At 34.6% G+C, this 72,089-nt stretch overlaps 1 long non-coding RNA gene across 1 annotated transcript; it reads left to right on the forward strand.

Annotated features, from left to right (window-relative positions):
• Positions 1 to 19,613: 19,613 nt before the first annotated feature.
• Positions 19,614 to 50,332, forward strand: LOC131859674 (uncharacterized). The gene is made up of 2 exons (XR_009359284.1): positions 19,614 to 20,355; positions 49,982 to 50,332. It is a non-coding gene; the product is annotated as an uncharacterized LOC131859674 (long non-coding RNA).
• The last annotated feature ends 21,757 nt before the right edge of the window (positions 50,333 to 72,089 follow it).

Here is a 72,089-nt window from a genome sequence, read left to right on the forward strand (position 1 = left end):
TTGATTAGGTATGTGACCATATTTTTTGCAATTATAACAATATCCATTGGACTTAGGGATATTCGGTTGCTTACCTTTTCTGATCTAGCATATGTTGGTAGTATGACCTTGATTTCCACAGTAGTAGCAAATAGGCTTCTTCCTTTTGATGTTATTTCTTTTTCCAGCTTGTTTTGATGATTCTCCTCTCTCGATAATATTAATTCCTTTATCGGTAGAGTCTTTTCCTTTGTAACCGAGTCCTCCATCTTTGTAGAGTCTTCTTGTATTCAGTTGCTCATCCAACATCTTTGATGCTTCATAACTTTTCTCCAATGATTCTTTGGATTTCTTTTCTTTTTCAAGTTCACCAATCAACCTTGATACTTCAAGTTTCAATGATTGATTTTCATCATTCTTCAGAATTGCTTCATGATGAGCATAACCTAGTTGATCTATCATATTTTGTTGAATACCAGTTAACCTTATGATTTCATCATCCTTATTAGATACTAGAGCTTCAAGTTGTTGTTTCTCTCTTTGTAGATCTCTTTCTTTATCCTCAGCTCTCCTTAATGCATCTAGATTTTTAGTCATTTGTGTACTGAAATGTTCATGTTCTCTTTTCATTGCTTTTAGTTGATCAGCCAATGCTTTGTTCTTTTCTTTCAACATTCGAATCATTTCTTCAGTTTCTTTAGATATACTGTTGTCAGATGATGTCTCAATTTGTTCCACTATCTCTTGAGAATCCTGCAAGTCATCAGATAATCTTATCCTTACTTTCAGAGATTTTTGCATTTGCCTCTGCATGTCTGCAATCACTTGATTTGCATTACCCAACTCTTCTTGAAGATGCACAATCCTTCGAGATTGTTTGTAGCCTTCCATTGCTAAGATCTTTCTCTTTAGGTGGTTAAACCCTTTTCCAAGATTCAAGCTCTGATACCAATTGTTAGGCCCAATATAGAAAGCTAATGTATTGAGAGGGGAGGGGTGAGTCAGTACTCCAAATTTTTTCTTTTGTAATTACCTTATTGTTATGCATAAAAAGAATAGTGCAGTAACATAAAATAAAACTATAATCAACAGATAACAATCATACATGATTCACTCCATAACACATATATTTTGGTCACACAGAAACTCTTGGTTAGAGAGAAAAACTGCGGTGGGGATGGCACCCACAACTTCACTACTGCAATAATGTAGAATGCTCAGTTAGAGCTACATTTAGCTATTTCTGATAGCTTACCCTGTTAGGAGTATTAAGATCAGTTAGATCTACCTTACTAAAGGATTTTTACAACACTATATAAGTGTAGCACCTGGTTAAAGGATTTACAATTTATAGACTTGGTTAGAGTCTTTTACCCTATTAAAGGTTTCTCTTACAACTTCAAAACATTACAATATAATCATTACAAATATCTGCAACTTTACATCTGAAATGTTAAAGCAGATTCTATGTGCTCTGAATAAGATTACCTAGCTTGTAGCATACCTCGGTAACCCATAATGAAACTCGGTAAACCCTTCTGTTTACTCTATTCCTCGACTGTTCACTAATAACATTCTCGGTGACCTCTTTGTGTCTCTGTAATAGTCTTCCTTCATGCATACACACTGCTATCTCATTGCATCTCTTATCACATCATATCATGTCATATATCTAACCCTAGAATCATGTTGTATATATAGATCTCTTACAGTGGTGATTTGATTCATTTCTTCGATCTTACAAAAAGATTCTTCGAATGAATAACTAAACAAAATATCTCATAGGTTAGATTGGCCTTGTAATCATACATAATCTCATAGTGCAATTTCCAATGCAAAAATGGTTAGATGTGCCTCGATCTCGTAACACGTTTTCATGTGCATGTCCAGGTTCAATGTATCTAGTAAAACATTTCACTCGGTGAACATCAACTTGGTGAGTTAACTTTACCACTCGGTAGCCATGAACCTTTACTCGATAAACAACTTGATGAATACTGTGTTATGTGACTACTTTCTTTAGTAATCGACTAGACTGTTCATACCAACTTCTCTGTGTGTACCGACTGGATGATTCGGTAATACTAACTGACTAGAATATAGTATGACTTTGGATATGAAACTAATGGCAATTTGATAAGTAGTAACACCGGCCCCATCTGCTGAAGGGGAGATATAGTTATTTAACAGGGGTCCTCTATGTGATTCAAGAAGGATACGAGTAGAACCAAAGTCATGGATATTATCAATAGCCTTATATCCACCCCAAGAATCCAACCAGAAAAGAGCTTTATCCTCGAACCCCAGGTTCTAAGTAAGTCTATCAGAGATAATCCTCCTGGAATCTAACATAAAATTCCATAGGCAGGACCCTCTGGGAGGGTTGGTTTCTCTGAAGATTTGGATAGGATTCCCTCTATTAAGGTATTTGTGGTGCAGCAAGCGAGCCCATTTGAGGTGGGGGATTCTGAACATCCTCCAAACCAACTTGGCACCCAAGGCTTTGCTCTGATCATAAAGGTTTTTAATGCCAACTCATCCTTCTTCTTTAGGTTTGCATATCTTGTCCCAGGATATGAGTGATATTTTACGATTGTCATTAGCACCTTCCCAAAGGAAAGTCCTGAGATGCTTATTGAACTCTACAAGTTTAGAAAAAGATAAATGTTGACAGGAGAGCTGGTAAATGGGCATAGTTGACAAGACCGATCTAACCAAGGTTGTTCTACCTATAGATGAGAGCCATTTTCCTTTCCAAGTGTTAATCCTGGACTTGATTTTATCCACCAAGTTATCCCATAATTTGAGGGTCTTCTACCCTTGTCAAGGGGAATGCCTAGGTATTTGCAAGGAAGGGTTCCTTCACTAATCTCCATGACATTGCTAATAAATTTTCCTAAGGAGGGGTCTATGTTGAACATAAAAACTGCAGACTTGGCCAGATTCACCTCTTGACCCGAGGCTAGTATATAGGAATTAAGGATGCCTTTGAAGGCTCTTGCTTCCTTTACACTTCCCTGCCCAAAAAGCATCGTGTCGTCAACAAATTGTTGGTGTGTAAAGGGAGGGAGGCCACTGGTAATGGGGATTCCTTGGATCCCACCTTCCTCTTTGGCCTTAGAGATGGATCTACCTAGGGCTTCAGCCATGATGATGAAGAGGAAGGGTTACATAGGATCTCCTTGCCTGAGCCCTCATGAGCTGCTGAAGAAACCTTTCGGGGAACCATTAACCAAGACTGAGAATTTGGGGGTGGATATACATTCAAAGATTAGGTTGATCCAAGATTTGGAAAATCCAAAGGCCTCCAAGCATTTGGATAGGAAGCGCCAGTCAACTTTGTCGTAAGCTTTGCTAATGTCTAATTTGACCAGCATACTTAGAGCCCTATTGAGATGGATCGAATGAATGGCCTCTTGGGCTATAATAACCCCATCATAGATTGATCTATCTTCTACAAAGCCAGTTTTTTCTTCAATAATGAATGGGGAGAAGATTCTGGAGTCTAGCTGCTAGAGTTTTGGTTAAGAGTTTGTACAGAGTGTTGCAAAGGGCTATTGGTCTAAAGTCATTAAAGCTTTCAGGATTCTCTTTTTTGGGGATGACAGCTAAGAAGGTATTGTTGATTTCTTTGAGAATCTTACCAGAGTTTGTAATACCTTCTAAGGCATCCATGATCTTTGTCCCCATAAAACCCCAACATTTTTGGAAAAAGCTAGTGGGGAAGCCATCCGGACCCGGGGCTTTGTCGGGATTTATCTTCATAAGGACAGATTTAACCTCCTCCTTAGAGAATTTCTTTGACAAGATTTTGTTGTGGTCATCATTAATGAGTTTTGGAAGATTCTTGATAATATTGAGTTGGCCTCTAAGGTTGGAGCCTTCAATATTGTTTAAGATTTTATCAAAAAACCTTGCTGCCTCAGAGGCAACATCATCCAGTTCAGACAGGATGGAACTGTGGCAATTCTTAATTTTAGAAATTCGATTGACCCAATGCCTCTACTTATTACTATTGTGGAAAAACTTAGTATTTCAGTCCCCATCACTCAACCAAGTCTCCCTCAATTTTTGTTTCCAAAAGATCTCTTCATTTGAGAGTGTCTTTTCATACTAAGAGAGTAGAGCCTTTTCTTTGAGGAAGAGATGTTCATCCATCCCCTTCTCAAGAACCTCAATGTTAACATTCTTAAGATTATTTTCTATTAGGAGTTTTTTTATCGAAAATATTTCCAAAATTAGTCCCGTTCCATTCTAAAAGCTTCCTCTTGATAAGCTTTAACTTGCTTGTGATAATAAACATCTTCAAACTAGAGAAAATAGAGCTGCTCCACCAGTTCTCAATTAAGTTTAAAAAGTTATCATCTCTGAACCACATGTTCTCAAATTTGAAGGGAAATTTTTTAGGGGAGTGGTCAAATAATATGATTAGTTGGAGTGGGAAATGGTCAAATCTTGCTAAAGGGAGGGGTTCTACATTCAGGGTAAAGTTAAGCTCCGAGAGCCCTCCATGGATAAAGAACCTATCTAGTTTCTCAACAATGTTACAGAAACCAAGCCTTCTGTTGTTCCAGGTGAAGGCATTATCTACTGTCTGGATTTCCAACAGGGAGTTCCTATTGATCCAATGATTGAAATCTATAGCCACTGGAGGAAGTTTGTTGCTACCTCCTCTTTTGTGTGCTACCTTAGTGATAGCATTCAAATCTCCCCCAATGATGCATACATCATTTGAGAAACTTCTGAGGAAAGACTCCAGTTCCACCCACACCCTAGCCTTATCCCTATTTTGGATAGGACCATAAACGTTAATCAATTTGAATCTTAGGTTATTTTTATAACTTACTACTTCTCCTCCCATCCAATTTTGCTTAATCTCTAAATGTGTAAGAGAGATGAATCTAGAGTCCCAGATGATGGCTAAGCCCCCTGAGGCCTTTGTAGCAGGGGAGTGCTTTAGCTATCTAACGCCTAGTTTTTTCTCAAAAAGGGCTATATCAGAGGAGTTCATTTTCATTTCTTGGATTAACATTATATTTGGTTTAGAATCAAAGATGCAACGCTTTAAGATGCACTGTTTGTCAGGGGCATTCAGACCCCTAACATTCCAAGTAATGATTTTCATGGCTCTGTGGGGAGGAACTTCCCCTCCCCTGCATTAAAAAGAGTAGATATTTTAGACTGACCCTTGGCTTCTCCATCCTTTGATCTTAGTTCAGAAAGGGATCTCCTACCTCTTCTCTTACTATGTTTAGCATAGTCAAGAGAGTCTTTGCTTCTATCAGAGTTGAGAATGCCTAGAATATTTGGGTTATAATTTTCTAAGTTATCTAATGCTACAAAGAGTTCATCTATTTCTAAGTCGACTCTAGTTACATCCACAAGATTTTTGACCAAGAAATCCCTTTGTCTTTCCAACTCCTCAACATCATAGATTTCATCAATCAATAGGTCCATGAGGTCATTTACTACTTCTTCCCCTACAAAATTGGCAATGATTTTAACTTCCCTAGCCACTCAATCATTCTTAGATTCTACAATTGGATCAAAAACAACCTTTAGAGATGGAGGGCAAACCTCTGCCTCCTCAAAGCCCTCCATACTTGAGACTAGAGAGATTGGTTGACCCTGCAAGGATGCCAATCTTGGATCCAGGGAAATCGTATCCAGCCTTACTGATTGCTCAGAGGCAATTTGTTCCATTAAAGGGGGAGACCCCAAAGGAATCAACCTCTTTGGTGGAATGAGAGAGCTAGATGATGACAAATTTGTCAGGCTGAGCTCCTCTTTCTAGGGGATAACCTCATTGATTTCACCATCTTCTAGATCTCGATCCCCCATAAGAGAGTCAGCTATAGGTGAATTTATAGTTAGTAGTGAAGGAAGAGGGGAGTGAGAGGGCTTAACAAGGGAGATATGAGGATATAGGCTAGAGGTAAGATGATTAGGGTTAATATCAATCTTATAGCCCTCTAGGGTAAAACCCCCTCCTTCCACGAATTTGAATGGAGCACCATTAGACTTGAGCAATGATACAGGGAAAGGTTTCTCAGAGGGGATCTTCCTTGGCATAGAATCTTCGAAGGGACCATTATAAAAGGGTAATTCTAGGGTTAAATAAGGTTTATCACATTTCAGAGTTATAGGCTCTAAAGATTTAATGTTAATATTCATTTTAACGATTAAGAGTTGGTTAAAGAAGCTTAGGGCTGATTTTTTGACTTCTACAAATTTACCTATTTTGTTGCCCATTATTCTTAAAAAGTCATTATTGCACAATTCTACAGGGAATTTATCAAGTGAAATTTCCCTATTAACCATGCATGATTTGAATTGAGATGGAAGAAAGAGAGGTTGCCATCCCCAACAATCAAACCCTAGACCTTTAAATTTTAATATATCCTTATTAAGAAATGAATTTCTAAGATTTTGAATACCACATTCAATAGCTAAGAAATTATCAGGAAGGATGTCAATTCTTAGCTGGTTATTGAAGGAGGATGACACCCAGTTAGCAATTTGTTCCGACAGGATCCCCTAGCCTTTCCACTAAGCAAAGATCATTCTATCACTACAATGCATTTGATACCTAGCCTGAGTATAATTATCAATTTCAATGACCAACCTATTAGGAGTAGCTGGGAAATTTGAAGGTAGATCCGACATAGAGTGCCTAATTTCCTTATAATTGTGACGGCCAAAGGTTTCCATCTCCTCTGATTTTGGGTTATATCCTTCCTTGCACAGATGTTGGATCACTGACTTTGAGCTTATCGTGGTGGGGTTTCTTAACCTTAATTTTATTCTGTTTGCCCCTGATGCAACATCTTTTTGGGCTCAAGAGAATATCTCCACACGAATCTATGGTGAATATGAAACATTGCCTTTGTTAGGGTAACAATTATCCAGAGAAGCCTTCGGGATGGTAAGAAATTCCTCTCTCTTTTGTGATAAAGGATTTTCCTATCTCTTTAATGGTCCCCTAGGGTTCCGTTGTGTCCTTGTCCAAGCCAGGGTAGCTATCATAATTGAGGAAGATGCCAATTAACCTATATTTCTCTGGCCGGATGGGGGGCACCTTGGAACCCCGACAACCCTTTTGCATATATCATTAAGCTATAAATTAATCAAATTTGCTCCTGTAGCACATGATTGAAAGTCATTTGAGCTGCAAATCAGTTTGAGGTGCCCACAACATTTTTATGGACCGTATGTAAATTTGTTCTGCTATGCTAATCGCCATTATTCCTCCCTTGCTTTTGAGGATGTTTCGAGGGTATTGCAGAAATGAATTTTCTTTTTGCATAGACATCTGCTATTCGCATTTTCGTAGCTTAACCCTATCTCAATTATTAATTAAATATCAATTATTTAATTAATTACAACATTTTCCTTAGTTAAATAATCTTTGTTATTTAATTAATTCTATTTCCTAAGATTAAATAATTTCATTTAAATTATTTAAATTAATTAACTTATTCCTCCAATTCCCCAAATTATAATTTCAATTAATTCCATCTAATTTCATTTCATATTTCCCCAAATTCGAATTTCAATTAATTTCATCTAATTTCATATTTCCAAATTCATATTTTCCCCAAATCTGAATTAGTTAATTTCATGAGCATTTCAACATTCGAATGACCAAATTCAAATCCAAATTGAAAATGAAAATCAAATTTAATTTCAAATTCCTACAACACATGCTAAAATAAAAAATAATCGATCAACTCAATTAACTCAGTTAACTCATCAATCATCCTTTTTAACTCAAAATCAATTTAGTCTTCTAATCAATCAATTCAGTCATCTCCCCAATCTATTCAGTTCACTAATCAATCAAGTGAGTTGACTAATCCATCTAGTCAGTTCACTCTTCAATCAATCCAGTTGACTACTCAATCAAATGAGTTAATAAAACAATCAGTTGAGTTCATTGATCAATCAATTTCAATTGTCTCCCAATCAACACTTGAGTTCTATTTCCCACCCCCTTTGTGTTGAAAATCTATAAATTCAACCTCTTTTCATCAATTAAAGCTAGCTTTTCTAGAATCACAAAATCAGAGTCTTCAAAGTATTTGTATGCAGGAAATTGGTGCAATACCTGAGAGCCACCAACCACTCAAATTGGAGAAGCACAATGGAAGCAAAGATGCAAAATGAGGGAGTTCTTATTTGAATTCATTATCTATTTCGTATTGATTTTCATTGATTATGTTTGTTTGTTTGTTAATTAGTTGAGAATCAGTGATTTGTTCTTATTTGCTAATTAGCTTAATACATTCATGACATTTAGGCATATAAACAATTTTCACATCTTGATATGCCTCTTTGATGATGAAATTTATGTTGACATTATTATTAAATTCTTTTCATAGCCAACAAAAACATAACATGAAGAAATGATGAACTCGTGAAGCATTTCACACTCTTTCCCAAAGAGTCCAACTCTGAGACAAAAATGTCAATGTAGTCAGCAACAATCATTAGATATGTCTATGTACCTAGTGTCCTCTCTACCCTTCCACTGGATGAGCTTCTCATCTCTTTCAAACAACTTTGAACATACCTCAAAGCAATGTGTTGTGCCGAACCCCAATTTTGTTGATCTATCCTCTATGAAGAAGTTGAGAAATACTTCAGAGATCCCAAGAACACTTGCAAGCAAAATACCTGTCACAAGAGAAGAATGGAGGTAAAAAAGAAATAATGGCTCAGAAGAAAAACATTATCATTCAGAGAGGGAATCAATAAAAAAGTACAATACAATCCTTATAAAAGGAGATTAGCAACCCTAGAGGTTTGCAACGCTAAAGAAACCCTAAAGGGATAATGTGTATTTAATAATTAGAATACCTACAATATTATTAAATGCCTAAGTTTAGCTTAAGTGTAAAGGATAATAGACTAATAATCAAATAAATAATTATTAGCTAATGAATGATAACTCTAACACCCCCCCTTAAGATGAACTTATGGAGTAGCTAAAAACAACTAAGGACTAAAAAATGCATGTAAACAAAATGTATGAAAGTAAAAATGGGTCCTGGCAACTAGGGTTGATGAGGTACCCAAGTACAAAAGATCTCTCACAACTGGAGAAAAGGAGAAAACCTAATGGGAAAAACTCCTCTCCTAAAGAGACAAATACAAGTGAAGGACTGAAGAAGCCTCCAAACAAGAGAATGTCCTAGAAAAAATGAACAAAAGATGAACATGAAGAACACCACTGAAGCATGAAGCTGCAAGCACTGTCAAAGAATAACTATTGATCTAAAGAACCTCCACTGAAATAGAAGATGACCAGATAAAGAAGACTGTAATCTACATGAGTACCCTCAAATAACACTACTTGAATCAGATGGCAAACAAAGGCAAACAATTGAACTTGAAGATACAAATGGCAAAAACACCAAAGTCTGAAGAGTTGATCAATCGAAGATGGAATGTTGCCTCCAAAAATAGGAATGAAAGAGTGTCCATATGATAAATGACCCATCTCACAAAAATGCATAGGTAACTAGCCACTGCATCCACCTAGTGGTTGTCGCCCCCCCCTTTTGTGTTGTAAAAAAACTCTTTTTGTTTAAAAGAATTTCACAAAAAAAATTTTGTATTTCGGCCTGGGTATGTCGTAAAACTATATATATATATATATATATATTATTTTTTTTCTCAAAATCCATGCCCAGAAAAGGGCAAAAAACCCAAAACAAATTCTAGAGCCAAAGTTGTCCAAATTGGACAAATTTTATATGAAAATAGGGGTTTTTGGGTGTTTTGAGCTCAAAGGTGAGATCCGTTTGAGCCCAAAATGCCTAGAAATAAAGAATTACCCCAGATCCAAATAAAAAGCTCTGAAAAACTTGAAACCCTAGCCTCCAAAATTTATTTTGAAAATTAGGAACAAGTAGCAACAGATGTAGGCTCTAATACCATGAAGAAGTTGAGAAATACAACTTCAGAGATCCCAAGAACACCTGCAAGCAAAATACCTGTCACAAGAGAAGAATGGAGGCAAAAAAGCAATAATGGCTCTGAAGAAAAAGATTATCATTCAGAGAGGGAATCAATAGAAAAGTACAATCCAATCCTTATAAAAGGAGATTAGCAACCCTAAAGATGTGCAACCCTAAAGAAACCCTAAAGGGATAATGTGTATTTAATAATTAGAATAATTATTAAATACCTACAATATTATTAAATGCCTAAGTTTAGCTTAAGTGTAAAGGATGATAGACTAATAATTAAATAAATAATTATTAGCTAATACATGATAACTCTAACACTCTATATATCTTCACTTTTAAGCTTGTGATCATCCATTTTAAAAGTGTTATAAACCATCCTAACAAAATTAAAACTTATCATCTCTTCTCCTAAAATCAAATCTTGTCGACTGCTAAATAAAGGACTCACTAGCTTTTTGTCCTCGTGGATGTAGTCCTGGTCATGCACTCCTGTTACATTTCAACCATTGGACAACCCACTTAGTCTCCACCCTTCCCAAGGAATTTGATATTGAGTACCTTTTGTTGAACAATAGTCTATCAACATAAGTTGTCTTCTTCTACTATCCCCATATGAGGAATGACCAACAATAGATCCCAAATTATTTTCCACATGTCTCTTCCACAAAAATTCTATTATTTCCCATTGTTGATGAACACAATTTGCATTGAACATATTGCATGTTGGATGAGCAACCACAACCAAATGAGGAAGCTCTTCATGTAAAGGGTTTACAATAATAACACGTGTCGGGGCCACCTATGACGAGCTGGTAACAAAGGCGGAGGATCTGCTAAAGAAAATCGTTGTGTAGCGCATTCCTTGTTTCTTTGTTGTTTTTTTGTTAAGCTGTTATTTCTGTTCGCTAGTCTTTTGGCCAGTATTTTTGTCTGTGGACTCTTTTGTTCTGTTCTTCTCGATGGTTTTTTTCTATCTATGATGTAAAGGTTTCGGGTCCTGAAAACCTATTTTTTAATTAATTAGAACATTGTTCTTAAAAGAATTTGTTATGTTATCATAGCCCGCAACTCCCTCACCAACTATCACCAAGAAATGTGATTGGAATTGATGTTCTTCTTTATTACCACAAAAACCCACCAATGTATCACTTTTTTCTACCCACCTAACTTACTTTCTCACAACAGTTTCATCTTCAACAAGGTAGATAGGAATTGGGCCATCTATACCATATTTGATTTTATAATAAGAATACACTTTTCTCACCACCACAAAAATGTAGTCATGCTCCCTCGGGATGTATGCCAATGACTTTCTAACTTGCCTTAAAGCTGTAGAAATTGAAGGACCATCCAGATTCAAGCTAATAAAGCTATGTAATCTAGGACCTCCCCATAACTTGATCATCTCATAAAGGTATTTAGTGGATGTACTATACCTTTTCCCTACCTTTGGATGTATTAAGTTGTGAAAGATATCCTTGACAAAATCCCAAACTGCATCTTTACCTTGCATTTTTCCTTGTTTATGTGCCTCATACACATCCTTTCAAAACCTAAAGACATCCTTCTTGTTAGTTGATTCAAACAAATTCTCCTTTAAGGATGTCATTATAATGGAGAGTATAGAAACCTTTGTCTTTTCCCACCAAAGAGCTCGCATTGTTGATCTTTGACTAGCATTTGAAACCCTAACAACTATTATGAGTTAATTTTGAGTCAAATAGTCTATTCTTCTTCCTCTCCCTGTATCCCTCCCATGTCTTTTATTCCCACATTTTGATTTACAATATAAACGCATCCTAAAGTCATCACATTTTGGAATCATCTTACAAAAGCTGCATGTCAATGATTCAAATGGGATCCCTATCTCAGAATCCCTCTTGCAATGAATATGCTTATATGTGCCATCAATACAATATTCATTACCCTCATAACATAGCATATCTTGGTATACTTCTCTATGGCCCATAATTTTCCACCTCTTTGATCATCCATTTTTATTAATATGGGAATACCAATAACCCCAACATTGTAGCATCAATGGTGATGAATTACCTTTAATAAGATGATAAAATAAACAATGTACATATTGCAATAGATCATATTCAAAATAGATTTAAACTAGGGTAGTTAACACACCAGAAGTAGAAGGATTTGCACTTGTAGAACCCTTGTGTAATACATATGGTGATGATGGGACCAAGAATCTAGTCAAACTTTGTTGCGACTTATCCGGCTGTGCCACTCCTTAAAATGATTGTTTCATATGAATTCTCATATGTAGCAGTGGTGTGCTTCTTTGATTTCTTGTGTTCGTGTAGAGAACTGACAACATTACCACTTGTTGGCACCAAACAAAATTATTTATTGCATCGTGTACATTCCACTCTTACTTTTTTCTTATCCTCATAGCCTACAAGTGTTACTTCCACCACCTTGAACAAATTAGGCACTTGTGTCTTGTTGAAATCATCTAGAAGTTTAATTTCTTGATAATCTCAAATTGATCTCTAACCATTGTTGTCTGCTTTTCTATGCTACTTGAATGATTTTCACCATTTCCCTCCATTAAAATGTCATGTTGATGGGACATTGTTTTCATATGATTGTTTCTGAAGTTATGAACTATTCGTGCTACCATGGATACTTCCCCTATTCCATAATCAATGCCACAAATTTCAAAATGGATCATTATTTTAGGTTCTCCATTTTCTAAATATAATTTAAGAGTTTCTCATTGACAAAATTCTTCCATTAAAATATTCACTTTTAGAGTCCAAGATGCCAATACATCAGGATCAACAACTATGGTTTGTTCCACTGACTCAAACCCATCTCCAACTCTTGGCTATTTATGCATACCTACATCCACACTCTCTCTATTGTGTTGAGGGTTTGGTGTACTTTCCACTGTATTTGACTCAAGCGTACCAACATACAATGTGTCATGTTTCCTCTTAATGTTATAAGTGTTGTTGTAGCTTTCCCTTTTTGTTCTTGCTTTATATTTAAAGGATGCCCAAGCCCACTGATAAAATCGAAAAGGATTTTCAATGAGTTCATCATCCATAATTCCATGATGGATGTCAACAAGTGTAAAACCTTTTTGACAAATGACTGTGCCAACAACAAAATTTTCTTCACTAGTAACAACTACATATTCCATATCTACAATTGGATCCATCTGCATTATTTTCCACATGTACCTATCAGTTGGTTAAGTAATGGATAAAATTATAATAAAAAATTCAAAAGTCTGGTTATAATATTGCTATGAAATGATGTGTATTTTCATCTTGGTGCTTCATAAATAAATGAAAAAATAAAGTCAAATTTACACATGAAGGGGTTAATTTGGAAATGAGAAAATTAGAAGTCAATGAAGGTGTTTGTTTTCCTTGGCAGTTGCCCCAAGGAACTGTTTCTTTTCCTTGCTATTCCGATTGGGGTTACCCAGGCATGATTTAGGAGATCTTTTACTTTTAGATAAGTGTAAATCAACATTTTTTACTTGGACAAAATGACATGGCTTCACATGAAACTGCAATTGCATTCCATAAGAGTGCAAATCTCTATTTTGACGACAGAGTTGGCCATCTGTGAGGCCACATACATGATAAAACAAAGATTACATTGGAGCTTGATGTAAGCTCGATAAGTTGATTTTTTGCTAGAACATAACAGGTGGTAGATGGATGAAAGGGTCTTATCCTTTTCAACAAAATAATGACAATCTACAACAAACTGAAATTTTGGGCAATAATTTCATATTTAAATCCCAAAAAGATTTGTTTTGAGATTTGTTTATATCGTTAGGATATGGAGGCTAAAAGGCTATAAAGTGGTGATTCCTTCATCAAGACTGTGTATAGAAAATGGTGATTTCCTTTGGTGTTAAGTGTTTGTGTGAGAACACGAACAATCTCAAAGAATCCTCAAAGAAGCAAATTCCCACCTATTAAACAAAGGGAATGATGAGGAGAAGATGTATGTGATAAACATCTTAGGGACACATTTTTGGGTTGATGGGCATGTACATGATGGAATTGTTTATGAGAACATGTTCTTGCCCATCATCCAGATTTTGGGACATGTCCTTAACGCCTATGGTATTGTGCATCACACAGTGAAGGAGGAGAATGCTCAAGGTGTAAAGACTACAATGGAGACCCTTGAGATTGTACCACAGTTAAAAATCATGCTTGGTTTTTTTTATCTTAATGTAGAAGGAAAAAAGACCAAAATGGCTAAAGCATGGATATTATTCAAAGTTGGGGTAGGCCAAAAATATAACTTGGATGTGTTTGAGGCCTTCATGAGTGCTCATGGTGATTTGTTCCTTGAATAGATTGTTATCTGTATCAATGATCACCCCTATGTCACCCCTCTTATCAATGATCCCCCTGTGTCCCTGTGGTGTCCCCCCTCTTAATATCTATGTACTTGTTTTATGTTTTTGAACACATGGGAGCTAGCCCCTTATGAAAATACTTATGTATAAAAAACTTTATAGTTTTCTAATATATTATGTTGTTATGATAATTTCTTTTTCTCTATTTGAGGTCTCCATACTTGCTCATGGGCATTTTTTATAGTGTTTTTCTATTGGTATTGTTAGATATTGTAAACTATAATCAATATTCACTAGCTCTTGGTTACAAATCAAATAATGGTTCTTCATGTGTTCTTCACCCTAGTTTACTAATTATTTTCACAGATGAAATAGTGCTTTCCATGGTCGACATTACTAAGTTAAAATAGATGAATAAGAATAATGGTTTGATGAAGGTGGCAATTTTTTTTCTAAAAACCCAATTAAGTATTGTTCCTTGGTCCTCTTTGATTGTAAATCTTGATAATGGCTTGCAGTTCTAGGTTTTTGTGAGGTTTACTTCCCGCCTTCTAAATGACCATTGTTTGACTCAAAATGAATATTTTCTAAATTCAAATATGCATTTACTACATCCAACTTGTCCTTCGTGGTGCCAATTTGTGACTATGTTCAAATTGTTCTCGTTTTTTACCCATACTTCTGACTGAAATATACTAAGCAAAACAAATCTCACATTTGAATTTAGAAACCCGCTAGCCCCTACTTCTGGCATTTGACTAGTAAAAAATACCTTTGAATATTCATATTTGAGATAGCCATTTATAAAACTCATGCGTCCTTAATATATCTACAATATATTGCTTTGGATTTTTGGGATAATAAACCCCCCAATATGAACACATGTGATATCGTATTGCCTAGTGGGTGAAGCCCCTATGATCATATAATTCATTTGAACAATTTGAGCTTATTGGTAACATCAAATTACCCCTCTTAATATGCTGACACTAACCCATAAAGTTAGTGACAACTATACTACTAGAGAGCCTGGAAATGAGGACATTACATGTTATCACCACTTTTAGGACCTTCAAATAATTTTTGATGTAATTAGGTCTTTCCCTTCAATAGGCATGTACAAATAATAAGGGGGTACGTGAACAAGGAATTTGATTTTTTTTTGCAATGAGTATGATATTCAACATTAATACACATTTGCTTACACTCTACAATAAAATGGTGTAGCTAATAGAAAGAGTATAACCTCAATTGAAATAGTGAATTCTATGATCCATTATAGGTCCATAGCTCCTACCCTTTGTGCTAAACTAGTGAATTGTGCCAACAACATTTAGATTTGTATATCTTACAAGGTAGTGTGGAATAGGATTCAGGAGGAGGCTTGGTTCCATATCAAGCTTGATGGTTCCTTATTTTGTGTATTTGCTAGTAAGTCTTGGGAATTCATTTTACATAGCCAATGGAGAAGAGAAGCCAACCTTTAGTTTTTTTTTACTATATAGTAAGGATGCAAAGGCTTACAAATTATTTGATATTACCAAAAAAGTCTACTTTCTATTGTATTTCTTTATGTAAATGGATACTCTATATGTTTCTTCTTCATTGCTACATACTTCTTGTTCTCTATCATTTGGGGATATTTTCTTTTTGAGGTTGATTTAAATGAGGGTCATGATGGACATCTTTTTTTGGCACACAACCTTTGACTCATTAGATCCATAGTAAGAATAATAATTTTAGACCACTTTTTCATGATCCCCTAGATCCTCATCATTCATTCACAGTATTTGGGTGTCAATATTTTGAATCATGTACTTTTGGCCAATCCTCGAAAGTGTTTTGATGCATCTAGTATTCAAATGTGGTATAGTTTTATGGCTAAGGAGTGTTCTTCCTTGATGTGTAATAATGCATGGGTTTTTGTACATGTCTACCTAAGGAAAGAAATTCAAATTGATGCAATCATTCCAAACCAAATATGCAATACATGGTTCTATTGTAAAGTTTCAAGGCATGTCTTTTGGCTAACAAATTTTGCCAAATTGAGAGTATTTACTATTCTAAAACATTTTCTCTTATTGTCAAGTTGGAACCTATTCATCTTGAACTTTTTCTAAGTATTTGATGGATGGTCAGATTTTCAAATGGATGTGTAAACCCCTTCTTACATGGTGATCTTCACGAGGAAATATACATGGAAGATTCTTCAAATTTCTTATATGACTCTTTATTTATTTGTAGGCTTCAAGTTTCACTGGACATAGTCTCAAACAAACTCCTCATGCTTGGTATGAGAAAAAAGATAAAAAAATCTTGCTTCTAACTTCATAGATTATTAATCTAATCCTTTGATTTACAATCAAAGATATTGAGTGGATATTGTTATTCTAGTTTTATATCTAGATGGATTAATTATTGAGATTCATGATCTATTTTTTTAAGTAAGAATTAATGAACTGGTTTGATATGACCAATTTCTACATTTCTTCATTTGTCTAAATAGGCTTAATTAAATTCAATGCGATCTTAATTTTTACGAAGAAGTAATCTCTTTATTTTATTCACTTATTTGGAAGGAATTAGTGAATCTTTTCTCCCACAACATTTGGTGTTGTGCTATCTACCAATTACACCACTCCTATAGTTACTAGTATTTTGTATCAACCATTTAGTCTTTTGTACTTGACACATAGTTCTCTTGATATTTCCTTTGTGGTTAAACTTGTCTATTATTTCTCTTTAGAGTATGATAAGAGTCATTGTAAGGTAGCCAAATGTAGGTTAAGCTATATCTATGAAACATCCCATAACGGAAATTAGAGCACTTGAAGAGCTTTTCAAATTGTGGGCTTTATCAACTTAGAATAGGCTTGCATGAGAATGATGATTAGAAGTCAACTTATACTTTTTTCCTTTTGCCTTGGTTGCATTCTCATAAGATGCAAAAAAATATTGCATTATCATCAATACATATTTAGTATAAATTTGCGATTTTGTCTAGCTGGGAGATTCTTTGGATTTGCTAGTTAATGGTCAATTCAAGATTTCCTATCAATCATCCCACTACTATTTGGTGCAATATTCAAAGTGCCATTCACATTTCACACAAACCAATGGGAAATAAATGAGATAAGTACATCAAAATCCATCTACATTTCATTAATATGCTCATCCAAGATGGTGTTTTTAGGTTGGAGTAGTTTTCTACTAGAGATTAGGTTGTTGACATAATATTACTGAGCCTTTGTATTGCCTTGTTATATTCAATTACTATCAATAATTAGAGAAAATAAATTATTCTGTGGGGCTATTCTTGAATCTTCATTCCTTCAATTATAAATATTTTATTTACATATTTTCTCTATGTCATAGAGAACATTTTTCTATGGTTTATCTCCTTTTTTTTCCATCTACGAGAGATTATTTATACATGAGTACCTTAAAAGGTATATTATTGTTAGGATTCATCTTTATATGTTTTCATTTGTTTGTAAGTCCATAAGTTGCACTTAAAGTGGTGTTAATGTAAATGGTGTTATTTCCTAAACTATTCCACTCTTGAATCCTATTCACACCTAATTTGTTAAGTTTACTTAAAGAAGTTTTTAGATACACTCAGGGTAGTTATTTTTTTGTGTCTTGATTCATATGATTATTAATCTTATAATAATCTTGTGTTGTCTTATTTCTCACCTTGTATATACAAGAAAAGCCTCATTTGCATATTATACATTTTAGATCTCACATCCTCTAGTATACTTATATTATTATTTGGAAATATAGCATTTTTGTTGCTTTTATCTTGTTTGTGGAAGGTTTTTTTGGTGTTGTAGAATATTGTTGCTCCTATGTTTCTTTATGGTGAATTAACATGATATTCCTTAAAATATTAGTAATAATTTATTTTTATCTAGTGTTGTTGTTGCATGTAGCCACATAGACATGAATGCAAATTTTAGAAGCATAAATAAATCTTGCATGATATTTTTTACAAAGAATCTCTAAGAGACATGGTCTCATGGAGCAAAGTGATTATAGAATATATAAAAAAATGATTACGATGAAAAGACCTTGCAAACTTTTAAGAAAATGAAATTGGAAAGCATAAGGCCTAAGACTACAACTCTTTGAGAACATCATCTCAATTAATGCCAAAATAGGAGCTCTATAAGTGGGTATTAGTTACATCCATGAAAACCCAATCGAAAGCGTATTTTTATTAGATATTTCTCTTTGCATGTTTCCTAATAGAAATACATACAATAAGTAGAAAAATAAAAAAAGGCATGTGAACTAATTGCTAATCTATGCCAAACAAATGTGACCCCTATGAAAATATAATTCCACAACCTTTGACATCTTCCCCACATTTTCTAACTTGGAGTTTTAGAATAGGAGATGGAATTTAATAAAACCATAATAAAAATTAGTTTTTTATTCCCATGTTTTTTAAAGTGCCATGGTAGGCATGTATACAAAATGTGGAATTGAAATGATTGTAACTATAATTTAGAGTACATTTATTTGTTGTAAGGGAGACTTTCTTAGTTATAGATTACTTAAATTATTCTTTTCTGATGCAAACAAATCATGTTAATAGTTGTAACTTGGAATTTTAGAACAACACTCAATGAAGGTATATTGTGGATCTAATTTTATTAGTCTAAAATTGCTATCACTTTTGGTTTTATTGGATATAAAAAAAATGTTATATAATCACACTTATTTTAGTTTAATCTTGGAGCAAACCTCTATTATTTTAGAATTTTATTTGATGTAGAGGAGTTTACTATGTTGTAATGGTGCATTCTTGTTGTATTTTAAGGTAATTAGCTTGGAAGAAATTATTGACTAATTTTATAATTTGTATTTAGAGATAATTTTCTTAACTTGTAAATTAAAAATAACAACTTTTTTGAGATAATCTATTGATATGTCATCTCATATTTTTTTAGCTAATGAATTTAATTATTTACAATTTATTTTTTGAATGATTTTATAATAGTTAATTAATCTATTCACATTAGATCAAGTGTATATTTCAAATAGTACCACTTATTAATCCTACAATAGAAATATTGTTAAAAAATACAAATATTTAAGAAAAAAGAACTAAAAATATTTAATATATTTTTAAAAATTTAAGTAAATATTATGATTGAAAAATTCTTTAAAAAAATATGTTTTTTATTTTACTAGAATGAAAAATCGACAACAAAATAGCTTATGAACACATGTGGGCATTATAATTAGCACAGGTTACAAAAGCCTTTTAAATTTTTTTTTGAAGTGTCTCCTTTAGACGCTTCCACGTTTATGGACATCCATAATACCCTTAAAAGCAAATTGTAGTTAACGTTGGCCGAGAACAACTTTTATTCCAATGTCTCTCCATTGACAGTCACATACGAGGGCAATTGAACAATTTGGATGCAATGGCCGAGACCAGCTTTTATTTCAACGTCTCTCAATTGAACGATTTGCATGCAACTGCCGAGAACAACTTTTATTCCAACGTCTCTCAATTGAACAATCTGGATGCAAAGGCCGAGAACAACTTTCTAACATCTCTCAATTGAACGATTTGCATGCAACTACCAAGAACAACTTTTATTCCAACGTCTCTCAATTGAACGATCTGGATGCAATGGCCGAGAATAACTTTCCAACATCTCTCAATTGAACGATTTGGATGAAATGGCCATTTGATTTCTTCTTTTTACCGTTGATTTCATTAATATTTATACAGGTACCATCTGATCATTTTCATCTGTATTCTTTGGTTTTCCTTTTCCTGTGATTTTAGGTTTTCTCTTTCTTATTTCCTTTGGCATGGCCATGCCTCTTCATTTTTCCTTGTGCTTGTGAGGCTTCTTGTGTTGTGTGTTTCTTAGCTGCATTTTGTTTGTGTTTCATATCTGCATTTTGTGTGTGTTGTGTGTTTTATATCTGCATTTTATTTGAGGTTGAGGAGGATGTGGCGAGTAGGGGAAGGGCAAGAGCACTCAGCTATTTGCAACACGATGCAGGCCATCAAAATTATTTTGGGTAAGTCCTTTGAATTTATGCCCTATATGTTCATTGCAAAGGTTGTGTGTTGAGTTTTAGTGTTTTTTAAGTTGTGTGATTTTGTGGATACCATTTTGTTGGTGATTATATTTATGTTTTTTTTAAGAAATTCTAAAATAAAATGACACTAGTATGATATGGGTAGCATAAAAATTTCTATAAATTCATAGTCTATAATTTTTTATATGGCTTTTCCCAAAGACACCCTTAATGCACTTTTAATTTTGCTTTTTTTTTTGTTATCTTCTTTGAGTATAGTTATATTGTTATAAACTAGTCATATCTGTTTATTTTCTTTCATCACCCATTCAATATCATTTCTGTTGTAAGGCTAAAGATCCAATTACATGTGATATTGTAATTTACTATGTTAAGTTTTTGATAGACCAGGGGACTCCATAAACCCTAGGACCGTATTGTGTAGCAATGGCCTTCTACAAATCTGGCTGATTCTAGATTTACATAGAGATTTAGACTTATTTGTATGCACTTTCGCACTGTTTCTGTTTAACGATATTTCTCTGAAGTCACCTGCTTGCGTTTTACCTATTTTCTGATCATATTACCAATTTTCCTATTTTTGATTAAGTTAGGATTCATCAGTTTCCAGGGAATGATTATTTAAATAAGGAAGCCTTTTGTTTTAGTCTAATGATTACTTTCTGATGAACTACACGGAATGATTATTTAAATGAGGAAACCTTTTGTTTCAGTCTAATGATTACTTTCTGATGAACTTCAGGTCCAAGTCCCACTTATTATATGATAATGTTATTTTTTGTTTCTGATAGTCCAGGGGACACCATAGACCCTGGATCCTTTTTGTGTAGCAAGAACCTTTGCACTGTTCCTGTTTATCACGATTTGTCGATTTGTCGTAAGTCATTTTCTTCCGTTTAGTGATTGCCTTTTGTGAATGTTCCTATTTCTAGTGTTTTAGGATACCTTAGTTTCCATTGAATATCATTGGATGAAGTCCCTTGTTTTCATTTAATGATTGCTTTCGGGTCAGAGTTAATTACTATATGCTACCATTATGCTTAATTTTTGATACCCCAGATGACTCCATGAGCCTTGGAGCCTTTTTGTCATGTCATGTATTATCATGATACCATTATGCTTTATATTTTTCATTTAATGTTCTGGCTAATGTGGAGAATATGATTCATATAAAGACAACTTAAAATAATATTTTATTTCTTTACCTCTGAAAAGGGGACATGACAATACATGACTCAAAAGGCATCAAATTGCTTGAGGTATGAAATGCCCTGTTGTAAGAGTGCTGCATATATGCTAAATTCTCATCCCATGTGTTTGGATGTTGCTGACCATGGTCCCTTTATAGTTCTATAAGTGTTTGGTTCACCATTTTGGTTTGGCGATGGAATGCAGTTGACCTTTTGATGTGGGTATCCATTTTTTCCCATAGTGCACACCAAAATCCTCCCAAAATCTCCATTTCTCTATCTAAAGGGATGCTTTCTAGCAAACCAAAATGCACTCATATGTGTGCAAAGAACTAGTTGCATCTTTCTTTGTCAATGCTATCTTGCATGGAATAAGAATGCACATCTTATTAGACCTATTCACCACCACAAAAAGATAGTCATGTCCCTGTTTTGTCATTGGCAGTTCCCCCACAAAGGGATAATGGTCAGTACAACTTGAGCTTTTAGTTGTATGGCTCAGTCACACTATACACATTACACCCTTGAATGAACTTAGGGACATCACTTTACGTATAGGGCACATAAACATAACACTGAAGGTTAGCAATGGTCTTAGAGACTCTAAAATGATCTAATACTTTGGAGGTATTAGGCTCCCACAAGAACAAATTTTCCTCTTTGGAACACAATTTACCCAACTGAACAACAGTCTGTCTCAAGACAAAAACTCAGTTTTGGTGTAAGTAAATGTTCTTACAACTTTGCGTTTGATGATGTATATCCCCAAAATCTTCATCTTAATTGGAGTCGTCTGCATGAACCTCCTTGGTGAACGGTTCCAATTGGGAAATAGTACATACTGATTAAAGAAGACGTGGTCAGGTGAAAGTGAAAATGCTGAGGCATAAGTGAAACTGACGGTTTGGTTGCCAGCTCCATAACACTTCATTTTGTTGTTTAGTCTTCTGTTTATAGAGGTACAAGTGATGTTCTTGACCACCCCAAGGTCATCTTCAGAATGGAGAACTAATTGTTGGCTTCAAAGCTGATTGTGACAAGTTTTGTTGCTCCTGCAACATCTTTGATTTGTTTTATGGATTATGTTTTCAGTCTGCCACGTCAAAGAGGATTTGATGATTGTGACTACAGTTTTAAGGGGGAGAACAGGGATGCAAGGGCATAAACTTCACATTCTTTAGCCTAGGAGACTCAGAGTTGTATGAATGTTTTAGCATTATTTTAATTTGCTAGGTTTTTCCCATTTTAAACCTTAGTAGTCGAATTCCATTTATTGTAGTTACTGGGTTTATCTAGCATCTCCACAATCAGAGTGGCCATAGTAAATTGTTTGGTGTCAATACTCTCTACCCTTACTTGAACCTGGCTAGGCACACAAATTTGTTTGTCTAGGCCATCCATCTTCATATGCATTTGATGATTGTGACTACAGTTTTAAGGGGGAGAACAGGGATACAAGGGTGTAAACTTCACATTCTTTAGCCTAGGAGACTCAGAGTTGTATGAATGTTTTAGCATTATTTAATTTGCTGGGTTTTCCAATTTTAAACCCTAGTAGTTGAGTTCCATTTATTGTAGCTACTGGGTTCATCTAGCATCTCCACAATTAGACACAAATTTGTTTGTCTAGGCCATCCATCTTCATATGCATTTAATGATTGTGATTGTAGTTTTTAGGGGTGATTGTGACTGTAGTTTTTAGGGGGAGAACAGGGATGCAAGGGCATAAACTTCACATTCTTTAGCCTAGGAGACTCGGAGTTGTATGAATGTTTTAGCATTATTTAATTTGCTGGGTTTTTCCAAATTATAAACCTTAGTAGTTGAATTCCATTTATTGTTGTTACTGGGTTCATCCAGCATCTCCACAATCAGATTGGCCATAGTAAATTATTTGGTGCCAATACTCTCTACTCTTACTTTAACCTAGCTAGGCACACAAATTTGTTTGTCTAGGCCATCCATCTTCATATGCATTTGATGATTGTGACTGTAGTTTTTAGGGGGAGAACAGGGATGCAAGGGCATAAACTCCACATTCTTTAGCCTAGGAGACTTGGAGTTGTATGAATGTTTTAGCATTATTTAATTTGCTGGGTTTTTCCAAATTATAAACCTTAGTAGTTGAATTCCATTTATTGTTGTTATTGGGTTCATCCAACATCTCCACAATTAGATTGGCCATAGTAAATTGTTTGGTGCCAATACTCTCTACACTTACTTTAACCTAGCTAGGCACACACATTTGTTTGTCTAGGCCATCCAACTTCATATGCATTTGATGATTGTGACTGCAGTTTTAAGGGGGAGAACAGGGATGCAAGGGCACAAACTTCGCATTCTTTAGCCTAGGAGACTCAGTTGTATGAGTGTTTTAGCATTATTTAATTTGCTAGGTTTTTCCCATTTTAAACTTAATTAGTTGAATTCCATTTATTGTAGTTACTGGGTTCATCAGCATCTCCACAATCAGATTGGCCATAGTAAATTGTTTGATGCCAATACTCTCTAGTCTCTACCCTTACTTTAACCTAGATAGGCACACAAATTTGTTTGTCTAGGCCATCCATCTTCATGCTATGAATTATCATTCCTTTCCCTTTGTCTTAGGTCCTAGGGTTAATTACTACCAAAATATGTATCAACAACTGCTTCAGTAACATCAAGCTTGGAAACAATTTCATTGAAAGTTCTAGGAGAATAATCAACTCTAAGTGCACAGCAAAACCTCTTATTCACTGAAACATGGGATATGATCTTGCCTCCAATCTCATCAAATTTCTTGAGGACTTCATCCTTGTACACCATCTAATCAACTGGCACCACAGATACTTCTATTAATAGTTATAGGGTTATTAACATTACACGTGCTCACATGATTGCTATAATAGTCAATCTCACCATTATTGTCAGCACTTAAACTGGGTGCCAACCTCAAATATTCAAATCAGCCAGCTCAGGGGTTTCAAATTGGAAAACAATCACATTAACAACCAAGATGTTTGCAACCCTACAAATGTTTTGATTAGCATTGTAGGTTCATCAACAACTTTGCAGACAATATCAGGTGGTGGCTAAGTAGTATCAAACTTGTAGTTTCTTCTATAAGTTGCTGCAATAGTATTAGCAACCTTGCGGACACTTTCCTCAACTACTATAATAGTATCACCAGACTTAGCATATGCATTTAGACAAGGTGTTGCTCCTCCAGAGTGGAAGAGATACAAATATTTGAATCATTCAAAACTCTGTTATGAGATATTTGAGGCTACTCTGACCATTTTGAGGCTTAATGTGATTCAATTTTGGGACATGATGATGTTTGATTCTTCAATATTGGTTGTAAATGCATCATATTGCCCCCTGCCTCAAAAGAAAAGAGAAAACTAATAATATCATTTTAGATCACACTTCTACTATTCCTAAGCATATATTTCTTTGGTTTCTAGGCATATCACTACAATACTCAGCATTTCAAACTTATCTTTGGTGAGAAGTTTTTGACCACATATCTCTATATTACCTTTATATATTTACCTTTAGAACTTTTAATTTCCCCCTTGTGGGTTGTTTAATCTGGTAGTTGTTAGCCTGCCCTTGCCTGCAATTGCTTTTTCCTAGGAACTGGATTTTACTAAAGGGCATCTTAACATGTATAATATGGCTTCTCAGACAATTTAGTTGTATTAAAAAAAAATCGTTGTGATGTGAGGTGGGCATATGAGTTGGGGTATTTCTGTAAGGGTGGGTCTGATTACTCCTTTGTCCATAAATATATTCAACCATGTTTTCACTTCACTAACCTCTAGTATGCTTTGCCAATAGAGCCTCTATGTTTGGAAGAGGACAATTGTGTAGTAGTTGGATCTCATGATCAATTTCTCTTGGAGGTGGTAGGCCCTTTGTCTCTTGAAAGTTGAAACAAATCCTCGAGCTGTACCAAATCATCCATGCCCTTCTTTTCCTTGGTAGAACACAGTCCATGATCTATTTTCATTTCAGCTACCTTATTGTCTTATTTTTCCCTCAACATGAAGAGGAAATTTTTGCCATCTTTGACCAACTTATGCCTATTCTCCCTCATGTAGAGTATAGCATCCAAAAAAAAGATGTATGCATTGCCAAATGCAACCACACATACATCCAATGGATTAAATCTACCATCACTTCATCCACAAATTGCGTCGAATTATATCCACCATCACCTCATCCACTTGAATTTGCACTACATATTGACTGAAAGCTCCACTTCCTATTTCAACCAACCCAACAAATATGGATTGGAATGCTTCTCTATTTACATACCAAGCTTGGTAACTAGCTTTCAAGAAATCAAATTTGCTAGTGAACATGTATTGAAAAGAGCACCAATCTTCATTCCTTTGAGCTGGACCTTGATACAAAAAATTTGGCTATCTTGCCTTCATCTCGAGTTCCATTTTCACAGTGCTGCATGATAGCGTGTCATCTACTCTGGAGGTGCACTCCATCTCTCTTTTCCTTTTCAGCCATATGAATTTTGAAACATTTTTCTTTGTATTTTTCTTGAATGGGTTCGAGTCCAGGTATAGCTTCCAACAAGTCATGTCAGTGTGTTTTTCTGTCACATTGACTACAATATTATTATTATTTGCCCTTATCCTTGACCATGGTATTGATGGTTTTCTAACCCTTCTGTTTGCCTTTCCCATTGCCCTCCTTTTCTCCATCTTGCTGCAAAATTGAAAAGATGCTTTCTCACAGTGGTGCATGATAGCGTGTCATGTACTCTGGAGATGTACTCCATCTCTCTTTTCCTTTGCAGCCATATGAATTTTGATACATTATTCTTTGTATTTTTATTGAATGGGTTCGAGTCCAAATATAGCTTCCAACAAGTCATTTCAGTGTGTTTTTCTGTCACATTGACTACAATATTATTATTATTTGCCCTTATCCTTGACCACGGTATTGATGGTTTTTTGACCCTTCTATTTGCTTTTCCCATTGCCCTCCTTTTCTCCACCTTGCTGCAAAATTGAAAAGATGCCTTCTTATTTTGGTCCATCTGAAGGCAATGTTGCATGGGCACATCACTCGTTAATCTCATAGTAGTGCATGATAGCCTGCTATCTACTCTGGAGCTGCACTCCATCTCTCTTTTCCTTTTCTTATTTTTATTGAATGGGTTCAACTCCAGATATAGCTTCCAACAAGTCATGTTAATCTCATAGTAGTGCATGATAGCCTGCTATCTACTCTACTCTGGAGCTGCACTCCATCTCTCTTTTCCTTTTCTTATTTTTATTGAATGGGTTCAACTCCAGATATAGCTTCCAACAAGTCATGTCAATGTGTTTTTCTGTCACATTGACTACAATATTGTTATTATTTACTCGTAAACATCTCTTTTAGTTTGGTCATCAAAACAGGCTTCTTGAGGTGTCAGTCCTCCAACACACTTCATCAGCAGTTCTTTGTCCATCAAATCTTTGCTCAATTGAACCATGTTCTTTTTGAATTCACTTGTGTACTCTTGTGCACTTTGTCCTTTGTTTTATTAATAAAGTGCCATTTTCTTTCCCCCTCATAGCACACAGGGTAAAATAGTTTTAAATGTAACTCCTCGAAATCTTCCCATAGTTTTAAATTTCACATCTGTAGGGAAGAGGCATAACTGTTGTACCATGTAAGAGTGTGCCTGGATAACTTCAGCCTTGCGAAAGCAATTTGTTGAGATGCATTCAACCCATGCAAATTTAAATAGCTCAATTTGTGCTATCTGTTGGTCCAATTTCTCTACATTAACATCTCTACCAAAGCCTTGCGAAAGCAATTTGTTGAGATGCTGGATAACTTCAGCCTTGCGAAAGCAATTTGTTGAGATGCATTCAACCCATGCAAATTTAAATAGCTCAATTTGTGCTATCTGTTGGTCCAATTTCTCTGCATTAACATCTCTACCAAATGGTTTCCTTGAATTTTGCTTCCAATATGCCAAATGGTTTCCTTGAATTTTGCTTCCACTATGAAGACAGGTATTCCCACTTGAATAGAGATGCTCCATCTTAGTTTTTTGCTTATGGTTTTTTTTTTTGGTCTTCAAACTTTTGAGTAAGTCCCAATTTCCTAAATAATGCAAAAATGATATTCTCCAAACTTTTCAACTCAGCCACTGAAATTGAAGTTTGGGTAATATCTTACAACCTATGGAACCTTGTCTTATTCTTGTCTGTTTCTTTGGTCTTATGTATAGACACTGTTCTCACTCCTCTATTCCCATTTCACTTACCAATTTCAGGCTCAAATGGTTTTAGATTGCCACTATCACTTGCTCCACTCTTGGGCATAACCTGTAGTCACCCTTATCTGACTTCTTCAACACTCGATTTGTTTTGATGATTTCAAACCTTCTTTGATGCCAATTTATATGTAAACAGCTGAGCATGGTCAACTGTTCTTCAATTATAGATATGTATTCTAGCACAATAAATTCAAGAAATATAGAGCTACACATCTATTTCATACATGGAACTTTGAAGGCAATATACACAATGCAAAGGAATAAGAAAACAAGGAAAACAAGCTTTACAAGATTGGAAAGGAATTGCCCTGGGAAATTGAAGTTGGGTGAAAATTTCAGCAAGAGTGAGCTACTTCAGTTCCTCAATTGCTTATATTTGGTTAAATGTAAGTATGCTTATTCCTCTAGGACATCATAACTACTTCATAAACATGAAGAATGCAGTAATGCCATCTCTTTCAATGGTTTTCCAATTTGTTTTTATCATCCATGTCTTTGACGGGCTGGACTGTTTTACAACAAAATGATGCAAGGTAGAGGAAGAGAAGTCATCTTTTCCAACCATTACTTTGCCTGGAAACCCCAAAATTGCTGATGCTGAAACCACCTTGGTGAAAGTGAAATTACTGTCACTGAAGTGAATTGGATCCTGCTGGAAATTGTCAGTTTTGTCACCAACTCCATAATTCTACATATTGTCATTTACTCCCTTGTTTTGGGACTTACAAGTGATGTTTCAGACCTCCTAAACGAAAAATAAATTGAATGAATGATTCAATAATCAGATGATTACATTGGACGATACACACATGTATATATAGAGGTTACAAGACAATGTTCTATAATTAGAACATAACGTTAAAGTAAAAGATTAAAAAGCTAAACGCTAAATTAAGCGTGAAAGCTAAATAAAGCTTAAAAGCTAATTAACTAAAAAGAAAAAGCTAAATGCTAAATAAAGCTTAAAAGCTAATTAACTAAAAAGCTAAATGTGTCGACCACTAAAAATAGAAGATGACCACTAAAAATAGAAGATGACCATTATAAAAGATATTAATATTATTTTAACACCTTCCCTAATGGTCATCATACTCAATACCCTATAGAAAACACTGCAGGTGTTATCATCACACATGCAAAGAACACTCTGCTCCTACGGAGACCCTCCCAGGATCTACAGAATGTAAATGACCAAGAGTACCAAAAGCCATCCAAGCGAATGTAGCCTTCACACGCAAATTAGAGATCTGACACACACGAATTACTGAAGCCTGAAACAATGATTTTGAGGAAAAAATCAAGAAACCCTTTTGCAGAAGAGTACCAACTCCAAAACTGACTGCAAGATACCATGGTTGCAGATGTTCGCCCTAGCAGGTGCGACCCAAACTGATTGCAACAAAGCTTGATTCTTGAGGAGAAAAATCGATCAAAACCAGAGAACTTCTGGAATCACAAATCCTACGTGAACTTCGCGTATTACAGATGATTTTTGAGGAAAAAATCGTAAAAACTAGCAAACAATTTTTTAAGAAAAAATTGTGAAAACCTAAAAATCCCACGCAAGCTTTGCAGATGACAAATAATAATTTTTAAGGAAAAAATTCTAAACCTTGAAATAGGAACCCTCAAAAAGAAAATTTATGATTTTGAGGAGAAAATCGAAAAACCAAGAAATTTGAGGTTACAAATCATCGTAAAACCCAGATAACTAAAATCTTACGCGAATATCGTGGATTACAGATGAGATAGTTTTTAAGGGAAAATTATAAACCCTGCAAACAATTTTTGACGAAAAAATCGTGAAAACCCTCCCATGATTTTTTGTGGAAAAAAATCAGAACACCGACAGACAATTTTTCAAGAAAAAATTGTGAAAGTCCTGGGATCTGTAGGACGAGGTCTGGCCTAAATCAATTTGATCAAGGCAACGATATTCAAATATCGTGAACATGCGCTATTTCCAAGTGTTGTGGCAGTTGTTGAACTTTTGATTGTGTTCCAACAAGATGTTGGTCAAAGATGCCATCACAGAAAACTGAGGTTGAATGTGATCAATCTAGTGAAGGCACAAAGAATGAGACAAAAGATTTTGATAAAAAATAAGAATAGAAGCAGTTGCTGAGAAAAATGAAACCCTATAGGAGAACTTTGACATGAATTCCAAGGCACAAATTTTGAGGTTTGGAAGAAACCCAGAAATGAAAATTTTCTACACACTTAAAACAGCATAAATGGTGCCCAAAAATAATAGCAAAAATCCCAACATCCACAGAAATAGCAGAAAATGTGAACTATTTTTAAATTCCAAGGCAAATTTGCTAGCACAAAATTCAAGGTGCAGAAAATGAGGCACCCAAAAAATTTGAGACAAACCCAGAAAAGCTCTCGAAAAACCCACCAAGAATCTGAAAATAGAATGTAGATCCGATGACTCAAAAGTCGAGGCACAGAAACAATGTACCTAGAAAAATCTGATGACGACCTAGTTGAGGTCTTGAAAAACCCATCAAGAAGCTACAGCCACAATAAAATCTGAAAAATTGAGGCACGAAAAATGATGCACCCAGAAAAATCTGGTGATGGCCCAGTTGAGGTCTCGAAAAACCCATCAAGAATTTGCAACCACAACAAAATTTTGACTTGAATTGAAGGGTAAAACCATAGTCGAAAATTGCAGAAACCTTAGGAAAATTTTCAATTTGCAAAAAATCCTCCAGGGTGCAGGCTCAAAAATCTCCAGAACCCTAAAAAAACATGAACTGCTGCCCAGCACAAAGAAATTCGCCCACAAACCAGAAACCCTTGAAACCCTCAAAAAGCCTTCAAAAAAGCAAAATCATTTTTATATAAAAAACAATAAAAAAAAATTGGAAAATATTCCAGAAAGAAGGCCATGAATTTTTTAATAAAAATTCACCAAACTTTAAAGAATCCCTTTGACCCGCTCTAATACCATGAAAAATAATTTGAATGAATGATTCAATAATCGGATGATTACATTGAACGATATACACACGTATATATAGAGGTTACAAGACGCTGTTCTATAATTAGAACATAACGTTAAAGTAAAAGATTAAAGAGCTAAACGCTAAATTAAGTGTGAAAGCTAAATTAAGCGTGAAAGCTAAAATAAGCTTAAAAGCTAAAATAAGCTTAAAAGCTAAATAAAGCTTAAAAGCTAATTAACTAAAAAGAAAAAGCTAAATGCTAAATAAAGCTTAAAAGCTAATTAACTAAAAAACTAAATGAGTCGACAACTAAAAATAGAAGATGACCACTAAAAATAGAAGATGGCCATTATAGAAGATATTAATATTATTTTAACACTAAAGGCCATCTTCTGTTGTTTTGTAACTAGTTTGGAAAATATTTATAATGGATTCGAATTCCCGAAGGCAACATTCGAATCCATTAGGATTAAATAGGGTTGGGCCCTATCTCAATCTAATATGTAAAACAAATAGGGTTGGGCCCTATTCCAATGTTGTTCGGATCATTATAGGGCTGGGCCCTACTTCCCTTATATTCCTAACATATAATGTTCAAAACGCATGGACCTATTTACCAAACGTGTGGGCTAACGTGTGGACCCATCCTCATTATGTGGCATGTGAATTAAAGTGAGTTTAGGTGCCAAAATGTATTGGGCCGACCCTATATGCATTCCCTCTACCTTGTATAAATACAGATTCATTTTGGAAGGAAACTATTCAAGCAAGTTCACAAAATACCTCTGCTCCAAAAGTGCGATTCAGATCTGCTCTAGGTGCGAAATCTCCAGCTGTGCAAATTATCCTTGAAGGTCTGCAAACTTAGTTAGGAGTCAGCGAATTGTCATTGTATGGTGCGAATTACATCTGCTAGGTGAAATCCATTTGCTGTGCATCTATTGTATGAAGACAGTGAACATCATTGATGGGCATTGCAGCATATCATCATAGAAGCACAGTGAACCATCATCGAAGGAAAGCGAATTCATTGTCTTGTGATTTCCTTGCATCCGAAGGATTGAGATAAGTCAATTTCTATCTATTGTTATCTGCTACTATTGTGCCTTAGCTGGGCCAGACTTGTAACTATAATTTCTGTCTATTATAATCAAATCTGAAGATCTGTTGTTGTCGGGTTTTTCCTCCAAGGGGGAGGTTTTCCCAGGGTAGTCTTGTGTTGTGTGCATCTCTATTTATGTGCTTTATTTTTGCTACTATACATTATCTACTTCTGCACCTATATGTTAAGCGATTGCATATCTGATTACTAAAATCTAACATCTTCGACAAGGACAACTGACTACTTGGCTTCAAAACTAATTATTAGCAAGAGAAACAAGATCTTGTAGCTTCTTGACTGAAAGTGTCAACTTTTGTTCCTCCTGCAACATCTTTGATCTGTTTTGATCATGTTTTTAGTCTACAATGTAGAAAAGGGGTTGACCATCTTGAGTAGTTAACTTTTATGTGCACTGTCAGTTTAGTGTGTGAATGTTGTGCAAATAGAATACTGTTATGATTCTGTTGAATTTCACTCTTTGCTATAAATGACATGGAAAACTTCTCTTCATAATTACCGTGTTCATCAGCATCTCTATAATCAGATTGGCCATAGCCTATTGTTCAACATCAATACCCATTACCCTTCCTTTAACCTAAACAAATTTATGTTGAATTTCACTCTTTGCTATAAATGACATGGAAAACTTCTCTTCATAATTACTGTGTTCATCAGCATCTCTATAATCAGATTGGCCATAGCCTATTGTTCAACATCAATACCCATTACCCTTCCTTTAACCTAAACACAAATTTGTTTGTGTAGGCCCTCCATTTTCATGCTGTGAATTACTGAGTAGTTAAATTTCATGTGCACTGTCAATTTAGTATGTGAATGTTGTGTAAATAGAATAATGCTATGATCCTGTTGAATTCCACTCTTTGCTTTAAATGACATGGAAAACTTCTCTTCATAATTACTACGTTCATCAGCATCTTTATAATCAGATTGGCCATAGCCTATTGTTCAGCATCAATGCCCATTACTTTAACCTAAACACACAAATTTGTTTGTGTAGGCTTTCCATTTTCATGCTGCGAATTATTTTTCCTTCCCCTCTGTCCACTTGCTTGGGCTTTGAAAACTTCGTAAGCATCATAATTAATATAGCCACAATCAGGCTTTAGGTCCTAGGGCCTATTATTATTAGAGCAAGTATCAATTATTAGTTGAACAATATGCATGATTTTAAACTCTTTCTAGTTTTGAATCTAGACAGAACATTGAATTATATTTCTTGTAATAAGCACATTGATGGCATTGTATAAATTAATCACCCTTAAATATATCAAAATTTCTCATTATATGACATTATATTGTGTTTTCTATTAAATAGATGATCGATTATGTTGAGCATTAAATGAAATGATTCTAGTTCAAGACCAGATGTTATAAATATGAAAGCCAACCCTTAAATGTGATATTTTAAATACTAGTGCAGAAGAACAAAACTTGTAATATCAACAATTTTATTTCTAGTACTGTGTGATGGTAAAAAATCTCTAGGTTTTATAGCTAAATCTTTATCCAAAAAATAGTGGTTTTAATTTATTACCTTTGTTTCTATTTCTCCCATGAAGATACTAAGTACACAGGAATAGAGTGGAGTGGAAAATGCTAGTGTGGCTTGAATGTCGCTTAAGGCCACCACCATCATGTTTATTTTTAGCACTTTAATGTCTACATAATAAGTATTTCTAGAAACCTTCAACTGAGACCAACCATAAAATAACACAACAAACCTTCAACTTAAACCCTCAGTATATTAGCAATATAGCGTCTCTTTGTCAAGGGTTGTGGAATGGGATCAAAAAATCTTCTCTTGAAATGACCTCTTCTCCAGTTGGATCAAAATATCTTCATTCTCTTGAAGGTGGCTAGGGACAGCTTTTGGGCCAAAGAATATTTAGCAGTTGAAAGGCTGTTGTCTTAAATATTTGGATTTTTGCTTGTAGTCTTAACAAAATTAGCCAATTTGCTAACTTGATTAATATAATTTTGGATGATTCTTGTCTAAATATTAACATTTTTCACATGGTGCATAATTAAAGCTTTATATCCTTAATAAGTCTGTTGCAAGATATAGCCAGAAACGAAATGAAATAAGTATATAGCATTATTACAAGACTTGCCTCAGTTGGAGATTTGCAAGTCAGGTTCAATCAGTGAGGAAGGCAAGCAAAGTTTGCTTCTTTTCTGTAACTTGGCGAAACTTGAACAGACTTGGCCACAAAATGGTTTGCTGGGGACCCTTACTTCATGAGTTTAGGATGTTTAAACTTTAAATTTCTAGTTATAGTAGTTTCTCTTGTGCTTCTACCTTCTCTCACAAGCGATCAAACATATTAAGATGATAGTAGGATTTGATCTAATTGCTTGATTTGATGATTGTTTAGCATCCCTAATTTTGAAACTTTATTCAAGAAGTGGGTTCCAAAACAAAAAACCTTTTTCCAATAAATTATTATTTTTGAAAAGTGGTTAATTGCCATTATTATTCCTTGTCATATTTTTCAAGGAAATATTATGATGAAGTGAAATTGGTCACAAGCATCCTTCATTTTATAACTGCTTCAAAACTAATATAAATCCAGATTTAATAAAATAGTAGTTCTAACTTATTACCTTTGTTTCTCTTTCTAGTAGCACAAATTTATAAATCCAGATTTATGACCGTTTTTTGGAAGAAATTTTATTAGAATGTTTGGTGTATAGTTTGGCTTCTCCCGATGGTCACTGTTAATTCTGGTAACGTTGGTCGTACAATTTCATAATTTCGATGCTTACATGTTAACATATTAGTTTATACGATAAACAATAAATGTTATCTTATGCCACTGGTTACACCCCTTCATGTTAACGGGCTGGGAATGTTATCTTATGCCATCAGTTACACCCCTTCATGTTAACAAGCTGGGGTTAAACGATTTATAATAAATCGCTATCAATCAAGCAAGCAAATTGTTTGTTAACGTGTGGTGACATTAGGAGTGGTACATAGGGAAGAGATGTGTCTTCCCACGTGGGAAGACATATCTCTTCTCTATGAACCCTCTCATTCACATATATAACATGCATACAATGGGAGGAGGACAATATCAAAATTAATAAGTGTTGTGCTTCCGTTCCATTCACACTATTGCAGTTCGAACTAAATTCTAGACTATATCTTCATTTGTTCTAGCCTCTTGATCACATAATTTAAATAAACTTAACCTGGTATCAGAGCTACGTTAAGGAAGATCAAATTAAATTATGTAACGATCATATAGACCTTCACCTAACTTTTAGTAGATCACATTCCTATAATCCCAATGGCAATCAGAGTTAGGTTTGAAGATCGACTAGATGGAGCATAAAATTTTGTATCTTGGAAATTCAGGATCATGCTTATTTTGAAAGAAAATAAAATTGACTCCCATGTCAAAAGTGAAATTCTTGAACCCTTTGATGATACGGAGAAAATTCAGTGGAGCAAGGATAGTGAGAAGGCTCTTAAGATAATTGTGGATTCAGTAAGAGACCACATTGTGCTAGTTATTTCTAAATATGAGACGGCTTTTCAGATGTTCAAATCCCTAGCCAACATTTATGAAATCAACAACACTAGCAAGGCTCTCACCTTGAAGAATCAACTACACCATATGAAGATGAATAAAGGAGAGATAGTTACATCCTATTTCTTGAGGATCACTAAGCTTACTATCCACTATTGGACATCTAGTAGACAACAAAGAACTTGCTACGATGGCCCTAAATGGACTTCCTACCTCGTGGGAATCGTTTATTCAAGGAATCAGTGCTCATTCTAAATTTCCTAAGTTTGATAGATTGAAAACCAATTGTATTCAAGAGGATTCCTTTCTTGTCACAAGAGGAATAAAACAAAACAATGGTAATGAGTACATTCAAGTTCTAAACTCTAATTCCCACAAGTAAGGAAAGAAGAAGAACTTTAAGAGAAAGAGGGATATCGGCTCAAATGGAAAGAGGTCTTCAAAGAAGAAGAGAGACATTTCTGAAGTACAATGTTTCAGATGTGACCAATATGGGCACTATGCAATGGAGTGCCCAGACAGGATCAAGCAACAGGCTTCAATGGTAGAAGTTAAGAAAGGGAGTGATTTCAAGAGACTAGTCTTCTACATAGCCCTCTCTAGTCAAGTCACCTCCACTTCCAACACATGGGTGATTGATAGCGGAGCATCTCAACACATCACTAGATTTAGTGAGCACCTAGATACACTTGTGGAAAATTCAAATGAAGAAGTGACAATTGGTGGTGATCAAATTATCTAGTTATGGGAATAGGAACCTACAATATCAACCTAAAGTCAGACATATCCCTACAGCTGACTGGAGTTCTATTTGTACCTGGTATAAAGAGAAACCTTGTCTCAATTTTTGCACTTGAAGATAAGGGTTGCAGATTAACCTTTATGGAAGGAAAGGTACTTGTTTGGCCAAAGAACACCATCAAGAAAGCCCACACCATTGGAGTAAGACAAGGGAGCCTCTACAGACTTTGCACCACTCCACCTCAAGCCTTGATTCATGAGACTCCAGATTTGAATGAACTCTGGCACAGAAGATTAGGGCACCTTCATTTCCATGCCCTACCTAAGATAGAAAAGATGGTGATTGGCTTACCCAAGCTAAGTCACAGTTCTGAAAGAGCCTGCAAGGGGTGTGCCTTGGGAAAGAATACTAAAGGGTCTTTCAATTCTAGCAACAGTATATCCAAAAATGTATTAGAATTAGTTCATTCTGATCTATGTGGACCCATGTAATGTCCCCAACTAAGGATTACCTGAATTTCATCCTAAATTAGTAATTCCATAATATAGTTTATCATTTTTTCAAATTATGAGAGTGACTTAACCTATTCATTTAATAAACTTATGAATTGACAAATAAATACATGCATTAATAGCACCTATATTGCAAAGAATGATAAACATGTCTTTCTACCTATAACCAATCATAGTTTAGTTTGGTAGGAAAGCCTTGAGAGGGTGCCTATAAACTGCTCAACCCAACTAAGCCCAAGAGCACACAGTGTCCCACTATGACAACTCACCTCTTGGCCCACAAGAGGCAGGAACGTCCCACTATGACAATTCCATCCCTTGGGGTGGCCTACTTAGCTTGGCAGAACTAGTAAACTGCAATTCCCTGACATGCTTCCTCCATTCATTCCTTTGATTGATTACGAGATAAGACAAGCATATATAAATAATCTAAGAAAATATAATCAAGTATATATATATAATTATATTACCAATATATTTGGTAATTACCTACTATATAAATTATTAACACCACTTCTACCTATTGTGGCTGTAAAGTAGACAGATCTGTGTTAGATCTAGTATGCCATAGTAATGAAATTAAATATGTTTGTCATCTTATAGCAGTCTATATTAATAGTATTATTAAATTTTGCATAATAACATTACCAAGCTTCATATATTAAGCATACGTATTAAGCACATCCCATGCATACCACCAAGAACACAAATGTTACAAATGTTACTGCCTGTAACTTGATAACAATTCTGATCTGATCTAATCAATGGTGATGTCACTAGATGCTTTTGATTCCTTCCCTTTATATCTCTCAATTTGAGGGAGAGGTCACACCTCTTCATCATGTATGCCCTTTGGCAAGAGACATACCCTTTCACCATTAGCACCCTTTGAAAGAGCTCTTCATTATTTCTACCCTTTGGAAGGGACACAACCTTTCATAATCAGATCTGCACTTATTATTTAAATTAGATTTGCACTTCTCATTTCCAAATTATCCCCCCTCTCAAATGAGGTTCTCTTCTCCCTTTTATATCTCATTGTTGAGGGAGTCACAACTTTTCCTTTCATGTCTTTTGACTTTTCATTAACTTAATTGATTTTTAATTAATCATATTTAATTATTTTTTTTCTATATTTTAATTTAATTTTTAATGGTTTAATTTTATTATTATCATTTATTATTAAATTCGATTTCAAAGTCGGGACATTACAACCCATGTTTGTACCCTCCTTAGGGGGATTTTTATATTATGTAATATTTATGGATGATTATTCTAGGAAGACCTGGATATATTTTTTGAGGTACAAAGAATCTGAAGAAATCCTTTCTAAATTTAAAGAATTCAAAGCTCTTGCAGAAAACATGACAGGTAAGAAAATCATAACCTTAAGAACAAACAATGGGGGGGAATACACTTTTGATATGTTTAAAGATTATTGTATAAATGTTGGGATTAAGAGGGAGTTAGCTGTACCTTATAACCCACAACAAAATGGAGTAGCTGAAAGAAAGAATAGGACTATAGTAGAAGCTGCTAGGGCTATGTTGTTCAACCAAAATATAGAAACCTCATTTTGGGTTGAAGCATCTAGGACAACAGTGTACATTCAAAATAGATGTCCTCATTCTCTTCTTGATAATAAAACCCCTAAAGAAGCCTTTACTAGTAACAAACCTAACATAAGTCATCTATTTTTTCAAAATAGATGTCCTCATTCTCTTCTTGATAATAAAACCCCTAAAGAAGCCTTTACTAGTAACAAACCTAACATAAGTCATCTCCGGATCTTTGGGTGTCCAGTCTATATTCATGTTCCCAAAGAAAAGAGATCAAAGTTAGAACCTTCTGGAAAGAAAGGGGTATTTGTTGGGTACAGTGAAACCTCTAAGGCTTGCACAGTATACATACCTGGACAAAGGCAAATTGAACTAAGCAGAGATGTCATCTTTGAAGAAGACATAGCATTCATGAGGTCCAAAAGCTCTAATGAATTAGAACACCAAGATCCTCCTACAAGTATGGATGAGAATCCCACCCCTGAGATTCAGAGGGAGACCCCTAAAAACACTGAACATGAAGTTCAAGACTTACCTTTGGAAGAAAATTATCCCGAAACTAGGAAGAGACCTCTTTGGGCTAAAAGATGCTTCAAGAAGTTGAAAATTATCCTGCTCCAAAGGGGACCTTCAGAGAAAGTAAGAGACCTAACCTATTTTCCAGTTATGCTGGCTTGATGAGTGAGACCATTGATGCAAAACCTTCCTGTGTTGGAGATGCTCTCAAGCATCAAGTTTGGAAAGATGCTATGTCAGAAGAGTATCAGTCAATTCTAAAAAATGATGTTTGGGATATTGTGCATAGGCCTAAAGGCAAATCTGTGGTATCTTCTAAATGGCTCTTCAAAATCAAACATATAGCTATGTCAAAAGAGTATTAGACAATTCTGAAAAATGATGTCTGGGATATTGTGCCTAGGCCTAAAGGCAAATCTGTGGTATCTTCTAAATGGCTCTTCAAAATCAAACGTGCAGTAGATGGAAACATTGAGAAGCACAAAGTAAGATTTGTTGCCAGAGGTTTCTCATAGAAAGAAGGTGTTGAATATGAAGAGACATTTTCTCATGTTGCCAGATACACTTCTGTCCAAGCAGTTTTGGCTATTGCAGCATCTAAAGGATGGAAAGTCCATCAAATGGAGGTTAAGACTGCTTTTTTGAATGGTAAGATTGAAGAAGTTTATTTGGAGCAGCCTAAAGGTTTTGTGATTCATAAGGATGAATCGCATGTCTGTAGATTAAAGAAAGCCCTATATGGACTGAAACAACCCCCAAAGTATGGTATGAAAGAATTGATCACTATCTCTTGGAATTAGGGTTTTCCAAGAATGAAGCAGATCCAAATCTCTACTACAAAGTAATCAATGGTGAATTATTAATTCTTATTCTTTATGTTGATGATCTGCTAATTACAGGAGAGGATAATCGTAGTTCTCGGTGTAAGAAAGAATTAGCCTCTGAGTTTGATATGAAGGATTTAGGAATTCTTCAATACTTCCTTGGATTGGAAGTTTGGCAGTAGGTAGATGGTATAATCCTTAATCAAGGAAAATACACCATTGATATACTCAAGAGATTTGGAATGATGGATTGTAGATCCATGACCACACCTATGGAGACAAATTATTGGATCTCTGATGTATTTGGTAAACACAAGACTTGATATATGTTATGTTGTCAATACACTAAGTCAGTTCATGTGTGAACCTATGGAATACATCTTGTTGCTGCAAAGCATATTCTGAGATATCTTCGAGGAACTATTGGTTTTGGGCTGAAATATAAACATGTAGACCTTGACCTACATGGATTCACTGATTCTGATTGGGCTGGAAGTGTAGTTGATAGGAAAAGCACATCAGGATGTTGCTTTAGTTTAGGATCAGGATTGATCTCATGGATATGTAGAAAATAGTCTTCAGTTGCTCAGAGTTCTACAGAAGCTGAATACATCTTGTTGCTGCAAAACATATTCTGAGATATCTTCGAGGAACTATTGGTTTTGGTCTGAAATATAAACATGTAGACCTTGACCTACATGGATTCACTGATTTTGATTGGGCTGGAATCGTAGTTGACAAGAAAAGCACATTAGGATGTTGCCTCAGTTTAGGATCAGGAATGATCTCATGGATATGTAGAAAACAGTCTTCAGTTGCTCAGAGTTCTACAGAAGCTGAATACATTGCAGCCTCCATGGAAGCAAGAGAAGTAGTATGGCTCCAAAAATTGTTTGTAGGACTGTTTGGCTAGCCTTTAAATCCTACTGTCATCTATTGTGACAATCAGAGTTGCATCAAGCTTTCAATGAATCCAGTATTTCATGACAGGTCTAAACACATTGAGATTCCTTATCACTATGTTTGAGATATGGTGGAAAGGAATGTGATCCGATTGAATTATATTGAGATACATGTGATCAAATTGTAGACATTCTTACCAAGCCTCTCTCCAAGATCAAGATTGAACACTTTAGAGATAAACTTGGTATGGTTGAAAATGTTATTTAGTTTTGAGATAGAGTCTCATTTATTCTGATATACTAATATATTTGAGATGTTTAATGTGTAAACTCTTTCATTTGTCATGTGTGTGATTCCATGACTTCATGGGCCCCCTGTGAACATTATTGAAGGGTGACGACTTTTCAATAATGAACACTTGTTTCAAATTGATATTGTAAGGTGACGATTTTACAATTATCAATTTATCTATCTTGATGGATATCATGTGACTTGATATCTGTGGACATGTCATGATAGTATATATCTCTAAGACATTATAGTAGATATCAGCTGGTTGGAATCATTAAATAAACCATAATTATGATAGAGATCTTCATGGCGAATATTATGGACATAATATTCGTGGACATGCCATGAATCATTATCAGTATGGTAGGCATCATGTGATTTGATGCTAGTGCACATACCTTACTTGATAACTATGAGTTATGGTGAGTATCATGAGACTTGATATTCATTTGTTGAACCATATCTTTGAATATCACTATGGTGTGATATCTCTTCTCTTCACAATCAATGGATGAATTGTGATGTTTTCCCTAAACATGAAATATGTCCCCCCTAGCTAAGAGGGAGTGTTAATTCTGGTAACGTTGGTCATACAATTTCATAATTCCGATGCTTACATGTTAACATATTAGTTTATATGATAAACAATAAATGTTATCTTATGCCACCGATTACACCCCTTCATGTTATCGGGCTGAGAATGTTATCTTATGCCACCAGTTATACCCCTTCATGTTAAAGGGCTGGGGTTAAACGATTTATAATAAATTGTGATCAGTCAAGCAAGCAAATTATTTGTTAACATGCGGTGACATTAGGAGTGGTATGTAGGGAAGAGATGTGTCTTCCCATGTGAGAAGACATATCTCTTCTATACGAACCCTCTCATTCACATATATAGCATGCATACAATGGGAGGAGGACAATACCAAAATTAATAAGTGTTGTGCTTCCATTCCATTCACACTACTGTAGTTCGAAGTAAATTCCAGACTATATCTTCATCTGTTCTTAGCCTCTTGATCACATAATTTAGATAAACTTAACAGTCACAAACACAATGTCAAGATGTACTTTTTGTTCTTTATTATTTGATAAAGAAAGATCCAATTAGGTAGACAACATTGAAGCTTCCTAGATACAGTTGGGTCAAAATTATCTTCATTCTCTTGAAAAAAATATTGTGACCAAATAGTTGTATAAATCCATATTTAATGAATGAAATAGCAGTTCTGACTTATTTCTCTTTCTCCTATGAAGATACAAAGAACACAAAATACAGTGGAATGGCTAGTGTGGCTGAATGCTGCTTAAAGTCACCCATATCATGAGCATGTTTCAGCTTCTTTCTTGACATTGTGCTTCACAAAATCTAATGTCTTCATAATAAAACATATTAAGGATTTCTAGAAACTTTCAACTGAAACCATCTGTAGAATAACAAACCTTCAGTTGAAAGCATAATAAGGATTTCTAGACAATCATAGAATAAATATTCAACTAAAACTTTCAGCATATTAGCAATATAGCGTCTCTTTGGCAAGTGTTGTGGAATTGGGTCAAATAAAGATCGGTTCCCATAGTCAAATCTATAGATGACCCTTGCCAATTGGATCAGTCAAATCTATGAGGGTAGAAGTTTTGTCATAACTTGTGTGTGAACATAACCATGTTCATGCTGCACTTCCAAATTTTGCTGCTGAAACTAAAACAGCACACCATAAATAACAGAGAATTCAATAACTTTTTAGGTAAAAATACTAATTGGGTTTATGTCTTCTGGACATATCCGCTTGAGGAAAGGTGGAGATTGTGGATTCAACCTGTGTGATTCCTCCATAGTGAACAAATTACTTTCATCTCAACATGAATCAAACTATAGTATCATCTTAATGCCTTATCACCGAACAAATAGAAATCTGGGGTAACATATTTTACTTACTGCATTTCCAGTCGAATCTGCAGCGGAGAGATGGGCATGGAGAGGCCTGGTTGGATTGGAAAATTTAAGGGACCGAGATCTCTTGAGGATATGTTCTTGCCTCCCATCTCATCAAATTTCTTGAGGACTTCATCCTTGCACACCATGCATGGAGAGGCCTGGCTGGATTAGAAAATTTAAGGGACCAAGATCTCTTGAGGATATGTTCTTGCCTCCAGTCTTTCAAATTTCTTGAGGACTTCATCCTTGCACACCCTCTCATCAACTAGCAGAGGGCCACTACAGATATTTCTGTTAATAGTTACAAGTTTTTTAACATTACACATGCTCGCATGATTGCTGTAATAGTCAATCTCAACATTATTCTCAGCACTTAAACTAGGTGCCAACCTCACAAATATTCAAATCAACAACCACAGTCCATGAACTGTATTCATTTCAGCTACCTTATTGGCTTGTTTTTCCCTCAACATGAAGAGGAAATTTTTGCCATCTTTGACCAACTTATGCCTATTCTCCCTCCTGTAGAGTATAGCATCCAAAATATAGAGGTATGTGTTGCAAAACACAACCACACATACGTCCAATGGAATAAATCCACCATCACCTCATCCATAAATTTTGTGTCAAATTATATCCACCACCACCTCATCCACCTGAATTTGCACTGCATATTGACTGAAAGCTGCACTCCCTGTTTCAACCAACCCAACAAATATGGATTGGAATGCTTTTCTGTTTACATACCAAGCTTGGTAACTAGCTTCCGAGAAATCAAATTTGCTTGTGAACATGTATTGAAAAGAGCACCAATCTTCATTCCTTTGAGCTGGACCTTGATACAAAGAAATTGGTTATCTTGCCTTCATCTTGAGATCCATTTTCACCTCCCCATAGACACTTTCTCACAGTGGTGCATGATAGCCTGCCATCTACTCTGGAGCTGCACTCCATCTCTTTTTTCCTGTTTAGTCATATGAATTTTGAAACATTTTTCTTCGTATTTTTCTTGTATGGGTTCAACTCCAGATATAGCTTCCAACACATCATGTCAGTGTGTTTTTCTTTCATATTGACTACAATATTGTTATTATTTGCCCTTATCCTTGACCATGGTAATGGTGGTTTTCTAACCCTTCTATTTTTGTCTTTCCCATTGTCCTCCTTTTCTCCACCTTGCTGGAAAAATGAAAAGATGCTTTCTTTTTTTTTTGTCTATCTGAAGGCAATGTTGCATGGGCACAACCATTAATCTCACAGTGGTGCATGTTATCTACTCTAGAGCTGCACTCCATCTGTCTTGTCCTTTTTTAATTTTTATTGAATGGGATCAACTCCAGATATAGCTTCCAACAAGTCATGTCAGTATGTTTTTCTGTCACATTGACTACAATAATGTTATTATTTATTCATAAACATCTTTTAGTTTGGTCAATAAAACAAGCCTCTTGAGGTGTCAGTCCTCCAACACACCTCATCAGCAATTCTTTGTCCACCAAATCTTTTCTCAATTGAATCATGTTCTTTTTGAATTCGCTTGTGTACTCTTGTGCACTTTGTCCTTATCTTTGATTAAAAGAATGCCATTTTCTTTCCCCCTCATCAGTTTTAAATGTAACTCCTTGAAATCTTCCCACTTCAAAATAGTTGCAAATTTCACATCTGTAGAGAAGAGGCATAACTCTTGTACCATGTAAGAGTGTGCCTGGATAACTTCAACCTTGCGTAAGCAATTTGTTGAGATGCATTCAACCCATGCAAATTGAAACAGCTCAATTTGTGCTATCCGTTGGTCCAATTTTTCTGCATTAACATCTCCAACAAATGGTTTCCTTTGATTTTTGATTCCACTATGAAGACAGTGTTTCCTACTTGAATAGAGATACTCCATCTCAGTCCTTAAACTCTTGAGTAAGTCCCAATTTCCCAAATAATACAAGAATGATATTTTCCAGCCTTTTCAACTCAGCCACTGAAAGTGAAGTTTGGGTAACATCTTCCAACGCACGGAACCTTGTCTTATTCTTGTCCATATCTTTGGTCATATCTATAGACACTGTTCTCAGTCTCCTATTCCCATTCCACTTACCAATTTCAAGCTCAATGGTTTTAGATTGCCACTATAACTTGCTCCACTCATGGGCATAACCTGTAGTCACCCTTTTCGAACTTCTTCAACACTCAATTTATTTTGATGATTTTGAACCTTCTTTGATGCCAATTTATATGTAAACAGCTGAGCATGGTCAATAGTTCATCAATTATAGATATGTATTCTAGCACAATAAATTCAAAAAATGTAGAGCTACACATCTATTTCATACATGGAACTTTGAAAGCAACATACACAACACAAACAAGGAAAACAAGCATACAAGACTGGAAATGGGATTTACCCCAAGGAAATTGAAGTTGGGTGAGAATTTCAGCAAGAGTGAGCTACTTCAGCTCCTCAATTCTTAAAATTTGGTTAAATGTAAGTATGCAAATTCCTCTGCTTCATAAATATGAAGAATGTAGTAATGCCATCCCTTTCAATGGTTTTCCAATTTGTTTTTATCATCCATGTCTTTAATGGGCTGGGTTGTTTTACAATAAAATGATGCAAGGAAGAGGAAGATAACTCATCTTTTCCAGCCATTACTCTGCCTAAAAACCTCGAAATTGCTGAAACCACCTGGGTGAAACTGAAATTGTTGTGGCTGAAGTGAATTGCATCCTATTGGAAAAGTTTGCATGAACATATTAGTGCACAAATTGGTAGGGCTCAAAATGTGTAAAATTCATTATTTTCCTCCTGCTTTGTTGCTCCTCCCTTGTTTTTCTATCATAGATAACTAATTTGAGATATCCTCTTTGTCAATTTCGGTACTATTCTCCTCTCTTTCCTTTCTCATGTCTTCCTCATGTGGTTGAGTGGTGAAAACTATTGTGAATTTCAGAATTTCCCAAATGTCGATGAAGCTTCAAGTGTTCATTGTAGTTGGGAGGGGTTTCATTTCTCTATTGGCACCTAGTGCTTGATTTTGAACTGGGTTTGAATCACATGAGTCCTGATGTAGTGTTGTTGTCATACTTTGGGGTGGTTTGAAAATCTCTATTGACTCCTGATGCCTAGTTTCGAACCAAGGTGAAACCACGAATGAAGTTCAATAGTAGCCAAGAAAGAAATCAAGGAAATCATGTTTACTAGGGGGTTTGGAGGTTTGATAAATTTTTGGACCTTCGACAAAGTTTAAGAATTGTAAAATTTTCTGATAGAGAGCAAAGGTGAAATTGGCTAATTGTGGAGTACTGATGAGTTCTTGACAAGTTCATGGTTCCGTCAAATCATCAGCAAGGATGAATTTCTTTAAAGCAAGGAATGATATCAGGGAGTTTCAAGTTTCATGACTCCTCTAATCTCCGACAGCTCCAAAGTAAAGAAGATGGGTGTAAGTGACTTTTGAGTGTCCTATATTTGTCAAACCTTTGACAAGTGCAAAAGTTCCTATGACTTTGTCAGTGCTAGTGAAGGATAAAAATGCATAAGGTGTAATGTATGGCTATTTTAGATTCAAATATATTATGTTCTTCTTCCCTCTTCATTTTATTTTCCTAGACCATTGTCTTGTGAGGGGACCTTGGATGATGGCATCTAGTTCTTGGTGCCAAATCCTTCCCACTTTGTTGCTCTTCCCTTGTTTTTTCATCATAGATAACTGATTTGAGAAACATCTAATAGACTGCTCTTGTTTGTCAATTTTGGCATAATTATGTTCTCCTTCCTTTCCATGTTTCCCTCACATGGTTGAGTGGTGAAAACTATTGTGAATTTCAGAATTTCCCAAATGTCGAGGAAGCTTCAAGTGTTTGTCGGCAGTTGAGAGTTTCATAGATTTATTGGCACCTGATGCTTGATTTTGAACTAGGTTTGAATCCTCAACATAAGTCTTGATGTAGTGTTCATCAACACTTTTGGGATGGTTTCGAACCAAGGTGAAACCACAAATTAAGTTCAACGAGGGATCCCAAAGCTTTGGCCAAGAAAGAAATCGAGGAAATCATGTTTACTGTGTTTGATAAATTTTTGAACCTTTGATAGAGTTCAAGAATTGTAAAAAACTCCAATAGAGAAAAGGCGAAATTGGCTAAGTGTGGAGTATTGATGATTTCACATGTCCTTGAAATCGTTGACAAGTTCATGGTTCCTTCAAATCATCAGCAAGGATGAATTTGGTTAAAGCAAGAAATAATGTCAGGGAGTTCCAAGGGTCCTAAATTTGTTGAAACCTTTGACAAGCACAAAAGGGCCTAGGACTTTATCATGGCTAGTGAAGGATAAAAATGCAATAAGGTGTGATGTATGGATATCCTAGATTCAAATCTCTTATGTTTTCCTTCTTTCCTTTGCGTTTTCTTTTCTTACACCATTGTCTCATGAGGGAACCCTAGATGATTGCATCAAGTTCTTGGTGCCAATTCCCTCCCATGTCTTGATCCCCATAGTGCACTTCTTCTCTTTCTCCATCCTAATTCAAGCCTTGGGCCTATAGGTCAACCTTAGACTTTATAACCAAGTCCTTTTGATTCTAGGACCATCTGATTTTTTGGTCCCTATGGCTAGGTCTTCCCTGTGCCCCTGCCTTTTTATGTGTTTCTTCCATTGGGTGTGATCCCTCAAGAGGAATTACGACCTTGCAATGTAGTTCCAAGTCCTTATCTCCCCTTGTGCCTTGGTCCCTAATCAATTCTCAATCTTTGTTTTCTTTCCTTTCTCGATCTTGGTCTCACCCTTCTATGCTAGTCGTCCCTTTGGGTTGTAGATGTCCATCCAAACTTGGAACCATGAGACTTAGTCCCAAGTTTCAATCCTATCCCATGACTTTTCCTTGGCTCCGCAATGTTCTCTGATCCTCATTTCCTCTTAGGACTTGATTCTCACTCCATTTTAATTCCTTGTCCATGTTCCCTCGTCAAGTTCGGCTTTGAGCCCTCTAAACCTGATCCGGTCATCTTGGTCTCGATTTGTGTTCCTCTCTTGATCCTAGTCTACATTTCCCCTATGCTTCCATGACTCAATCCTTGCCTCGATCCTTTTTCTTGATTTGTTTTTAGGCCCTGATTCTTTGCATGAACTTTGTAACTCCATGCTCCTCAACTCTCATCAATTCACTCATTTCTTCCATCAAATTAGTTTTCTTCCCTTAAACGTAAACTTTGTTCCGAAGTCCCTCTTGGACCTGTAAACCCATTGCTGGTCTGTTTCACACATAGAAACCTTTGCAACCTTGTGCCACCTACCTTCACAACTTGCCATTACTCCATCCACACCAAATTTGACCTTGCAACCACTTTATCATCAATTCACAACTGAATATTGTGTGGCTAACCATCTAGTGTGGTTGTTGAACTTCCAGCTGCCTTGTTGGACCCAAGTCTATTCTTTGCAGCTCATTGTGGAGTTTCCATTGACTTTCTCACTTCCCACATGCCACATCTATGGATTCCATGCCCTCCCAAAGTCCTCAATTAAAAGGGTTGGTCTTTGAGACAATTCTCTAGGCATTAAAAATCTACTGTTGATTCTAGAGCATCAAATGCTATTAGATTGAGTTGCAAATGAAAGAATGCATTTGGTGAAATTAGGAAGGGTCTGCAAATGCATATTTCCTGCCACTAGTGTGGTTGTTGAAGTTCCAGCTGCCCAGTTGGACCTAAGTCTATTCTTTGCTGCTCACTGTGGAGTTTCCATTGACTTTCCTCACATCCCACATGCTACATCTATGGATTCCATGCCCTCCCAAAGTCCTCAATTAAAAGGGTTGGTCTTTGAGACAATTCTCTAGGCAATAAAATTCTACTGTTGATTCTAGGGCATCAAATGCTATTAGATTGAGTTGTAAATGAAAGAATGTATTTGGTGAAATTAGGAGGGGCCTGAAAATGCATATTTCCACATACGAGTATGTCTCCATGACATTTTCTAATTATTTTAGGGAATGTATTGTAGCAGCTATGCATTTTCTCTTACCATAATTGTGGGGTGATGTAATAGACATTAGATGAAGGGCGATAGATTTTAATGCATCATTCAATGTTTTCTCTCTTTGATATGGGTTATTGTAGTCCTCAGAAGTATTGTGAAGTATGTCTATCACATGGAATGCAATATTTGATTTGTATGTAGTTGAAATCTAGTTTTAATCTTTCACTTGATAGCATCTCTTTCTGAATTAGTTGCCCAATGGAGTAGGCATTAACTACTCCACATTGTTGAAGGCTTGATCAATCTATCATTTCAATCACCTCCATCCCTGTTAGCTGTAGGAGTAGATTAAAGAATGAATGTTGTTAATGATACAATATTATAAACAAAGGAACAAATCTTAAGCAAGCTTATTGTTAAATCATGTATAGTGTGTCTACATCTTGCCATTGTGTATGAGGTATGAGATGATAAAATCATCTTAAGGGATGAAAATACCATTGTTACCTATCCTATTAGTGCATATTTGTCTTGACTTAGTGTCAAATGTACATTGGGGTATAGTTGTAATTGATTGTTACAATCATGTTACCTTTTGATTGGGTATAATAACCTATTAAGGATACTTCTAGGAATACCCCTCATGGGTTTAGTTGAGCCTATAGTGCAAGATTGCTTAGCCACTCTTGTTTGTTGGCCTTAAAATTTTCTCAATCTGTTGATGAACTCTTCTTCTACTTTCTTGACGACAAATGTTCTAGGATTGGGGACCTAACCTACATTTTTGGGAAGTAACAGATCCTACTGAGCATCTAAGTTATGTTCTCCATTTTGTCATAAAGGTCTTTTGGTAGGATTGACATGCGAAGGTAGCAACTATTTTTCTTTTTTTTTATAGTAATGTATTTTGATTGATCAGTATTTGTGCACTATACTTGATTAAACCGAAGTCACCATGATATCTGTACCATAACCCTTGATTCTTGTCTCTTAGTACTAGAACCATGTCACCATGCCAGAGACCCATATGAGGATGTCTCCAGAAGATTTGAAATGAAGTTTCATTTTGTCTCTATACTTCTTCTAAAAGTATCTGTTTAAAAATTAGGAACTTTGAATAGAGATTTCTTGGATATATCATATAAATTACATTGGCTTTTCCTAGAGTGTAGATATGTGGTTGTAAAAAGCTAAATGATTAAATAAGTTCACTAATAGATGTGTAATGTTCATTTACTATAATTGTCATTCTAGCATTGTAGGTTGAAAGAATTTGCTCAAGGGAAGCAGGTGGATGGCTGAGGAAATCCGTATGAAGAATTTGATCTTTCCATCAAAGTTCAAAGATATTATAAATTAACTTGCTTCTAGATGGTGATTTTGAAAGTAACTTAAGCTGAAAGCTTTTGTTTGATGGTTCATATTTGTGTCACCTTGGATGTTTGATAGAAATGTTAAATAATGATGGAGTCAAACAGGTTTTACAATGGTAAGATTTGGTACAACATTGGCGACCGCACTAAGAATATTTCCAATTACAAGCAACAAAATTACAAATTACATTATTGTTTTGGAAATCGCTGGAAATGGAATTTCAAAATTCGAGTCTATTATTGACAAGTCGTGATGTGCTTTTCATTTTTGTGCCTGTAAGTTTCAACATACATACATGTCACTTATTGAATTGATATTATGGCATCATTCTTCTAATAATTAACAGTAATATAAGAGATAAATTGATAAATCATTGATGTGTATTATGTTTTTTTATTTATTTAAGGGGTTAATGCTTTTAACCTGGAGCTATGAACTAGTGAGGTCACAAACAGGGACCTCATCCCCACACTTCACTTGTTCGAATCTGTGAGCACAACGGCCCAATGAATGCACAAGACCTTGTGAGCACAAAGGCCTAGCAGGGATTTGAACTTTGGTGGCTGCTTCACCAACGAAGTGTTTTAACCGCGGCACTACATGTCGGAAGACGTGTATTATGTTACTGGTAGTAAATTTTAATTATTATTTTGTAAAAACAAAAAATATACTTTGATGAAAAAATATTGGTTAACCTCATCTATAAATATAAGTTTGCACAGAAAACAAAGTAAATTCAAATATAGAGCAGAACTAATGATAACAAAAAGAAAAAAAGATTTGAATTGAGAAAATGGCAATGATAACTTGGGCTAAGAAAAGTGATGGCAATGTCTCAAGTCTATTGCCACTTCGTCTTCCTAGCACATGGGACTTTTGCTCCTTTGAAATTGATTTCATCAAATGCCAATTTCACAATGTGGGAGGATTTTTAATTATACCCTAAGTACCTCAAACCCTTGGGTGGAAATTAGTTCTTGCATTGGCATGGTTTTCGATTCTTCTTCCTAAATGATTATTGTGAAATATGTTCATTGATTTTCCTAAGATAAGATAATCTCTAAAACTTAAGGTTTAGAGTATTTGAATCCTTTTGCTTCTACATCCTTGGGATTAAGTTTTAGAGTATTTGAATCCTTTTGCTTCTGCCAATCAAATTAGCAAATTAGCTTCTATAACTTTTTATTATTATTATCATGCCACTACTATCATCACCAAATTTCAATGTGATTTTGCAATCAAATTAGCAAATTAGCTTCTATAACTTTTTATTATTATTATCATGCCACTACTATCATCACCAAATTTCAATGTGTTTTCATCTTGATAATCCCTCATTGGCTATGCAAGACAAATGTTTTTTCATCATTGGTTACAACAGATTTTACAGCAGATTTTGAAAGCTTGTATATTACATACAATTAATATTTTAAGATTTTATACTTGAAATTTTTTACCAATAAAAATGGGAACATAGATTGAGTTTTTAGAGCCTCTTTTATGTATGTTATTAAAAGGAACCAGGAATTAATCGGGATAGTGCTTTAACTATTAAATAAAATATCAAATAAAATAGAGAACTATAATATATTCATATTATATTAAATCTTTACACATTACATATTATATTTATTCTTCACATATCTTCTATTATCTGAGCACATCAACCTCATACATCCTATAGATACATTTTATTACTTTGCATCTTTATCTAAACAAATATATATTTGATATGAGATGAGACCCATCCACTTCTAATGTAGATGATGCCTCTACATTATGCCTACTTAATATGAAGCTCTACAAGCTCATTGTTATGAAGTGTGGTAGCATCTTTGGTAACTACACCTACACTAATCCTTTCTTGCCAACATCACCCCCCTTTCAAAATCTTGTCTTGTCCTCAAGAAAACTCTACGTTATAGTGTTTAAATCAAGCTCCATTAACATAGCATATTGTAGAATTGTGTCATCTAGTTCTAGTTTCCTTAGTCTAGTTACTTTGGAATCCATAATGTCATTGATTTGATAAAGGCCAAGGCACCAAACTTTTAATTTTCCTTAATTTGTTGTCATATAGGAGTACCATATCATTAACTTGAAACTATATAGATTTGATATTTCTATCACACCATGCCTTTTGTTGTCTTCTTTTGATCCATTAACATAGCATATTGTAGAATTGTGTCATCTAGTTTCCTTAGTCTAGTTACTTTGGAATCCATAATGTCATTGATTTTTTCCTTAATTTGTTGTCATATAGGAGTACCATATCATTAACTTGAAACTATATAGACTTGATATTTCTATCACACCGTGCCTTTTGTTGTCTTCTTTCTATTAATTGATAAGTTTCTTGCTTCTTCTAATTTGTCCAATTCTTTGAGTCTTTGTTTGACAAAGTCATCGTCTTTGAGCCTTAAGGAGAGTGTTGCAAGGATATTGTGGATGATGAAATTTATAGGTAAGATATCGTGGATGATGAAATTTATAGGTAAACTATCTTTCGACCCATAGACTAGTTCAAATGGAGTGAACTTTGTGGATTGTTCATATGTAGTGTGGTTAGCCCAAAGTATCACATGTATTCTAAATAAGTGAGTGCTAAGTAGGTCCTCCTTGACCTCAACCGATTCTTCTCTTGTGCCAATACAAGACAAGAAAGGCAATTGAAGTCTTCGAATAGTAATAACAATCTACAAATTCTTCCTTGAATTATATGTTTATTTAGAAAAAACTCCAAAGGTTAATGATTTGTATAAAAAGTGAAGGGGTGTGGAGAGAAGGTAGTGGTAGAATTTACGTAATGTGTATACCATAGCCAAGGCCTCCCTTTCAATGGTTGTATAATCATGTTTCTCTTGGGAAAGTTTCTAGTTACAAAGACAATCGGGTGATCTTTGTTATCGCAAGATTGTGCAAGGATTGCTCCTATAGCTATTTTAGAGGAATCTACATGAACATGGAAGGGGATTGTCTAATTTGGAAATATAAGGATATGTGCTTTTGCTATCTTATGTTTCAAAGTGTTTAAATATTGTTGGCATTGTTCACTCCAAGTATTTGTTTTATTAGTCTTCTTCAAGAATTCTTCTAGAGGGGCTACTAGGATTATGAAATTCTTGTGATAGTCTATCTTAAAAATTATTTTACCTCCAAGGTTGCCTTAAGTAATAGTATTGTCATGATTAGGGCAATCTTCATAGGGTATAGCATGAGTTGTTATAGATTATATAACCTAGGAGTGTGCCAAAGGGTACCAAAAATATGCATTTCTTGATGTTGAGGGAGATTTGTATTCTTTTGCTTTTTTCTAAAATTGTGTGAAGAGATTGAATGTGATTTTTGACTGATCCATTTATTATCCAATCATCTAAACATACCTCTAGGAAATCATGAATAAATTATTTGAATGTGTTCTCTATAATCCTATTGAATAATGCTAGAGCACTTTTCATACCAAAGGGCATGGCTATGTACATAAAAGATCCCCATTTAGTGGCAAATATGGTTTTTGGCTAGTCTTCCTCAATTCTAACTTGATGATAATCAAAGAAACATTCAATAAATGAGTAGATCTCTCATTCTACATGATAATCAAAGAAACATTTAATAAATGAATATCTCTCATTCTACAATAGAATACAAAAACATTCAATAAATGAATAGATATCTCATTCTACAATAGAATACAAGATTTCTTCTATGAAAGGGGTAGGGAAGGGATCTTGAATGTGGGATTTATTGAGCTCTAAAAAATCCACACAAATCCTAATTTCATCTATTTTCTTATTTTGAACCACCACGAGACTATTCCATCAAGAGTTCTCAACTGGTTTTAGAATTCTAATATTATTTTCACTCCTTTTTATGTTGTGATTAAGGTAATTAGGTATTTTCTTCTATGATTTAATGCCTTCTTTTAATTGTATCTTCATTACACAAACTTCTTTTATTCCCTTCATTTCTATAAATATCCAAGGAAATATGTTTTCATACTTGGACAATAGTCTAATGACTACTACAACCACAGGTTCATCCTAGTAGTCTCCAATGTATAGGTGATGATCATATTCCCTTCTTCTTTTATTCCCTTCATTTCTATAAATATCCAAGGAAATACATCTTCATACTTGGACAATAGTCTAATGACTACTACAACCACAGGTTCATCCTAGTAGTCTCCAATGTATAGGTGATGATCATATTCCCTGTATCCCTTCCATGTTGTTATACATACTTGAAGGTGATCTTTTGGAGTACTTGATCCTTTGTATTTTGGGATAATGTCATATTCTCCTTTTGTGTATCATACATGTCATGAAGCAATATTGTCTCCATCTGCATTCCACCAACATGTGATATTACATACTAAAGTATTTTGAAGTGTGACTATCTGCATTAATTCATCTTGAATAGTTCATTCCATGTCCATTATGTATTCATTTACAATTCAATAATTTATATTAACACACCTTTTCCTTTGATCTATGAAACATTTAGAGAATTGTATACAAATAAATATTTAAGGTGGTCAAGCCCAAGGGGTTGAGCTTAACTGGTTAAAATATTGGGTTCTCACTGTGGAGACCCAAGTTCAACTCCCAATAGGGACATCTCAAGTGGAATACTAAGTTGTGACTCTTGGCCTTCCATAGGATGGGGAAGGTCTTGGGGTCAATCTAATCAAACATAATAATAATAATAATAATAATAATAATAATAATCTTAATAATAATAATAATAATAATCATAATAATAATCTTAATAATAATAATAATAATAATAATAATAATAATAATAATAATAATCTTAATAATAATAATAATAATAATAATAATAATAATAATTCAAAGATATGTAATGGGGATGGGGCCCCCTACTGTGTCCCCATTGGTTCATAGCTCCAGTCAAAAGCTATTCAGGCTTCGGCCAATTACCGATCAAAAAAATAAAATATTTAAGGTGGTCAAGAAGGCCTTGATGTAATAAATGTCTCTCACAAGTCCTCATTAATGTTGTGAATTCTTCTACTTGGTGGCTTGCTGCACCACTTCCGTGGCCATGGTCCATTATACTTGTTAAGATGCGTGTGAGTTTATATTCTTTATGGACATCGGTCTAAACATGATGTGAAGACTAGGGTTCCTTTTAGAGGGATTTCATAATATTTGACTATTTTTAAAGTATTAGATGTAAGTTTTTAAGTCATTTTTTCATAATTATGATCATACATTTACTAAGATATTATAAAGGCACAACACCTCAAATTTAGGTAATTATTAAAGAATTATAAAACAAGGATCTTTGGCATGGAAGACAAACCATCACTTTTCTTCTTGCCACCCTTTGGTGTTCTTATGATTTTGTTTTTGTTCTTTCTTATTTCTTGCTTATGCAAGGCCATTTTCTTATATATTTTGTGATTATGTCTTTGGTTAATTTCCCTTTCATTTTAGTGGGTATTTGCTTATTTTATTTTCCCATGTCATTTGCACTTGGTATGACTACACAAAGAGTTAATTAAGGTGGGATTTGGGGGAGTTTTCTTAAGAGATAATGGTTGAGAAAAAAAAGTGGAAAACAAGAGTTTTTAGGTGGGTTAAAACAAGCTCTTGTATATGATGAGAGTATAAGGCGGAAGCATGGTTTAAGATTATAAGTGAAATTATATATCAATGATATTTCACCTTTTAACCAATTTTTTTTTTTTACGTGAAGTTGGAGAGATTGTCCAAGCACTTAGAAGAAATTGGTGATGGTGAGCTTTCCTATGTCTTTCTCTTTGGTCTCTAATGATATGCAAATGATAAATAATGAACAAAATAGGCTTTATAGTGCACGCATATTTTTTTATCTCTTCCAAAAAGCTCAACCATCGATTTTTTTTTTTTTTGATGATTGGAAAGGTTTTTTGAGGAAAGAAGTTTCTTTTTGTGGTTTTCCTTTCATTAAATGTTGTAAAAAAAAGTTCTTTATATGTTGGAAAATGGTAGCACACAAAAATGATAATGTAGTTTTCTTCTTGTCATACAATTTTTGAAGTGACAACTCTATTGAGATAGATTTTTCACTATCCTCTATACGTAGATCCCTTCATATTTTAATAGTTGGAAGTTATCTTGAGATGTGTAATAAAAAACTTATATTGAGATATGTAATAGTTTGAACTTATCTTAATTTTCAAGTCATTTTGATTCCAAAATCATGAAGCAGGACAAAACTTTTGAATCTATATAGAAGTTTATAAGACTATATGGTAAATATAAGGATAGATCTATGATTTAGACAAATAAGTTTCTATAGGAGAACCTATTAATATGAAAATATTGTTGACAAAAGGATAAATAAATTTATTTTTTTTGAGAGGGAGAGGTATGAAGGGTAGGTTTAGGCTTGTTTAAATTCTAAAATGGTATATTTGAGTAAGATTAGTTGTGGCATACCTTGCATGCCAAACCATCAATGCTAATGTTCATAGGATATAGCTAGTTTGATGATTCAAGATAATCATTCCTTATGAACATTGAGACATTCAAAGTTAGTGTAGGGACAAAGAAGGGTACAATTAAGCATGTTGTAGTAACTTTAGATGGCCAAAAGTGTGAAGGAACAAGATTAGCGATGTCCCTATATCTAGAGAAGCTACAAGAATAACATTGACTTGTTACACTTATAATAAAATAAGAAAGAGATAGGAAGAAGAATATGAGGGAAATTTGGTAATTATTAGTGTGATATCATTATAAGGAGAATACTATAGTGCCCCTCCCTGATTCATCTTTTCTTTTGCACTTCGATAGACTATATTGCTATAGAATATACTACCTTGAGATGCTTTTGATAGATGTTTATGGATTTATTTATGTTTTGGATGCTTCATTGTTGATGACATACATGTTATATTTGCACTTGATAGTATGATTTCATGAGGATGATGATGGAATTCATAGATAGTTATGATGATGGACTCTTATTTGATGATATTTATGTGCTCATTTCATATGTATGGATTATATTTATGGTGATTTGATGGTATCTTATGATGTACTAACCCTATTTTATGATTATAATTCTATGCGATGTTTGATGTTATTGTGTGCAACTATCTTCGTGAGTAGAGACAATGCCATATCACTCATTGCGAGCATGATATGTCATCATGATTCTCTATCACTTGTTTGTTTATCATGATGTATATGTATCGTATATGTTTTTTATAATAAAAGCAGCCAAAAACAAGGGGGCTGACCCATGGGTACAATTAGGAGAACAATGGAAGGACCATTGTCCGCAAACAATCAGCACAAAAGCAGCCTTTTACCTCTATCAAAAACAAAAACCATCATACGAGAGTTTATCAGCAATAAAATATTAGTAGTCAGCATATACTTCCAGTGCCACGCAAGGATATAAGCATTAAAATAAAAACATAAGCCGAAACTAGACCTATCTAGCCTACTACACTGCATAGACAAAAAATTCCTCCACATGTAGAAAGTTAATTCTTTTTCCCACGGCTCTTCTTAGGGAGTAGCTTCTTCGCCCATTCCTTAGTGAGGAACTTGAATAGGCCTTTAAAATCCTTGTCCTCCTTGGCTTTTCCTTTGTCCGTGCTATCCTGCAAAAGGCACAGAGTAGTGGCCGAGCATCTCATGACATTCAGAGCGAATTTAGACACATCATGCATCTTGGACTCTGTCGCCTCCAGTCTGTTGGTAATCACCTGCATGGTGTCAGAGAGGGCTTCTATCTTTTTCCTGAGCTCCGCCAGGTTGGGATGTTCTTCCTTCACACTACTGGCCTCTTCAACAACCATCACTTTCTCAATCCTAAAGGTCGGGGACAGGTAATTGGCAGGCTCCAGGCTCAAAGAGGCGGCCGGACTATCAGAAACATGGGTTGAGCTCACAGAAAGGGGGGAATGTTTGAGATGGGCTTGGGGGGTTTTATCAGTCGGAATGGAGTTGCCCGTGTCGTGCGAGGAGTAGGGGTCTCTTAGGGATTTATCAGAGGGTTTAGAGGCCAATCTGGTAGAGTGGCGGGGTGTGTTGGCATCTTCGGTAAAGTCCAGGTCTAAATCAATTTCTTGGATTTTAACTTTTTTAGGGGTTCTGACCTCCTCCAAGGAGTGATCCTTGGCTTTCTTACTGGAGGAGCCAAGTTTCGTGCCATGGGGGCTTGAATCATTAATGGCCAGATATGTTGTGTTTAGTGTTTGATGTAGGTTTGCAGGTTTGTCAGAGATGACATAGTTTCCCTCACACACTCTAGGTCTAAGTTGTGTACCTTGTCGATTACGCCACATCGTAAGTTGAGGATAGAGTCTTGTGTTGTGTTTTTTGCGTAAGATGTTTAGAGTCTATGGTTGTTTATTTCAAGATGTGGAATTATTTGATTATTAATATTTATCTTTGATGGTTATTTAATTTGGTTAATTATTGGATTTAATGATTAATTGAGATTTAATTATCTAATGTTTATTTATTGATTTATTAATTATTTGTTTGGTTATTTGATTTAATTTAATTTATTTGATTTATTGTTTATTTATTTGCTTTTATTTATTGAATTTTTATTGAATTGGTATTTAATGAGATTTGTATTTATCTTATTTTATTTGTTGGCTTTTATTAATAATATTTATTTAATATGGGTAAGTAATGAATTATTATTTATTGGTTGGAAAAATGATTTTATCCTTGTTTATTGAGTTTATTGGGATTATGATTTTTATGTTTTATTTAATTTAATATATTATACATATCCACCTATTTTATTGGTCAAATGCAAATGGTAGGTAAATAATATATGTATTTTAATATTTGTCTTGAATTTTGTATAGGGCAGGTATAATATATGGTTTATGAAATATTTTGATTGGTTGGCTTGGATTAGGGTTTTGAGTTTGATTTTTGTATTAATTCGGCTTCCTGTGCATTCATAGGGATGGGAAAATTTCAAAATCTTTTGAAGATTTTGATTTGGAGAGCTTTGCATTGGATTTGGATTCATTTTGTTGAAGGATTTTCGCTGGATTTTGGATTGCATCTTCAGATTTCATTTCATTTCTTTACTTCTAGGTTGGCTTCATTTTCCCGCACTCAACATTTCATTCCAAAAAGAAATGAAATTGATTGGGGGAAATTGTATTTCAAAGGTTTTGTTTTTCCTAGAAATTGTTTTGCCGGAAGTGTATTATTGTCTTCATTGTGTATGAATGTGTTTTTAGCTATGGTATTTGATGAGTTTTAGTTTGAGATTGGATTGGTTTATCCCTTGCGTTGTTTTCTTGAATCTCCCTTCATTCTGAGCTTGTTTGATGTTTAAACCTTTATGTGGTTGCTGAGAGTTCTCTGCAACTCTCTGAGATTACACATTTGGATGTGCAAACTCTTCCAAGCAAATGCAGAGGTTGCAATTGAACATTGCAATTGTAATGCCCTGCCAGGAAACCCCTAAGGGTTTAAGTTAAAAACACTCAAATAGAGTGTAAATATTTTTAAAAAAAAAATAATTTAGAGTGTTAATGAAAAATTACAACATTAAGATAGTTTGAAGTTTTCTCAGTTCATAATTTGACACAACATTAAGATACATTGGAGTTATCTGACAACCCAGATATCACAGCAGAAGGCTAAATGATCCTAAGAGGTTTCCCAACGTGATTACATAACCTTACACCTAACTCAACTTGCATCAAATCATCCACTAGGCTGGGTATTCCTAATTGTGGGATAATGCTTAGGACATGATTATATATATGTTCAATGGCTTGACATCTTATAATTTTAGGAAGCGTTCATTTACTTTGGGTGATTAGGAGGCCATTGAGAGGTTATTTATTCATTGCACTTTAATTCACAATTACATTAAGAGGCCTCCAAAAAGGTTCATGCGTTTAATATAATGAAGTTCATTCTATTGGGTTTAAGGTATCCATTCTCAATCGATTTCATCCTTTAATATTAAAAGTATGGTCAATCAGATGAGATTCATTCATTAAGGGTTAACTACTATTAATAGAGTGAGATCCCTTCATTTGATTTCGTGCATAGCCAACTAATGAGTCGTAATTCTTATATGAATGATAAAATGTGAGTAGCCATAGAATTCATTTGAATTTTTTTTGATAATGCAAATAATTGGACTAATTTCATTAAGGTGGATATGCATTAGGGCACACGAGAGAAACCTTTAAATTAAAATATCGTTAGCTAGATGAAATTCTTCATTTCAAGATTTGAATAATAAGACCATAGTGATGTTCTTCTATTAGGATTAAAATACCATTATCTTATTTCATATTACTCTTTTTGGTTATATGAAGTTAATATGAGAAGGTACATTTATTAAGTTTAAGATTTAAACAACTATACCAAAACTTCCCTATTTAGTTCCATTTTAGCAACCATGAGGGATTCTTTTATTAAGGTTACAAATATGGATACTAGTTGAGTTCACCCTTGTATGAAATTAATCTGATAAAGATTATTTGTTAAGATTAAAATGTAAACAACTAAGTAAATTCATCTGATAAAGTGAATTACAAATAACATGGCGATACTCATTTACAAGGGTAAGAAGGTAAATGCCTATATGAGATTCATCCTCTAGATTTCAGCTTAGAAATTATATCATTAATTCGAACTTGTTACCCATTCACATTCGTTCGACTTACATGCTTAAAACAAGTTAATCCAATGATGTAATCTAGCAAGATTCTTTCCACTATTATAACTTTAATTAACATATTTTAAATACTTTGCCATAATCATAATTTACAATGTCTTATGAATCTGATTTACTACTTTCCTCAAGATGTCTGATTTTGTGCATTTGATTTAAATTTGTTAATTTTTCCATCATACGCTTATGCAAGAATACAACCATCCATGATAATTTAAAGCATAAAACAAAGTAAGCTAAAAACATCGCATAACACAGATATGATCTCGGAGTTCACCCCTAAAGGGCTACATCTCCGGGTCTGCTCAACTGCAAGACCCCTCTGGCATTTAATATAGTTAAGGTTACATATTTACATGTCTTTACAACTCTGCCCTTTAGGCGAACACATACACTATTCAACATCTACCTCGATTGATTATTACATAGTGATCCCTTTTAAAAGCGGGTCAAATTGAATTATAACCCAAAGAAAACCAACAAACCTAGATTCTATTGTCTGACGGTACCCTAACTAGGGGTTTGACCGACTTATGACCAAACACTAGCATATCAAGTCTTACCATTACATAACCAAATTTTATTATAGCAATTTAAATCTGCAAGGACATTATCCGGAAGAGGTATTCATTTTTTCCATATCATTTCTATCCATTAATATCGATCAAGTTTATGGTTTTGAAAATTTAACTTTTATTTAAAAATTCGTATTAGTCCACCATTATTATTTAGTCCATGTTAATAATAAGTATTAACTCGATTATGGTGTAATCAATATGAAACTTAAAAACTTGTATTAGAGTATGGATTGACTAAATGTTGCTTCTCTAAACTCCAGATATATTATTTACTAATTTGAAATTAAATAAGATAAGAAACTGAATTTAAAATTACATAATATCAAGGCAGACTGGATTCAAATCCCTTATACTAATTTTAAATTCACTTAATAATCTAAATTCTTTTTTTTTTTTATGTTACATACATATATCTCTTTTTTTTCTTTTAAAAAAAATTATATAAAATAATTAAAAAAATAATAATTAAAAATTAAATACAGTAAACTTTTTTTTAAGTTTCAAAAAAAAGGAGGGAGGGTACCCACGTGGACACCCATGTGGGCCCCCCCTTGGCAGCCTAAGCTACCATTGGTAGCGTTGCTACCAAATGGTAGCAGGCCGCTACCCTTGGTAGCGCTGCTACCATTTGGTAGCAGTTCTACCAGTGGTAGCGCTGCTACCAACTGGTAGCAGTTGCTTCCGTGGCAGCCCTGATTCCTTCCAGCAATGGGGGGTTTCAGGCAAGTTTAAAATTAATTTTTTTTTTTTAAATTTATTTTGTCACAGTAAATAAAAAAAATAACAAAACCTCTGTGCACCCACACAGCCAGAGACAGGGAAAAAAAGAACAAGCTTCAGCAACCCCTCTCCATCTTTATATATATATATATATATATATATATATATATATATATATATATATATATATTATAACTAAATAGAATATGTAGGTAATACAAAAAGATATATGAATATCTCACCAGAACAACAGCCTGAAAGCACAAAACTTAAAGTATTTTCCAGCAACCCCCATTTTTTTGAGAAACAATCACAGCCACAGCCATTTCTCCCTTTTTCTTTTCTCTCTTCTTTTTTTTTCCAGAATGTTATGGATTTCAAAAAGAAAACAAAATAGAAGAGTCTTGAAGGATAACCACCAAATCCCACACCATGTTTGCAATCCATTTTCCACACAAAGATTCAACAAAAGTTAAACTCTACCCATTTTTTTTTTTACAATGGAACTTACTCACAAACATCCATGGACAATCTAAAAAAAACAATGTTGCAAGAAAGAAAAATACAAAACCCCTTTTTTTTTTGTAACCATTTTAATCAAGCTAATGATCAGATTCTTACCTCAACAAGCTTTCCTGGAAAGATTTTGATGATGAGCCCCCAAACCTGCTGCTCTAAAACTCCATCCTTGTCCAAAATTCCCAATCTCTCTTCCAAAAAACCATGTTTTTCCAAAAAAAATGACCAAAAGCCAAGAAGCCCCAAAAACATTTCCCAACTAGTTTAAAAAATGAGAAACCCTATTTTTGCCCTAATTTTCAATTTCGAAATTAGGCATTTATTATTTTTTTTTGAAAATAAAAGAAACATGAGAATGGAAATCATTATTTTCCATTACTCAATAAATCTAACTTGTTTTATTCTCATTAAAATTAACACGCTTCTGTTTCTTATTTAATCTCTAATTTTAATCTCTCAATATCAATTTAGGCCTACTTTTATATTTTCGGAACTATTGACCGGGTAAGGCGTTTTGATTAATTTAATTTTCTAAAAATCAATCTTTTTATACTATATCAACTATACAAGTGAAAAGGAAATAATTTCTTTTAAATAATAATAATTTACCCCTTTTTCTTCCAAAATGCGAAAATGAGTAATTTATTTCTATCTCCCAAATGACTTTAAATTTTTCCTTTCCAAAACGCATAACTCATTAAATTCATTATTTTAAAATTAGCTATTAAATTGACTCGCTATAACATAATAAAGCGACATTTTTAAATAAATGACTAATCTAATGCAAGAGTCTTATTTATTCTAATTTCTCAACTACAAATGCGTAAATGTTACAAATGCGTAAATGAGCACACTAACCCAAGTTAAATACCTTAAGCTTGCTACAATAATAATTAAAGCAATCCCTTTAAATTAACGATTACTCGTATAGAAGAAACTACCTATTTACATTTCTTTATCACTAATGTGTACGTTTACTCATTAAATTGAATTTAATACTTAGGATAACAAACTCCACTTACCTCGCGCAAAGCATGCAAATCGAGGAAGTCTTCCAAATCTCTCGACACGCATCCCAATAAAAAACAAGCCCCATGAATCCACACACGATGCTCACCTAACCATGGCTAAGGCAAGACGAGAGTTATATGACCACCAAATCCGAATTCTAAAGATGAAAGAGGCGTACTCAACCTTGCAAATCCCAAAGGAGATGAACCTTGCCCTAAGCGGTGTTGTACCTGCAATCTCCTGCACCCATGAATTCATACAAGCATGCATATACATATACATATTCAATGAAGGTGTTAGCTCAAGATTTATCACAAGGGTTAGGAACAATTACATTTACACGAGAATCGATGCAAAAGCACAATAATAAGTATGCACAGTTATTTATATTATCTAAACTACACATTTCACCATGGTTAACCTACCTTTCAAGAATGCCACATAGGAAGTCAATCATGGTCAAATGGGTTTTACAAGTCTAACTAGGGTATGGGCATTACAGCAATCCTTGTATAGGTCCCCTAGTGTTGATTGCAACTTTCTCTCTCTCTGTCTATCTCTCTCTGTCTCTCTGTCTCTCCGTCTTTGTCTCTATCTCTATCTCTGTCTCTGTCTCTATCTCTCTCAGTGTGTATGCCTCCTATGTGTTAGATTATGCATTGTGGGAGATGAATTTCTTAATGCAACATCTAGTAGTGATTATTTTTATAATGTTTTTGATTCTCCTTGATGGTAATTGGATCTTACAGATCCTTTGGTTGTAGTATGTGGGTCTTTTCTAACCCCTTAGTCCACCTATGCCAGTACCTAAGCTTTATGTCACTGTTTAGGGTGGTTTTCTGTATTCTTGCCAAAAATGCTGCAAGATTTATCCAAGGCACTATAGAAAATACCAAGGGCACTATGATGCACCGCAGGGGCACCATAGTGTGCACCCAGAGCTTGTGAAACATACCATACGTGCTAAAATCCTAAAACTGCAAATGCAAGTCTATAGACTAAAAACGTTGTCTGGGAGACCCAAAACACTATAGGATGAACTAGGAATGCTGTAGGAAGTACTAGGAGTGCTACCATACCTACCAGGGGTGCTAACCTAGGAACTAAGGGCAGTGAACTATTCTAGGGCCCTTTAAAAGTCAATTTTTAGCCTATTTGGGTGTCTTTTTGGAATGTGTGAGTACTCCAGAGGCATGTGCAGTCTATGCTAAAATTATTTGAGTTGCATTTGATGTGTTTTGATCCTTTATGATATTTCTTATGATCTGGTAAGAGGATTCATGCCTTACCATTGAGGTGTTCATATGTGATATGTGGCTCCGGCGAGAGGGAGAGACCCTCGTCGTTGAGAGATTGATTGTATGACTCTAGTGGGATGTACTATGCATCACTGTAGAGGTATTAATGTGGTTTTGATCTCTTTTATGGATTTCATTCATGATTTTCCCTTCCTTGGTGTTGATTTGGTGAAGGCTTTCTTCTATGTGTTTGTTTATGTGCTCTTTTATGATTCGGTTTGTATCATATTTGTAATGGATTTTAGATGCTTTGCATGTTGCTTTGAGATATTCATATGTTCATGAGTTTTACATAAGGTCTAGGAGCACGCAAGGGGGAGTGGGCTTCCAAATGAGTGATTGGGGTCTTGAGGATTAGACACCTAGGTCATCTGGGGGTCTAGACTACCAAGATACCTCGTGGGAGTTTTCTTTGTAATCAAGTGATAACATAATTACATCTATGAGGGTTGGGTAGTGATTGGTTCTCACATTAAAAAGAATAAAATTGGTTTTGTGGCCTCAACTCACATCCCCGGTATGGTTATATGGATCTAGGAATGGTTGGGAAGACCTTGGTGACTCAGGTTAGCTGAACTCCCTAGATATCCTCATAGGTTGAGATGGCTCCGCATGAGTATCATGGATGCCGCAAATAGGTTCCCATGATAACTTCATGTGATGACACTCCTATCCTTACATTTAGGTCCTAGCTCCTTATACTTCTCTTGTTGTTGCGCCTCTGGAGTCTCTATTCTTTATGTTGTGGTCATGTGATTCGTTTGATGCTTTCATGTTGGTTTTATGTGAGGTCATGTTGAGTACTTTGATTGTTAGGTGTTAGCCTAGGTCTAGAGTGTGAGTTGGAACCTTACGTCATCTGCTAGCATGGGGGTGGTTCCTATTTGGTTCCACATGGTCGGGTGGTTTGATGCCTTCTTCCATTGGGATATTACTCTTCTTGGATTCTTCATGTGATTATTCTTCAGAGATGATGTCTATGTGCATGGAAAAAAAATGTATCATGAAGATTTGTATATGCAAAAGATAATTATGCATCTTGTATCAAATATCTTTATGTAATTGTAAAGGAAATTGTAATAGGCCTTGATATAGAGAGTAGGAGAAAAGTTCCTTGATTATCCCTTGATGTATGGAACATACATTATGTAATAGAAGTTATGAATTCTATGTGGAAAAGAAATGAGATAGTTTATATGTATTTATGTTGCATTTATATTGGTGAGATGGAATTATGCAATGTTAATCTATGGAATGAATGATAGAGAGAATATAATAGTCGTCTTGAATCTTATTGAGAAAATAGGTGTTAATTAGATGAAATGGTCAGTTGAATATGATGTTCTAGATGGATAAGTGTTATGTTAGTATGATGTCAAGTAGTGACATTAAGATACTCTAGGGAATGGATGTATTTGCAAGAGCATATTGAACTATGATGATGTTTTAATTCCGCTTGCACAATGTAGCTTTATGGTTATGTACATGATGGTTTATGTGAGCATGAAAATAGATAATGTAGCATTGATGTATGTGAAAGGTAACATAGAGTAATGAATGTTTAAAAAAATATTATCTCCTTTTTGTTAGCAGATTTTAGATTATTTCTCTAGGGTATTTTGGTAGGCATTACAAATACACTATTGTGATAGCCATAATGAAGGACATATAATGATAATTAATAGATGGAAATGTGAGATAATTTATGAAAGGAAGCTAACATAGTAGAACAACTTCCTACACTAACCTTGAGAGGAGGATTATTCAAAGCTTTTTAGATCTTTACAACACTTACAAAAAATGAACAAAAATAATAAAAATGACATCCATACCGCAATATAATGATTTGTATGGGGAAAACCCTTTTGAGAGAAAAACCCCACACTTGAAAAGTTGCCAAATATAATATTATAAAATCAACAAGATTACAATATACTTGTAGAGAAAGCTTCTTACAGGAGTACCACCAACCAAATATTTTTAGGTAACTTAATAGCTATAAGGGTTTTACACAACCTCCATCTCATGCACATAATAGATAGGAGGTAAAATACATGAAATCATCAAATGGTATTACAAAACTATAGGTTAAAACCATCCAAAAATTATGCACAACTTATCTCCAATCCAAGATGCCCTATGATGTGTGAAAAGAAAAAACCAACACATGTAAATACCCTTTACATCTCATTTATGTGTCAACACATTTTTATATTTCCCTTTTTAGGAGACCCAACTTCCAGAAGCCATAACTTTTGATCCAGAAGTCTGATTGATGAACCGTTTGAAACATCAAAAATCTTGTGAAGTTCTCTATAAATTTATAATGTATATTACATTGGTTCTAACCACTTTCAAGCCCAAAATGCCTCTAAGGCCTTAAAAAATATATTTTGAAACTTTAAAAATGAAAACTTTAATATCTTCACATCTAGACATATAGTTAAACTTAGATTTCCAATATGTATTTTCTAGTCAATAGTTGGTTCCATAGTTGAGATCTCAATTATTGGTGGTAAGTGGAGGATTGAAGCCAAATGGTATATTGTGATGAGATCATATTCATTGTAATTGATCAAAGATGTTAAATCATGCGCATTTGCACAAAATATGTCTCGATACTTGGGGGGTTAGACAACAAATAACTATTGATGGAATGAGTGGGATCTTAAAAAATGTGACTACTGGGTAGCTCCAATCTAAGCCATTAATAATGAATAAAATGATTAATATAAAATCAAATTAGAATATCAATGACAAAGGTAAATAATAAAAAATAATAGAAAGAGTTTTGGATATGAAGAGGTGTATTGGGAGAAGTAAGATATGGACCTATCAAATAAAGGAGGCTAAATAAAATTAAGAAAGAGAGGAGTGTTATTAAAAAAAAGTATTCACAAGGAAAATGAAGCCTCATTAGATTGCACTGAGAGGCTATTGCTAGAAACCTAGGATAAACTAAAACAAATTATTCATAAAAAATTGATACCCATGAATATCAAAGAGCAAGAACAATTTGTAACCTTGCTAAGAGATGAAAAAATAAATATGAGAAGGATGAAAAACTATTTAAAGAATATGAATAATCCATTAAGTTAGGCAAGTAGGGATTTATAATTAGTAGTGACTAGCTAGTTTATGAATATATAACTAAAGAACTTATTCTAATATAGATTGGTCAAATATGAAGGTCACAATTACTAAAGGGTGTGAAGAATTGTTAACTACAATTTCCTACTTGAAACCTCTAATTTTTACTTGTTAAATCCAACCCCTTAAAGGATTTCATAACAATTTATTATAGGGATCACCAGATCATGTGGGAGGATGAGAGTTATGAGTACATACATATTCATTTGATCATTTTAGATCAAATGAGGATCTAGTAGTTGGAACCATGATACTAGAATACTATGACTCCCTAAAGTTTAGAGGATCATGAACAAGGTCAATGATAAAAAAATATAACATCGAAACCGTATCACATGTGAGAAATAGCAAAATTGTCCTAAAGATGGTACTTGTGATGGAAAATAGAGGCAATCATGGTAGAAGGAGAGACTAATGCTAAAGGAGTGAAGAAGCTACTTGTTTTAAATCAAATGGTGAATGAAAATAAGACTGTGGTTTTTGCATTGAGACCTCATGGGTCTTTACCCCTCTTTTCCTACTTTTCCTCAAGTCCCCTTCCTTTAGTGCACTTAGGTTTCATTTTTTGATTGCATATAATTGATCTAAGATATTTCCTATGCATTTCCATTAGTTACTTTACCTAAGTTTTTGTTTATCATTAGCCTTAACGTGCCTATTCATGTGCTAAAAGTTGGTAGGATCTCTAAAATCCTAATTTTGGTTGGGTTTTTGGTTCATTTTTTTGTGTTTTCTCTTTATATAGAATTTCATTTCCTTAGTACACTTCATTTTATAGGTGCATTTTTTAGTCAATTTTCTCCCACTTTAACAATTGTTCTTGGAATTCCATGAATGAACTTTTGAACTATTCCAACTACCATAATCAAATGTGTAATAGTATTTGGTCAAGTCAAAGATGGATTTGACCAAGATGTGACTAATTTATGGGTGTGATGGGAATGTTTTAGTGTTAGCATTTTTGGTGAAACAATTAGGCCACTAATTGCATTTAATAGGGTGGCCATTGTTGCACCTGCATTCTTCCATTAGATCACCCTATTTTTTACTTTGTTATGCCATAGGATAAGTTACATGACATATTTGCATTCAAGGGTAACATTTTTGGTAATTTTAAAACTCTATTTCTCTTGAGTGAGAGTTGGGTCACAAATTTCCTTATTTCTACCTAGATGTCCATTTCTAAGTACCGGTCATGTAATAGTTAACTCTTATAATTGATTTACTCACAATTTTTTTGTTTCTTGTTGAAGATGTTTAAACTCACATTTTTCATTCATTTTGCAGTTTGGTGTTTGGAATTTTCAAGCTACTACAATATAGGAATATCTTAGATTTTAAAATATCGTAAGTGTATTCTATTAGAGTATTACTTTAAGTTGCAAAGAGATAATTATTGTAGAAAATATATGTAATTGCATATATCCTTAGCTAGTCATTAATATTTTAGAGTATCAATGAATAAAGGTGTGATAAGTCCTCTTCTTTATAAAAATTCTCTTACCATATTTTATGGTATGATTATATCATATATTTGTAGAGTTTTGTAGCAATCTAATTTTTTGCATTATGTTAGATGTGATAGTCTCTTTTCTACAATGAATGAAAGCCAATGCATTTATAGAAGGATCACTGATTAGATGTTGTTTGTATGATCATATCTTTTCTATTGTTTATTGTATTTTTTTTTATGCTTAAGGCTACTTTGCAACCCAATAAGACACCAATCGTGAAGGCTCAAATGAGCCTCCACTCATTCTATAATAATTAAAATTAATCAACAGTTCATATAGGAGTTATTTTTAGGATCTATATATTTTGTTCTTGATTTAGTATCATAAACCAAGGAAAAAATGAAGAAAAACCTAATAGTTAAACCATTCAAAGAATCATGTTCAATGTATTTATGCTTTGCCAATTCCCATGGAAACATACTTTAAATCATTTGAAAGGGATTGTAACACTATTCTATGTACAAATACATGTGAAAAGTATTTATCAAGTATAAATAGGTTTTATGGTAACGGTTTGAGCTTAGTCTAGTGATAGTTATTGAGGTTAAGCTCACGTCTAGGTATAGTTATTGTAGAGTGCATTAATTATTCATTATATTTGATTCGAAGGCTTGTTAAATCATACCTATAGGAAGAATATCCTATGTTTAAGATGAGACCAAAGTGAAGTGGATATTACCTATTCCACCAATTGTCCTTTAACCTTGTAAGATCTATGGATGAAATCTAATTCTACTATCTTGAAGTCACCCTTGGCCTAGATTGTTAAGTTGATTCTAGGATTATGGAGAAACATTTTTGGGACCTAATAGAATGGGTATTGTTCCAATCAATTCTTAGATTTAAAATTGTATCATGTCAAAATGGTTAGTATGGTTAGAAATAAACATAATCAAAACAATTTTTAGCGAGATATCAAGAAAGATTGAAATGAGAGCATAATAAGAGACAAATGACATAAAATAAAGTATACTCATGAAGCTCCCATTGCAGTATATCTTCCTTGTCCTCCTCGTCTTCACGAACTTTGCTAGCTCCAAATTTGACAAATGAAGAGTGGGAGATTGGGTGGAATTAAGTGTGGATTGGTCACATTTGCATAACAAACTAAGTATGGATGAGTGGATGTGGGTATGGATATTGTGATAGAAAAGTGCAATAAGAAGATCTCAAAAAATTGTAGGATTATACACTAAGTCTCAAATGGCATGAGTTCAACTTCCTGTTACCTCCCTGTGAAGGGTTAGGCCAATCTAGTCAGATATGGCACAAGGGACTAGTAAGTCCGTGGTTGGGTGGAAAAATGCCATGATGATACTTTCCCTCCTCATTGGTCAGTCGATAAAGATATGAAAGTTCAGAATATTGGCATCAGAAGAAATGTATTTTCTAAACCTCTCCTTTCAATTTAATAGAAATGTTTAAAGTTACATTTGTATCTTCTATTCTCACTTTCAATATAGATCTTTGTTTAATTCAATCTTTTGGTTAAGATCTAGTTTCATTTCAGTCATTTGATGTTCAGAAAAAAAATATATATATATAGTGTTTTTTTACTTTTTGTTAAAAGATGCAAAGATGCAAAGATACAAATAAAGCAAAAGAAACTACAACTTTGCATCTTTTAACAGAAAGTAAAAAAACACTATATATATATATTGAACATCAAATGACTGAAATGAAACTAGATCTTAACCGAAAGATTTAATTAAACAAAGATCTATGCTAAAAGTGTGAATAGAAGATACAAATGTAACTTTAAACATTTCTATTAAATTGAAAGGAGAGGTTTAGAAAATACATTTCTTTTGATGCCAATATTCTGAACTTTCATATCTTTATCGATTGACCAATGAGGAGGGAAAGTATCATCATGGCACTTTTCCACCCAACCGTGGACTTACTAATCCCCTGTGCCATATCCGACTGGATTGGCCTAACCCTTCGCAGGGAGGTAACAAGAAGTGGAACTCATACCATTTGAGACTTGGTGTATAATCCTACCCGGGCCCCTCTGGTGACCCTGTTGGTGTTAAAAAGGGCAATAAGAAGATCTCAAAAAATCCCAATGCCCCCCATCAATCCCCTAGCCACAACCCCCTCGTTTCCCCTCCTAAAATTTGGGAAAAAAACAAATGTAACCCATTTGCTACTAAAGTCGCCACCAAAAAACCCAAAAATGATCCCAAAGTCCATTTAGTTGAGTCTGATGCGGAGGATGGTGAGATTCCTCGCAGGTCCCATAGAATCACTGCAAAACCCCGCATGAAACAACTTGTAGTTAGAAAAAACTATGTCAAAGATAATATGGAAGACCTGAAGAAGGAGGACAGTGATTAGACTGAGGATGACATGGAGGCCACAGATGTTTCAGAGTCTTCTAAGTTTGACAACAATGCTCTTGACTCTAGGACTTTGCAGGAAGATAGTAAGAACAGCTCCCCTTTATCTGCTACTCCCCCCCCATGCTAAAGGTAAATAGATGTGTGAGGAAGATGGGAGGAAGTCTGAGGGCAT

Source organism: Cryptomeria japonica, chromosome 10 (genome assembly GCF_030272615.1).
Source record: "Cryptomeria japonica chromosome 10, Sugi_1.0, whole genome shotgun sequence".
In the NCBI taxonomy this organism is placed as follows: Eukaryota; Viridiplantae; Streptophyta; class Pinopsida; order Cupressales; family Cupressaceae; genus Cryptomeria; species Cryptomeria japonica.